Source organism: Oreochromis aureus, linkage group 15 (genome assembly GCF_013358895.1).
Source record: "Oreochromis aureus strain Israel breed Guangdong linkage group 15, ZZ_aureus, whole genome shotgun sequence".
In the NCBI taxonomy this organism is placed as follows: domain Eukaryota; kingdom Metazoa; phylum Chordata; class Actinopteri; order Cichliformes; family Cichlidae; genus Oreochromis; species Oreochromis aureus.
Window position 1 is genome coordinate 40,656,263 of NC_052956.1, and position 72,089 is coordinate 40,728,351.

The 72,089-nt window shown below is 40.4% G+C and overlaps 1 protein-coding gene across 1 annotated transcript; it reads left to right on the forward strand.

Moving 5' to 3' along the window:
- The first annotated feature begins 45,371 nt into the window (after window positions 1-45,371).
- LOC120433024 lies at window positions 45,372-52,676 on the forward strand. The gene is made up of 6 exons (XM_039598467.1): window positions 45,372-45,655; window positions 46,463-46,730; window positions 50,288-51,310; window positions 51,553-51,708; window positions 52,008-52,100; window positions 52,533-52,676. Exons 3-6 carry the CDS (start codon window positions 50,294-50,296, stop codon window positions 52,674-52,676), a joined length of 1,410 nt encoding a protein of 469 aa, XP_039454401.1. The 5' UTR covers window positions 45,372-45,655; window positions 46,463-46,730; window positions 50,288-50,293.
- The last annotated feature ends 19,413 nt before the right edge of the window (window positions 52,677-72,089 follow it).

Genomic DNA, 72,089 nt, shown 5'->3' on the forward strand with positions numbered 1-72,089 from the left:
CCAAGAGAACGGATCCACGCTAATGGGACACAACACCAACTGCAAAGCAGTACAGACACACGCTCCTGGAGGGCCCGTGAAGAGCAGCAACATCTCAAATGGCACCTTCTGGGTGCAAGGGATGGCCTGGATCTGTGGCCAGCAGGCCTATTTTATCCTTCCTGGGAATTGGACAGGTCAGTGCTCCCATTTTCATATCTGACCACACTTTCAAGATAACCATGGACGCCACGTCAACTTCAACATCAACAACAAGGAAAAGACGGAGCACCCCGAACCTCAAGCAGCATGATTCCATATGGGGTTCCGATGTCCCAGAGGAATTTAAACTTTGGACTGAAAGACAAAAGGTTCTGAATGCTTCATGTAAATTCAACGACGAACGGGATCAAGAGGTTGACGCTCTGTGCATTGCAGTAATGCAACACAGGGTAGCGTTGGACATGATTCTCGCCGAGAAAGGAGAAAGGTGTCCTCTTTACCAACACATGTTGCACATACATTCCAGATAATGTGCACTCACCGAACATGACTGATGCTCTGAAAACACTGAGACCACTTCGGGATGCACAACAACGAGACTATGCCACAAACACAGAAGACTGGCTTACGTGGCTCTTGGGAGTCCCTGCTGATTAAAGGACATGTTTTGTTGGTGTTATAATACTGTTATTGTGTCTTTTCACTTCATGTGTCATACCTTGTTTGAAGAACATGGTATCAAAAATGGTAACTGCTTCAATTCATGCTTACATCACCCTGTCACAGAACGATGAAGATGATAATGAGACAGACACTTGGATATAACATACTCACAGAACCCACTATTTTATGATGTCTTGGCTAAAGATGTCTACAAGTGGCCATAGACTGATGCACTGTTAGTGGTTGCTATGTACATATATAGAAGGAAAGATCAAACAACAGGAGGGAATGTTAAGGGATTTCTTAGGATTTTAGGATTTTTATTATGTTATGCTTAAAAGTACATTTCATTATCTAAATGTGTTTGCTCTTTCAGTATTCAGCTTAAATGGGGAAGTTACACTCTGTGCAGACTCAACAGGAAGCCTGCAGCACAGTTCTATTTTATCTCTTCCTGTACGTCTCTGAGAATGCTATGAATAAAAGGCTGACAACTATTGCACTGGGTGCGAGTCTCCCTGAGTCTCGACCGTGTACACGTAAACCTGTCTGAGCCTTTTTATTCCGACCTGGTTTGCAATACAGGAAAACTCCTGACACTGACCAAATTGACTAAGCAGATTCAATGCAGATGGTTATGAGGCTAAGGGCTTAGAAATAAAAAGCAGCAGATCATCTACATAGAGCGAGACCTTGTGTTCTATATTGTTTCTCCAAATGCCGTGTATCTCTTTGCAACTGCGAAACGCAATGGCAAGGGGTTCTATGGCCAGATCAAAAAGCAGGGGGCTGAGAGGACATCCCTGGCGTGTGCCTCTGTGAAGTTTTAAAGGTTTTGACAATTGGAGGTTAGTTCGTATTGTAGCAGATGGTTGAGAGTAGAGTAATTTAATCCATGAAGTAAACTTTGCTCCAAAGCCAAATCTATCAAGGACTGCAAAGAGATAGTTGAACTCAACTCGATCAAAGGCCTTTTCAGCGAGAGAGACTGCACATTCATCAGAGTCTGTAGAGCTTGAGTAAACTATGTTAAATAGCCTCCTTATGTTAAATGAAGCCTGTCTGGTCTTTTGAAATAATTTTTGGAAGAACTATTTCTAGTCTATGGGCAAGTATCTTGGCTAATATTTTGGCGTCTGTGTTCAATAGAGAAATGGGTCTATAGGAGGCACATTCCAACGGATCTTTTCCTTTCTTTGTAATAAGTATAATACAGGCTTCATAGAATGACTGAGGAAGAGATCCTTGTCTGATGCAGTCCGTGAGGGTTGCACTAAGCTGTGTGGACAGTAATGAAGAGAAGTGTTTGAAAAATTCTGACAGAAAACCATCCGGACCTGGACACTTGCCAGATTGCATTGAAGCTATAGCCAAAGAAACTTCTAACTGAGAGATGGGTTCATCCAGCCTTGTTTTAAGTTCTGGTGGAATTTCAGGAATATCAAGTTTAGCTAAGAACTCATTAATTGCATTGGAGTCAGTTTGGGACTCTGAGGTGTAAAGCTGTGAGTAAAAATCCCTGACTATATTGCCATCTTGTTGTCGAATTTTAATAATACTTTGCCTCGCCCAGGAACCTTTTAGAAGGCTCACAAGTAATTTATCAGGTTTGTCACCATGCATATAAAATTTTGATTTGTCATGTAAGAGTAAACGTTCAGTTGAATACGTTGTGAGTAGGTCAAGTCTTGTTTTAAGTTCTACATGCTTTTTAAATATTTCATGACTCTGTTTGAGAGCATATTGTTCATCGGTCTCCTTAATTTGTTGCATTAATTTATTTATTTCATGGGTGGACTGTTTTTTAACTCTTGCTGAATAAGCAATAATTTGGCCTCTGATATAAGCCTTAAAGGCATCCCATAAAACAAGGCTGGAAGTCTCTGGGGAAGAGTTGGTGGCAAAGTAAAAGCGTATCTCATCCTGGATAAACGTTACAAAATTTTCATCTGACAGAAAGGTTGAATTGAAGCGCCATTGTGCAGCTTTAACAGGAGGATGTGAAAGAGACAGAGACAGAGTAAGAGAGGCATGATCTGAAATAACTATGTTTTGGTAGGCACAGGAGTGGACCTGCTGCAGACAATTAGTGTCAATGATAAAGTAATCAATTCTTGAATATGTATGGTGCAGATGTGAAAAATAGGAGTAATCTCTTTTATGAGGATTTAGGGTACGCCAAACATCACTCATTCTATATTCTGATAGAAAGGCGTGAATGACAGATGCAGATTTGCTGAGAACATTACTCTTAGTGGATGAGCGATCCAGGGCTGGGTTTAACCAGCAGTTAAAATCACCCACCAGAAAAAGAGAGTAGATGTTTAAGTCGGGTAGAGAGGAGAATAGTTGTTTAAAGAAACTCTCGTCATCTGTATTAGGAGCATACACATTTACTAGGGCAACAAGACTGTTATACAGTTTCCCACTGACTATGACATAACTGCCATACTTGTCTGCTACGACATTGTGAGCCTCAAAGGGAATGTTCTGCCTGACCAATATAGAGACCCCACGTGCCCTAGCTTGGAAAAGTGAGTGAAAACACTGGCCCCTCCAACGTGAGAAGAGACGGACATTATCAGAGGCCCTAACGTGGGTCTCCTGCAGGAAAGCCACGTCAGTGTTATGGTGTTTAACATGTGAGAAAACCTTCCTTCTCTTGACTGGATGATTTAGACCTTTAACATTCCAGCTTAGAAAGTTTAACTGCAGACTCATCTGATTTATAGAGTAAAGACAATATGCACACTGGCCTTAGATGATAAGAACAGAATAACTTTACAGTGGGTGGAAATTAGTTCAGAACAGGTTAAGAAAAGAGAACCAAGTCAGTGTATGAGGTTCATAGCAGTGACCCTTACCCTCCCCAAACCCTCCCCACAACAGAAAATGGCTGCCAAAAAAAAGAACAAGAACAAGCAGCGAGCTCTTCAAACTTAACATATTTAAAGTGTTACTCCTCCTGTCTATGATAGCAACAACCTAGGTGTTAAAGCAATCTAACCACTGCTCCGGTGACCACAGGATAGTAAGCTGAAACCCCTTATCTTACTGTTAAGTTTTGAGATTGTGTATCAGCCACCAAGTCCAAATGTAATTGCTGGAGTCTTTCAAAGCAGAGTCCATGTATGTAAACAAACGAACAACCAAATACAAAAAGGCAGATATAGTTCAATAAGTACTACTGGTATAACTGAATTATTGAATGAGAACAGACAGAAGGCTACTGATAGATAACAAAGCTCCCCATCTCCATGCAATGGGTAGATGTCAATGAGGTTACCTCCTTATTTATCAAAGAAAAAAAAAATTATGGAGTTAAATGGTAAATGGTAAATGGCCTGTATTTATATAGCGCTTTAACAGTCCCTAAGGACCCCAAAGCACTTTACATATCCAGTCATCCACCCATTCACACACACATTCACACACTGAAAGTAATAATCAGCTTTTCAGTACTATAACATTCAGACTGTATAGCTGCACTCGGAGGGGAAAAGCAACGTTTTATGTGGATCCAGACTGCGGCTCTATACATGTATGGAATGTTTGGTACCTGCATTTGGTGTCGCTGTTTTATTAGTAATAATTCTTCATGGGGCTTCCGGAGACTTTGGGAACCTCTTAATGTACTGTTGAGCCTTGTCCACGGAACTGAAAAACCTTCTGGCGCCGCTGGCCTGCGTTATGTGAAGCCGTGCTGGGAAGAGGAGAGCCGGCCTCAGGCCTCGCCCGTAGAGCTCCGACATAATGTCCTTGTACTGCGCCTGCTGATTGAGGACCTCAGGACTGTAGTCCTCCACAATTCGGATAGGCACACCTCGGTAGTCGAATTTCCCTCTCCTCCTAGCTTCTTGGATGATGAGGTCCTTGATCTTGTATCGGTGCAGGCGGATGATCACCAGGCGAGATGGGCGCCCTGCGGGCGGCTTCGCTGCAAGGTAATGGTGTGCTCTATCAAGCTCCGGTGGAGATTGAAGTATTTCTTTGCCCAATTACTCACAGAGAAGGCTGGAAAAGAAGTGAGTGGGGCGCCCACTTTCAGTGTCTTCAGACAGTTCAAGGACGCGGATGTTCTGACGCCTACTATGTCTCTCCAGATCGGTGACTTTGTTCTTTAGCTGGCTGTTACCTTTGTGAAGAGCGGAAGACGTGCTTTCAAGGTCAGCAACTCGTTGGCTCAGGTCTTCAGTTGCAAGCTCCAAGGACAAAACTCTCTCGGCCTGTTCCTCTAGGGCAGGGGTCGGCAACCCGCGGCTCCAGAGCCGCATGCGGCTCTTTAGTCCTTATAGTGTGGCTCCGCGTGGTTTGGGAAAATAAATTAGAAGTATTTCGCTGAAGTGTATTTTATTTATGTTAGTTCTTTTGAACTTGTAGTTCTAAATTAGAAGATTATTGTGATATTGAAATATAAATATAAAATTATATTCTATTATTTTTTCCTCGCTCAATATAAGCTTCACACTCGCGGAAGCCGGTATTGCCGCCGAACATTTGCATTTATCGAGACTTTCAACCCCAGGTAGGCCAATTATGGATCTTCGGATCCACATTATGTCAGCAGCTCCACCGTGAACTATGTTAAAGACAAACACTGCTCACGCCTCACAGACGACAGATGACAGCTTACAGTCCTGCGTAAACTGACTTCAAGACAGCACCGATTAGCAGACGCTGTGCGCAGAGGTTCAGGAGCAGAAGTCCCATTGTAAACATACCACGGCAGACCCGACGATGTTTGCATGAACGCGCTTTTCAGCATCTCTTTATTGACCACTTTTCACACACGGTTGCTGTACGCATACAGCCGGCTGTAGCTTCGCAGCTCACAGCCCGACACACACCACCAACAACAACAGCAGAGAGAGCACAGACCTTAAGGCGGCGAGGCGTGATTGCGGGTGCCGCTCAGGTGCGTCCGCCTCCCCTGCAGCGGCGCTGCAGACCACGCCCCCGCCGCACGCCTTAACCAGGTAAAATACATATTTAGGCAGAATTTTGCAAATATCTATTTTCAATTTTTCAGCAGCATAGAGCTTTTTTTACCAATTATTTTTTAAAAGTCAGGTCAAGGCTCCAAAAGCCCAAAGGAGATATAAGGGTGGCGGCTCACAACAGTTTTTGTTTGCTACATGGATCATTTTAGTTCAGCTGGGTGTCTTTGCTTTTGTTATATTTCTTTAAGAGTTCAAAATGTGTTGATTACATAAATAAAATGTAATTTTCTCTGTAGCACTTCATGGATTTCATAAGCAGCACACCTTAGTTGTTTACACAAGGGTAAAAAACAATATATACAGTGTTATCTTCATTTTAGATGTCAAAAAGTATTTGCGGCTCCCAGTGTTTTCTTTTGCTTGGAAACCGGGTCCAAATGGCTCTTTGGGTGTAAAAGGTTGCAGACCCCTGCTCTAGGGCTTGTCGTACTTGGTCCAGTTTTGAATCGAGGGCATTAAATGAGGATTTAAATACAAACGCTAACTCATCTCAGTGCTGCTGGAGCAGCGTGATGATAGCCTCCAGTGTCCTCCTTTTTGTTTGCTGTTGCACTCTTAGAAGCCATTGGAAAGCGTCAAAAGTGTTCAAAACACTAGAAAAGTAGTTGCGAGTCTAAGCGGCTTAAAGGTGGCAATTGGAGAAACTGGTCAAAACGGAGTTAAATTCACCGGAGCAGTTCGTTCCTGCGTCTACTCGGGTCGCATGCTGACTGGAAGTCTCCTAGATATTTTTGAAAAACGATCCGTTGAAATCTGAGGCAATGTTTGAAACTGAATATCTGAAAAACTATCAAAGATAAAAGCCTGAAACTTTCACTGCTCTTTCTTGTCGCCAAGATGGCGCCGAGTATGGCAGCCTCGTCGCGAGCACCCCCAAGCAACAGCTGGTTTTTGTGTTTAATTTTACTTTGCCTTTATTTTTTCATGAGTAGCACATGTCTCCTTGTGTACGACCGACAAGCCTTACTGGACATAAGAGATGGACTTTCTCATCACTTTCCGGAGTTCAAGTTTTGCAACACGGACCCTCTGTTTGCAGACCCCCCATTCATCTCACCTGAGATGCCTTTGTTCTCTGGCCCAGGAGGCCGCAAACGCCGACGCAGAGGGAGAAGATCTGGCGTTCTGATTCTACTGAGACGGCGCACTAACAGACCACCGTTACCCAGTTTATTACTGGCTAATGTGCAGTCTCTGGAGAACAAGCTGTGCGAGCTTCGGGCATGGATCTCATTCCAGCGAGAGATGCGGGACTGCTGCGTGATCTGCCTCACAGAAACCTGGCTATCGGACAGGGTACCAGACTCCGCAATACAACTACCGGGGTTCTCTGTGCACCGCGCGGACAGGTCACAGGATCTTACTGGGAAAAGCAGAGGCGGTGGTGTGTGTTTCATGATCAACAACAGCTGGTGTGATTATGCGAATGTCCACCCGGTCAAATCCTTCTGCTCACCGGACCTGGAGTACCTGATGGTTAAGTGCTGGCCATTCTGGCTACCGAGGGAATTTACAGCAGTGATTATTACGGCTGTTTACATTCCCCCACAATCCGACACTGACCGAGCACTCAGGGAACTGTACAGCGCGATCAGCAGTGAGGAAACCGCACATCCAGAGGCGGCGTTTATCACAACCGGGGACTTTAACAAAGGAAACCTGAAGAAAGTTTCACCAAAACTCCACCAACACATCCATTTCAACACTCGTGGAGACCGGCTACTTGACCACTGCTACACCTCTTTCCGGGATGCATACAAAGCCCTCCCCCGCGCCCCATTCAGCCAATCAGATCACTGCTCCATCCTGCTCCTGCCCGCCTACAGGCAGAACCTGAAACAGGAAGCTCCAACCCTGAGGGCGGTGCACCGTTGGTCGGACCAATCGGAGTCTACGCTGCGGGACTGTTTTGATCACACGGACTGGGAAATGTTTCACGTGGCTGCTAATGACATTGATGAGTACACGGACTCAGTCTGTGGATTTATCAGAAAATGCGTGGAAGATGTCGTCCCATCCAGAACAGTTAAATCCTTCCCAAATCAAAAACCCTGGATTAATAGAGATGTTCGCACGGCACTGGCGGCACGGAGCACCGCCTTTGCCTCCGCGAACACATTGGACTACAAACACGCACATTACCAACTCCGGAAGGCAATCAAAGCAGCCAAACGTGAGTACAGGGACAGGGTGGAGCAACAGTTTGACAACCCTCGGAGTATGTGGCAGGGACTAAACACAATCACAGACTTTAGAGGGAAAATGAGCACACCGCAGACCACGGCCTCTCTGTGTGAGGATCTAAACGTATTCTACGCTAGATTTGACACAGCGAACACCATGAGACCGGACAGTGTGCACACCGCGGATGACGTCAGTGCGCACACTGTGTCTGAGGAGGATGTGCGGAAGTGCTTCAGGAAGGTGAACGCACGCAAAGCTACTGGTCCGGACGGGATTCCCGGCCGCGTCCTCAAGTCATGCGCGGCTCAGCTGGCTGGGGTGTTTACACACATCTTCAACCTTTCCCTCTCTCTGTCTGTAGTCCCAGCCTGCTTCAAAATGGCCACCATCGTCCCTGTACCCAAATCCTCCACCATCTCCTCATTGAACGACTGGCGACCTGTAGCCCTGATCCCCATTGTGAGCAAATGCTTCGAGAAGCTGGTCAGGGACTTCGTTTGCTCTACTACCCTACCCTACTCACTGGACCCTCTACAGTTCGCATACCGCCACAACAGGTCCACTGATGATGCCATAGCCCTGACACTCCATGCTGCCCTGTCACACCTGGAGAAAAGAGACACGTATGTGAGAATGCTGTTTGTAGATTACAGCTCAGCATTCAATACCATCGTTCCCTCGAAGCTGGACAGGAAACTGCAGGATCTAGGACTGAGCAGCTCCCTCTGCAGCTGGATCCTTAACTTCCTGTCTGACAGACGCCAAGTGGTCAGACTGGGCAGCATCACCTCATCCCCCATCACACTTAACACTGGTGCTCCACAGGGGTGTGTACTGAGCCCTCTCCTGTACTCACTCTACACCTACAACTGCACGGCCACTAGAAACTCCAACATCATTGTGAAGTTTGCGGACGACACTACAGTGGTGGGTCTTATCACCAACGGTGATGAGACGGCCTACAGGGAGGAGGTCAGCGCCCTGATCCACTGGTGTCAAGACAACCATCTCACCCTCAATGTTGCAAAGACAAAGGAGTTGATAGTGGACTTCCGGAGGTGCAGAGAAGTACACACCCCCATCACCATCAATGGCGCTGCTGTGGAGAGAGTGAGCAGCTTCCACTTCCTTGGTGTACATCTGGCTGAGGATCTCACATGGTCAGTACACACAAACAAAACAGTGAAGAAGGCACAACAGCGCCTCTTCTTTCTCAGGAGACTGAAAAGATTCGGCATGAGCCCCCGCATCCTCAGGACCTTCTATCGCTGTGCCATTGAGAGCATCCTCACTGGATGCATCACCACCTGGTACGGCAACAGCACCGCTTACAACCGCAAAGCTCTCCAAAGAGTAGTGCGGTGCTCTGAACGGATAATTGGAGGTGAGCTTCCCTCCCTCCAGGACATCTACAGGAAGCGGTGCCTGAGGAAAGCGGGGAGGATCATCAAGGACTCCAGTCACCCCAGCCATAAACTGTTCAGACTACTTCCATCAGGAAGGATGTTCTGCAGCATCCGGTCCCGTACCAGCAGACTGAGAGACAGCTTTTTCCAGCAGGCCATCAGACTGCTGAACACATCATAGACACCTCACCTTCACTACTGGAACTTCAACATTATGCACTCCATACTGTATATAAATGCCACTTGTTTTGCACAATATCCAACTACCAACCTCTGTATATTTTATATATTTATTTTATTTTTACTCTATTTAATTTGTAAAATATGTATACACACACACACACACACACACACACACACATATATACACACACGTAGACATACATATTTAGTATACACATTCAGTGATATGCATACACTCTTATATTGTACATATATTTATTCATATAATTCTCAGATTTAGCCATTCTTATATTTGCTTGTTCTTATGTTATTGTACTTTGCACACCTCTGTTGCTTGTGAAGCTCGCACACAAGGATTTCACTCACATGTACTGTACCAGTGTACCTGCACATGTGATGTGACAATAAAAGTGATTTGATTTGATTTGATTTGTCATCAGAATAATTCAGGATCTGTGATTTGGGACATCTCTGAGGGCTTTGATCAGTGGTTGTTGACAATTGTTGACAATACAGAGTTTGACTGATTCTGATGAAAACTCCAGGCTGTTATTTCTAAGGTGTTTTAGATATTCATGTGCGGACATTTTGAAACTAATGCCCTGAAAGTAGGTCGATGGACTGTTTTTCAAAAACACATATCTAGAAAAGTATTTCATGTATGAAGCTAAAATTTCACAGCACAAATTAGCTCTGTGAAAATCTTATGAAACTACGTCAAGCAAGAAATGTTTTAGAAATGTACTGATTTCAGGAGGAATGACCATCTGGACAAACCTCAGGTCATAAATCAGGGGATTAGATCTCATGAGTATTTTACAGCCTGTCTAAGAGCTCAGAGCTGGATGTGGAGTCTCTGCAGAGTTACAGCATCTCAAAATTGACCATTCAAAACCACAGTCTGAGACTACATGTTATGGATGACATACCAGGTAAGCGTAACTTTCATGTTTTATTTTTAACCTAACTTCGTTCTAATCGTTCTCAGTTTGGCTTTATTCATTTCTCCCCCCACCCCCGCACGGTGCCACGGGCAGAGAGCACAGAGAGGCCGACCCATCATACCGTAGAAACACTGTTTTTTTTAATGGTTCCTTTTCCTTCATCAGCTCATCAATTCTAGTAAATTGAAAACATTATGAAAGAAAGCAGGTTCACAGATGTTCAGGATCAACTATGGTGATGTCTTTGTCTCCTCCTCAGCCTCAGCTGCACACTCTAGACTCTCAGTAGGAGTTAAATAAGAGCTGATGTGATGGTGGCGTTCGATGACAGTCGTTTAACTCAGAGTGGCAGAAGAAGAAAAAGCTCAAGTGTTGGTTCTGGAACGCTCCAGAAACAAACAACAAGCTTCATTGAAAGAGAAACAAAGAGCAGAGGAGGTCAGCGGGCAGCAGAGACAGAGAACAACAGCCATTTCACAGTGGCTGCTTTGTTCTCCAGCATCTGGCCATCAGCCCCTCATTGAGCATTCATGCGGATCAGCTGCTCCACCCGGAGAGCAAACACGCTGCTGGACGGGTCCAACGAGGTTCAAAAACACGATGGAGAAATACACCAAGCCCCCAGTATGTCAGTCCTTCATACACGTTCAACAGACACATGTGCCCAACACTGATACAGCCAGATATGTCTCATGATGCTTTGGGTTTCAGACCAGGTGAAGAGCTTTAGTAACACACGATCAAAAACAAGGTAAACACCATAAAAATGCAGAGTAATTGATTTCCAAGGGGTTTTAGGGTTGTTGTTTTTGTTCTGTATAGCCAACACTCTGAAAACTCTTTCATGCTTTCACGTTTCCTCTTTAGTTAACCCGTCAGTCTAAATTTGCTCTTCATCATCATCTTCCTCTATCTCTGATGTAACCGTCCTCACTGTATCTCTGATTCTACTTATTTAAATATTGATTTCATCACCTCTGTATTTATTCTCCTGTTTACTGCTCACTTCATCTCTCACCCTGCTCCACATTATTAATCCTGATAAATTGTGTTGGTGCCCTCTGGTGGTCACAGTCTGCAGCAGCATCCTTCTGCAGTCAGCTGACTCTGAAGTCTGAACCAATTATATCAGAGGAAGACTGAAGCAAACTGTTCCTCTGATGATGAGAACAGTGGAGGTAAGTGCTGTGTGAAGGACTTTCCACCATGTTGTATGGATCGAACTTTGACCTCCCCAAAGGATGACTGTTGAGGATTTGCATTTTTTCCCCTCTTAATAATAAACACCTTCATTTTGTGTTTACTTGTGTTATCTTTTCTAATATTTAAACAGGGGAGATTCTAGGATCAGAGCTTTGGGGGTGCTGAACACCCAGAGAGCTGCCCAGCCAGGCAAGATAAACTTTACTCGTCACGATGAGACTTCTTCCCCGTCTCTGTCAGTCCCTGCATTCTTAAATGTCTCCAGTTGTCCCGAGTTCTCTATGACTGTCTCCTTGGTGCATTTAAACTCCTGTTCCTCCCTGTCCTCGTCGTCTGTTGTCCTCGTCTCCGTTATCAGTCATAATTTTACCATCTCTGTGCAAGTCTGCAAATTTCTTTCTTAAATCATAAGATTCTTAAATTCATCAAGTCTCTCTGTGCCTGGGTCCTCGTCTCAAAACATGACATCACTGTTTTGTACATTTTAACACAATTTAATCCCCATATTTGTGAAAGAAAAGCAAAACACTTTTTTGAAAAGTCTGTAACAAAACCATCAAACCAAAGATAAAGGTTATTTAAATGCTGCAAAAGAAGAATGGATTGGAATAAAAAAATACATATCCTAACCTTAATTACTGGGGGAGGATAATGAATGATGCTCATAGTGAGTAAAAAGTAAACTGAGTGCATTTTTTGGACAGAGATTCACTTTTAATGTGTATGTATAATATAATACAGATACATAAAAAAACACTCCCAAAACAGAATAAATTATTACAAATAAAAATCTTTACTGCAGATACTAATTTTACTAATTTAATAATACTAATTTTGTGTTGTAATATTTAATCGGGTTCATGCTTTCATAGTGGTACTTGGGAGACTTGACATTTTTATCAGGTGGTACACACTGTAAAAAGTTTGAGAAACACTGATAAGTTAAGTGTGTGTGTGCTTTTGGAAAACATTTAAAGCTGCAGTACAGAATCTTTGAAACAAGATAGCTTAAAACATTTTTAGAATATAAACAGAGCACTCTGCTTCTCTTTACAGCTCCTCACTCCACCAGGGCTGTTTGGCACTTTCTGATAGTGCACAAATGTGGTGCACGTACTGCAGCAGTCATACAGACAACTGGACGGTCCAAAGGTTAGCCTACCTATTACTGGCTGAGGTTTTAGTAGAGTTGTGGCTGAACCACATAAAAATATATCATTAATTTTAATCTCCCCAATCAATTATAATGTTATGTTGGAATGTTGTTAAAGAGGGTCAAAAGTGTTTCAACCCAGTTTGTTTTGCAGATTCTGTATAGCAGCTTTAATATAGGGAGAGCACAACTTCCAGACTGTATGAGTAAAATCAGGTTTTTTCTCTTCGTCAGTTTAACAGTTTCTGTTTTGCCTGTCACTGTTCCCTGTCTGTTTTCTTACCTGGTTCTTCCTGACCTTGTACTTTCTCCTCACATTCCCCTCTTTCCTCTCTCCCTCTTTGGACTGACAATCATACACAAAAAGATTGTATTCAATTAGATGAAAAATTACATTAATATGAAAAAATACTATTAAGATCACTAACAAAAAGTCCTCTCTCAGTTTACTTTCAACCAAAAGGAAAATAACCAAACCACATATACATCTAATAAAAGATTTAAATATTGAAATACTGATCCAACATTATTCTTGATTGACGGATCATTTGATTTTACACTTTTACCTGAATGTGGCTCCTTTTTTTGAAAAAACTTCCTTTTATCTATTATGAACCTGGCTGTCTCTCTGTAAAAACACACACACACACACACACACACACACACACACACACACACACACACACACACACACACACACACACAACAGTTGTTATAAGGTTAATGAGCATTCAGTCAGTTAGCTAGTTAGTATCCATTTAAAACAGGACAGTGGTGGTAACAACAGTAGGCTAGGGACAATTTTAAGTTTTAGATTTTAAATAGGCTGTATACATTTCAATGGGAGCAACAGGACAGTCAGATGTCGCTGATTTTACGACAGTATAGGACGGATTGTAGAGTAGCAAACATCGCCGGAAAACAAGTTTTCAACACTGCAGGTTACCTGGTGTAATGTTTTTCAGCTAAAAAGAAACATGGTCTGACTCCTACCTAACTATATAAAAAGTAACTGAAGGTTAAATGCAGCTAATATGTCCTGTTTTAAGCCAGGCACTCACACCTCCGCTCCACTGCATCTCAGCCACCATCGCTCTGGCAGCAACTGTGCTAGAGCCAGAGTAGGGGAACAGCGAGCTGGAACAAACCATTTTGGGAGGGAGGGGGGTATCTATACTTTTGTTGTTAAAATGCTATGTCTCAACCAAGCACTGTATGCTTTTTATATGCTATTTATATGCAGTGTGTCGCACAAACAGCAAATATTGTCAAAAAAAAGTAAGAAATCTTTGGGGGTGCTTTGATTCATTTTGGGGGTGCTGAAGCACCCCCAAAAATGGGCTAAAATCGCCCCTGTATTTAAATTTGTCTGACGATCTAAAACCTTTAAGTGTGACAACCACAAAAAGAGGACATCAGGAAGGTGGCAAACACTTTTTCACTCCACTGTAACTCAAAGGATGAACCAACAGCCACTCTGTGAGACACAGAGGAATATGTTTGGTGTCTCTGGAGACTTCATACATTCTCCAGGTTAATCTGATTTGATTATTGAGAGACAAATTGGCAGCTTTTATTACTCCATAAAAAAGTGAAATAAAAAGAAAAGAAAATCAATGTAATGAACATTATATTATTTTATATGACAGAACAAAACACCTTTGCACTAAATGTTGATTGAAATGGTTAGAAACGGAGTTACTAATGAGATAATCCATGTGTATTGGAACTTTTTGGTTTCTGGATAACTAAACAGGCCCCGGGTCAAACAGACCCAGGAACATCATTGGTGTACCTGAGCAGGGTCAAAAGGTGATTCTGAGCTAGTCTTCTCAGTGACTGCTGTAAAATAAATAAATAAATAAATAAAATTATAAATGAACATAAAAAAAATACGAAAAGCAAATTATTGTGCAACAGTTGCAGAACAAAGAGGGAATAATGCAAATGTACACAATTTAAAACAACATAAAAAACATGTATTTGTTAAAACAGAAGAGAAATTTGGTTTAAAAAAACCGAGAGAAGAGAAATGTTTCTCCTAAATTCTGGTAGCAGACAGGTTTATATATTTAAGGTTTATAAAATGTCTTCTGTATGTAGAGTATAAAATGTGTACATGTGCATGTGTTTGACTGTATTAGAACTAAATCTGAAGAAGATACGTGTTTCTACTTGTCCTTATCATTTTAGGCCTTCATGCTTAATGTAGTTAATGACATTAGATATATTAGTCTATTTACATTTGTTAGCTAGCTAACGTTGCATAAACAGTCTGACTGCAAAGCAACAAATGAAGCTGAAAACAGACAAACTGATGATGACTTTGTACACATTATGAAGACAACAGGTGTTATCGTACCTGTTCAGTCTGACTGTACCGTACTTTTCTGCCATCTCTCTGAGACAACTGCACTGATATGAGATCGCATGTGATTTCATGATATCACAGGAGCTTCTGCCTGTCAGGCACATGAACACAGCCTGGCTAGATTGTATCCAGTGTTGCCAACTCCTCAGTAAGGAAAATCGCTATTGGTTGTCCTAAAAGTCGCTAGAAGTCGCTAAATGACGTCATCACCTAATTTGCATAATTTGTCATGCTAATATAATTGTAACCTACGTTGTTGGAGAGAGAAATAACATCGTGGAAGAGACATAAAGTGAGTAAAAAACGTCCTAAATGCATTTAGAGTTTATTAAGAACTACAAATTAAATTTCTTTTAGCAATTATTGTTTTTTTAATGTCACAATTCCAACCCTGCTCCTTCACCGGGCTTGGACCGCAAAAGTGACCGAAATAGGCACTCTGGCGGAGTTACTTTGTGTGTGTGTGTTTATAAGTAGTTTTAAACCTTGTGATCCACAAAACAGCATAAGAGTAAAAGAGTAAAAGAAGAACTGACTGTGTTACAGCACCCGCTGCTTGTTGAGAGTAAAAGCGATATGCGCTTTCACGTCTTTTTTTAGCGACTTTTTAAAGAAAAAAAGTCGCTAGGGGGTCTGAAAACTCGCTAAATATAGCGACAAAGTCGCTAAGTTGGCAACACTGATTGTATCAAGTTATATCAACATGACTGAATCTAACAATTGTTAAGTAAACTGTACAGGATTTAACTACTTTCATTTTGAAAAATTATAATTGTTTTGTTTAAATTACACATTTGATTCTTGTTAACAAAACCACCAAATTTCACTTTATCTCACTCAGATGTCCAACAGAACAAATGTTAATGAATAATCTTAAAACATTAAATTCAGTGAAATTTACATCAGTGGCTCATGGCCCACGTGCCTCTCTTATTTAGTTTTGTTAGGTGGGTCTGTTTGTCAGAGTGAAGCCAAACGTACTTAAATGTTTTGGGATACACCGAGCAGACAGTTCACTCTTTAAGCTAAGTGTATTTATGGGAGCCAAACAGCTTCCTGTGGACTGTGGTGAGGACGCAGACTCAACCATGCTGTGCTGAAGTTTGTCCTTAAAGAGCTCTAATCCAGTATAAACCACTAATAATGAGACAGACAGTAGATGGAGAAGTCCTCCTCCTGTTTCTTTTGTTATTAACTGCCATGGTTGATTTCTTTCTGCAAGTGTCCAGAGTCAGAAGAGACTGAGACGGTGAGAGGAGATGGGACATTGGGTCTCTATGTCATGATCTGAAAGTATGACTGGAAAATTCCATCAGGCTGAGACATCCAAATTTGCATAGTGAGGCCTTCATGGCTTCCCAACTAGCTAATCATATATGAGGGCTGAGGCATTCAAATTTGCATATTGGGCCCTTCATGGCTTCTAAGTCAAGCAATCATCTATGTCATTTATCTCTATTGATTCATATTTTTATTTTAAATAGTCAACACTTAAGGATTCCCCCATCTCTTCTGAACAAAACGTTCTAAGAATGACAGTTGTAGCCCCTATGGTTAGGAAATTATGCCCATTTGTTTGAGGGGAGTCCTCACTATGAGAAATAGACTACAAAAATCCTGTCTCTCTCTGTGCTGCGTGTGTGTAAAAACAGGTGCACCTGTTTTGGCGGGAAAAAGTACACAGCCTCTCTGATTGGTGGATTCAAATTGAGCAGGCTGTCTGATTGACCTAGAAACATGCAAGGAACACTATTAAGGGCCCCTGTTTACTTCCTGCTCTTTCTCTCTCTCTCTCTCTCTCTCTCTCTATGTGTGTGTGTGTGTGTGTGTGTGTGTGTGACAGAGAGAGAGAGAGAGACCCTTTTTTGGCAGCAGCTCATTGTAGGAATGACATTGAATATATTCAAACTGGTCGACTGGCATCGATCCTGTGTGTGTCTGTCTGTGGATGTGTGTTTACATATGTGTCCATATTTGTAATTGTGTGTATCTGCTTGCTCTTCTTTCTTGTTTTTTTTTTTTATTTCTGCCAATTTTTCACAGTTGAACAACAAGTTTTGTAACCTATGTTCAGGTTTTTTTCAGCTTTCCATTTTGTTTTTCCAACAGTTCCATGTAAGTTATTACTATTCTGCTAAATCATACTTTTTCTGTTAAGTTATAATATTTCAGTCACTTTTCAGTGTTTTTGCTAAATATAGTATTTCTGCTATTTTATAGTATTTGTGCTAAAACATATTATTTCTACTAAATGTAGTATTTCTGCTTAATCATAGTATTTCTATATATTTCTGCCAGGTCCCCAGGCAGCCAATCCTCTGTGAAGACTGAGACATTCAAATTTACATATCAGGGCCTGCACGGCTTCCCAGCAAACCAATCACATCTGAGGGCTGAGACATTCAAATTTGCATATCTGGGCCTTCACGGCTTCCCAACCAGCCAATCATATATGAGGGCTGAGACATTCAAATTTGCATATTGGGGCCTTCATGGCTTCTAAGCCAATCAATCATCCATGTCATATATCTCTAAAAATTCATATTTTTATTTTAAATAGACAACACTTGACGATTCCCCCATCTCTTCTGAACAAAACGGTGTACGAATGACTGTTCTAGCCCCTACGGTTAGGAAATTATAGCCATTTGTTTGAGGGGAATCCTGACTATGAAAAATAGACAGCACAAATCCTGTCTCTGTGCTGCGTGTGTGTAAAAACAGGTGCACCTGTTTTGGCGGGAAAAAGTACACAGCCTCTCTGATTGGTGGATTCAAATTTAGCAGCTCCCAGGCTGCTTGACTGACCTAGAAACTTGATTTTCTCTCCCTGTGTGTGTGTGTGTGTGTGTGTGTGTGTGTGTGTGTGTGTGTGTGTGTGTGTGTGTGTGTGTGACAGAGAGAGAGAGAGAGGCGAGAGAGAGTTTTTATGGGAGCATCTTATTGTATGATTTAAATTCAGTATATTTAGACTGGTTGACTGAATTTGATCCTGTGTGTCTCTCTGTGCTTGTGTGTTTCCATATGTGTCCATATTTGTGATTGTGGGACTTTTTTCAGCTGTTCATTTTGCTTTTCCAATTTTTCTATTTAAGTTATTACTATTGTGCTAAGTCATAGGATTTCTGCTGCTTTTCAGTATTTGTGCTAAATACAGCATTTGTGCTAAATCATACTATTTCTGCTATTTCATAGGATTTGTACTTAATATAATATTTTTGCTTAATTATAGTATTTCTGCCATTTTATAGTATTTGTGCTAAAACATAGTATTTCTACTAAATGCAGTATTTCTGGGTAATCATTGTATTTCTACATATTTCTGCCAGGTCCCCAGGGAGTCAGTCCTTTGTAAGGACTGTAATATTCAAATTTACATATCAGGACCTGGACGGCTTCCCAGCCAGCCAATAATATCTGAGGCCTGGCACATTCAAATTTGCATATTGTTGCCTTCATGGCTTCCCAGCCAGCCAATCATATCTGAGGCCTGGCACATTCAAATTTGCATATTGGGACCTTCGTGGCTTCTAAGCCAACCAATCATCTATGTCATATATCTCTAATATTTCATATTTTTATTTTAAATGGTCAACATGTCAAGATTCCCCCATGTCTTCTGAACAAAACGGTCTAAGAATGATCGTTTTAGCCCCTACGGTTAGGAATTTATGGCTGTTTGTTTGAGGGGAATGCTGACTATGAGAAATAGACTGCAAAAATCCTGTCTCTCTCTGTGCTGCGTGTGTAAAAGCCTGCACTTGGTGTACCAGTTTTGGCGGGAAAACGCATACAGCCTCTCTGATTGATGGATTCAAATTGAGAAGCTCACAGCTGTTTGACTGACCTAGAAACATGCTGTTAACAGCCCCTGTTCACTTTCTGCTGCTGCTGTGTGTGTGTGTGTGTGTGTGTGTGTGTGTGTGTGTGTGTGTGTGTGTGTGTGTGTGTGTGTGTGTGAGAGAGAGAGAGAGAGAGACACACACACAAAGACCCTTTTTAGGGCAGCATCTCATTGTTGGATAAAAATATAATATATTCAGACTGGTTGACTGGCATAGACCCTGTCTGTGTGTCTCTCTCTGTACATTTGTGTATCCATATTTGATTTCTTGTGTATTTGTTGATTTGTGTATCCATATTTGATTTTGTGTATATCTGTTGGCTGTTCTTATTTGTTTTGTTTCTAAATGTATTTTTATTTTATTTTTTCACAGGTGAACAAAAATTAGTTTTCAGCGAACTTAACCATGTTCCTTTTTATTCAGCTTGTCATTTTACCTTTCCAATATTTTCACTTAAGTTATTACTGTCGTGCTCAATCATAGAATCTGTTATTATTAAGCTATATTGTAGGATTTCTGCTAAATCATAGTATTTCTACTATATTATATTTTTCTTTCTAAATATAGCATTTCTGCTATAGAATAGTATTTCTGCTATGTTATAATATTTGTGCTAAACTGGAGTATTTTTGCTAAAACATAGTATTTATTTAAAATTACAATATTCATAGTATATTGCAGTGTCTCTGGTAAATCACAGCATTTCTGCTATGTTGTACTGTTTTTCTAAATCATAGTATTTCTGTAATGTTTAAGAATGTTTGGCTAAATATATTCTTTCTGTTATCTTATACTATTTCTCCTAAATTCTTGTATTTATCGTGTTTCTGGTAAGTTACAATGTTTCTACTAAGTTCTGCTATGCTATTGTATTTCTGCCAAGTATTGTGTTTCCTCTAAGATATTGCAGTTCTGCTAAGTTACTACATTTTAGCAAAGTTCCTTTGCTTCTGCAAAGTTTTTACAATTTCTGCAACTTTTCAGCTTTTTCAACTATTTTTAGCAGACAGCTTCAGCATTACAGCATCCACACTGCATTTTCGCAGGAAATGCAAATTTTTCTAGTTGTTATTGTGTGGATGCCCTCAAAGGGCTTCCACACTATTGAGTTCCTGTTTGTCTTTATTGTGTGGATGCCCTCAAAGGGCTTCCACACTATTGAGTTCCTGTTTCTCTTTATTGTGTGGATGCCCTAAAGGGCTTCCACACTATTGAGTTCCTGTTTCTCTTTATTCTTTATTCCACTATTTACTAGTTGCTTCCGTACGTTTTTCGGCACTTAACTACTTCCTCAGTTTTCAGCCGATTTTCTCAGTTCAAACTCTATACTGTTCTGCTCTTTCTGCTAATTCCTGCTATGACTTTTGGTGTTTATTACTATTATACTTTTAAAATATTACACTTTTTTTCCTTTAATTTGTCCCATTGAAATGAATGGAAAACTTTCGCAATTCTGCTAAAACTTGCTTGTTTTTGAAGCTTAACTACTTCCTCATACTTTCACCTAGAAACTCCATTCAAACTTTAAAATGTTCTCAAATTATTGGGCTATTCCTGAGTGATTCAGCTTTTTCATATCTTCTACCATTTTAATCTTATCCCTCTTTAAGTTTTCAGTTGCAAAATTGTGATTTTTCAGAAAATACATGGGTTGTTATGGTTGCTATGCAATTAACTCAGAGTGGACAGTGAAACTTTCTGAATTTTCACCACTTGTCCGAACAACTTCTTACTACTCGCTCAATTTTCACTCAACCCCCACAAATTATACATCATAACGCAGGAATTTTTGCTGGCTTTCAGGCAATGTCACTATCTTTATTGTGAGATTTACCGTTTTTTCGCAAATTGCCTCGAAGTGACACAAGGTCTGAAAACTCCCCGTTCAAAGTCTATGGGGAGGTTGTTCAAAATCAGCGCTGGATTTCTCTAATGAGAGGCATTTTCAAATCGTCATATCTCCGTAACGAAACAAAGTTGAGACATGAGGCTTGTGCCAATATATCTTCAGACATCCCTGATGCTCACAATTCAAGAATTTTTTCCTCACCTATTACCGTTTCGCCATGAATTACACTTGTATGATGATAGGAAATTTGTCTCTCGCTCAGATTTCTTCAGATTTCAAACTCTGGAAATGAGGCACTTTTTTCTCTCGTCATATCTTTTTGATGGATTTCAACAGAGACCTGAAAATTTCCATGACTGTTCACCAAAGCCTGCTGTTTCTTACGGTGAAAGAATGATTTTGATGCTCCATATAAATTTAGAGTTACAAAACGTTGTTTGAGGGCAAGTCAGGGCAGTTTTGCTTTGCCTCTACTCAGTTGCAGTGTATTACAAGTCATATATCTTCAATAATTTATATTTTATCCCTGAATTATGAAGACCTGCAGATTCCCCCATCTCTTCTGAACAAAACGGTGTCAGAATGAGCATTCTAGCCCCTACGGTTAGGAAATTATAGCCATTTGTTCGAGGGGAATCCTGAATGTGAGAAATACACTGCAGAAAACTTATACATCTCTCTGTGTCTGTGTGTGTAAGTGCTGATTACAGCAGGTGCAGCTAATTTAGCTGACCTAGATATACCAAGCCCAGACTCTTAACAGCCCTGTACACTTTGCTCTCTGTGTATGTGTGTGTGTGTATCAATATTTCTCCCATGTTAAAGTATTACTCCTCCATAATAGTATTTGTGCTAAATTGAAGTACTTCTACTACATCTTAGTACTTCTGCTCAATCACAGTATTTCTGCTAAATCATAGTATTTTTGAAAAATCATGGTATTTGTGCCAAATCATGGTTTTGGGACCAAACCATAATATTTATTTTATGTTATGAGATTACTACTAAGTGGAGGAATGTCTGTTATATTATAGTATATGTGCTGAATATAGTATATCTGCCAAATCATAGTATTTATGCAAAATTACAGTAATTCTGCTAAAAATCAGAAATAGTACCTTTTAGCAGAAATTTCTGTCAAAAGATATTATTTATGTTAAAACATAGTATTTCTGCTAAATCATAGTATTTGTGCCATATTGTGCTTGTTGTGCAAAAACATAGACTGTCTGCCAAATCACGGTATATCTATTATGTTATTGTATTACCACTAAGTCGTAGACTTTCTGTTTTCTTATAGTATATCTGCTGAATATAGTATATGTGCCAAATCATAGTATTTATAGCAAATCATAGTACTTGTGCCAAATCATACTATTTGTACCCAATCATAGTATTTCTGTCATATCATCATATTTGTGCCAAATCATGGTATTTTTTTGCCAAATCATGGTATTTGTTTCAAATCATGTTATTTGTGCCCAATTAAAATTTCTGTTATGTTATAGTATTACTACTAAGTCGTAGAATTTCTGTTATGTTATAGTATATCTGCTGATTATAGTATATGTGCCAAATCATAGTATTTATAGCAAATCATTGTATTTGTGCTAAAACATAGTATTTCTGCCACATTATAGTATTTGTGTAAAACCAGAATGTCTGCAAAATCATCATATATCTGTTATGTTATAGTATTACTACTAAGGCATAGTATTTCTTCAAAATTATACTATTTTTGCAGGAACATAGTACTTCTGGTAAATCATAATATTTCTACTAAATAATAGTATTTCTGCCAAATCATATTATTTGTTTCAAATCATACCATTCGAACCAAATCATAGTATGTGTACAAAGTCATAATATTTCTTCTAAATCATAGTATTTCAATCAAATCTCAGGAGTTGTGCTAAAACGCAGTATTATTGCCAAATCATAGTATTTGTACCCAAACATATCAGTTCGACTTATTTAACTCTTCTCAACAGCCCAACACCTCTTCTTCACCCCGTTTCAGCAGAATTGTGAGTTTTTTTTACCCCTTTTCAGCACAATACCCAGCTTTTTCAGGTGTTTTCAACAGAAATCTCTTTTTTAGCAGAAATTCTGCTGATTCTCCTGTTTTCAGTGCAACGTTCTACTTCTTTACCTCTTTTCAGTAGAAATTCTGCTGATTCACCTATTTTAAGGAGAATTTTCAGCCTTTCACCTCTTATCAGTACAAATCTCAGTATCTTCTGCTCATTTCAGAAAGAACCTTTTCACCTCTTTTCAGTACAAATTTGAACTTCTGTACCCCTTTTAAGCAGAATCTTTGCCTTTTCACCTCTGTTCAGCAAAATATTCTGCTTCTTTACATGTTTTCAGCAGAATTTTTCAGTTTCTTTACTGCCGTACAATTTTTGCAGCTTTTCATCTTTTTCAGTCATTTTCAGCAGACAGCTTCAGCGTTCCGGCATCCACACAGCATTTTCGCAGGAAATGCAAATTTTTCTAGTTCTTTATTATTATTCTTAGGACTTCCATACGTTTTTTGCTGTTTAACTACTTCCTCAGTTTTCAGCCGATTTTCTCAGTTCAAACTCTAAACTGTTCTGCTATTTCTGCTAATGTGTGCTATGACTTTTGGTGTTTATTACTATTATACTTTTTAAAATATTACACTTTTTTCCTTTAATTTGTCCCATTGAAATGAATGGAAAACTTCCGCAATTCTGCTAAAACTTGCTTGTTTTTGAAACTTAACTACTTCCTCATATTTTCACGTAGAAACTCCATTCAAACTTTAAAATGTTCTCAAATTATTGGGCTATTCAGGAATAAATCAGCTTTTTCAAATCTTTTACCGTTTTATTTTTATCCCTCTTAAAGTTTTGAGTTGCAAAATTGTGATTTTTCAGAAAATACATGCGTTGTTATGGTTGCTATGCGCTTGGCTTTCAGTGTGCCACTGTAGGTTTCGCAGTCTTCTCTTCATGTCCGAACAACTTCTTGCTACTTGCTCAATTTTCACTCAACTTCCACAAATTATACATCAAAACGTAGGAATTTTTGCTGTCTTTCAGAAAATATCACCATCATTGTTGTGAGATTTACAGAATTTTGGCAAATCTCCTCAGACCAACACAAAGTCTGAAAACTCTCCATAGAAAGTCAATGGAGAGTTTGTTCAAATTCACCGCTTGATTTCTGTAATGAGAGGCATATTCGAATCGTCATATCTCCTTAACGAAGCGAAGTTAAAACACGAGGCTTGTCCCAGTATATCTTCAGACACTCCTGACGCTCACAATTCAAGAATTTTTTTCTCACCTATTACCGTTCTGAGATGAGTTACACTTGTTTGAGGGTAGGAAATTCGTCCTTCGCTCAGATTTCTTCAGATTTCAAACTCTGGAAATGAGGCAATTTTTCTCTCGTCATATCTTTTGATGGATTTCCACAGAGACCTGAAAATTTCCATGACTGTTCACCAAAGCCTGCTGTCTCTTACGGTGAAAGAATGATATCGATACTCCAAATAGATTTAGAGTTAGAAAGCTTTGTTTGAGGGCAGGTCAAGGCAGTTTTTGCTTCGCCTCTACTCAGTTATGGTGCATTACAAGTCAAATATCTTTAATAATTCATATTTTAATGATAAATTGTCAACACTTGAAGATTCCCCCATCTCTTCTGAACAAAACGGTGTAAGAATGACCGTTCTAGCCCCTACGGTTAGGAAATTATGGCCATTTGTTTGAGAGGAATCCTCACTATGAGAAATACACTGCAGAAATCCTGTCTCTCTCTGTGCTGAGTGTGTGTAAAAACGGCTGCACCTGTTTTGGCGGGAAAAAGTACACAGCCTCTCTGATTGGTGGATTCAAATTTAGCAGCTCCTAGGCTGCTTGACTGACCTAGAAAGTTGCTCCTCTCTCCCTGTGTGTGTGTGTGTGTGTGTGTGTGTGTGTGTGTGTGTGTGTGTGTGTGTGTGTGTGTGTGTGTGACAGAGAGAGAGAGAGGAGAGAGAGCCTTTTATGGGAGCATCTTATTGTATGATTTAAATTCAATATATTTAGACTGGTTGACTGAATTTGATCCTGTGTGTGTCTCTCTGTGCTTGTGTGTTTCCATATGTGTCCATATTTGTGATTGTGGGACTTTTTTCAGCTGTTCATTTTGCTTTTCCAATTTTTCTATTTAAGTTATTACTATTGTGCTAAGTCATAGCATTTCTGCTGCTTTTCAGTATTTGTGCTAAATACAGCATTTCTGCTAAATCATACTATTTCTGCTATTTTATAAGATTTGTGCTAAATACAGCATTTGTGCTAAATCATACTATTTCTGCTATTTTATAGGATTTGTACTTAATATAATATTTCTGCTTAATTATAGTATTTCTGCCATTTTATAGTATTTGTGCTAAAACATAGTATTTCTACTAAATGCAGTATTTCTGGGTAATCGTTGTATTTCTATATATTTCTGCCAGGTCCCCAGGGAGTCAGTCCTCTGTAAGGACCGTAATATTCAAATTTACATATCAGGACCTGGACAGCTTCCCAGCCAGCCAATCATATCTGAGGGCTGGCACATTCAAATTTGCATATTGGGGCATTCATGGCTTCTAAGACAACCAATCATATCTGAGGCCTGGCACATTCAAATTTGCATATTGTTGCCTTCATGGCTTCTAAGACAACCAATCATATCTGAGGCCTGGCACATTCAAATTTGCATATTGGGACCTTCGTGGCTTCTAAGCCAACCAATCATCTATGTCATATATCTCTAATATTTCATATTTTTATTTTAAATGGTCAACATTTCAAGATTCCCCCATGTCTTCTGAACAAAACTGTGTAAGAATGACCGTTCTAGCCCTTACGGTTAGGAAATTATAGCCATTTGTTTGAGGGGAGTCCTCACTATGGAAAATAGACAGCACAAATCCTGTCTCTCTCTGTGCTGCGTGTGTGGAACCAGGTGCACCTGTTTTTGCGGGAAATAGGTACACAGCCTCTCTGATTGGTGGATTCAAATTTAGCAGCTCCCAGGCTGCTTGACTGACCTAGAAACTTGCTGTTCTCTCCCTGTGTGTTTGTGTGTGTGTGTGACAAAGAGAGAGAGAAAGAGAGGGCGAGAGAGAGTTTTTATCGGAGCATCTTATTGTATGATTTTAATTTCAATATATTTAGACTGGTTGACTGAATTTGATCCTGTGTGTGTCTCTCTGTGCATGTGTGTTTCCATATCTGTCCATATTTGTGATTGTGTGACTGTTATACTTTTTTTGCTGATTCTTTTTTCATTTAACAATTACATTTGAGTGACCCTTAGCATGTTCAGGATTTTTTCAGCTGTTCATTTTGCTTTTCCAATTTTTCTATTTAAGTTATTACTATTGTGCTAAGTCATAGCATTTCTGCTGCTTTTCAGTATTTGTGCTAAATACAGCATTTCTGCTAAATCATACTATTTCTGCTATTTTATAAGAGTTGTGCTAAATACAGCATTTGTGCTAAATCATACTATTTCTGCTATTTCATAAGATTTGTGCTAAATGTAGTGTTTCTGCTAAAAAATACTATTTCTGCCAAATATAGTATTTTTGATTAATTATAGTTTTTCTACCAAATCATAGTACAGTTTTACTGCTTTTTATATGGCTTCTATGACAACCAATCATATCTGAGGGCTTGCACATTCAAATTTGCATATTGGGGCATTCATGGCTTCTAAGACAACCAATCATATCTGAGGGCTTGCACATTCAAATTTGCATATTGTTGCCTTCATGGCTCCCCAGCCAGCCAATCATATCTGAGGCCTGACACATTCAAATTTTCATATTGGGGCCCTCGTGGCTTCTTAGATAACCAATCATCTATGTCATATATCTATGATATTTCATATTTTTATTTTAAATGGTTAACATTTCAAGATTCCCCCATGTCTTCTGAACAAAACGGTCTAAGAATGACCATTTTAGCCCCTATGGTTAGGAATTTATGGCTGTTTGTTTGAGGGGAGTCCTCACTATGAGAAATAGACTGCAAAAATCCTGTCTCTCTCTGTGCTGTAAAAGCCTGCACTTAGTGCACCAGTTTTGGCGGGAAAAAGCACACAGCCTCTCTGACTGGTGTATTCAAATTAAGAAGCTCACAGCTGTTTGACTGACCTAGAAACATGCTGTTAACAGCCCCTGTTCACTTGCTGATGCTGCTGCTGCTGCTGTGTGTGTGTGTGTGTGTGTGTGTGTGTGTGTGTGTGTGTGTGTGTGTGTGTGTGTGTGTGTGTGTGTGTGTGTGTGTGTGTGAGAGAGAGAGAGAGAGAGAGAGACAGAGAGAGAGAAAGAAAGACACACACACAAAGACCCTTTTTAGGGCAGCATCACATTGTTGGATAAAAATATAATATATTCAGACTGGTTGACTGGCATAGACCCTGTGTGTGTGTCTCTCTCTGTACATTTGTATACCCATATTTGATTTTCTGTGTATTTCGTGATTTGTGTATCTATATTTGATTTTGTGTATATCTGTTGGCTGTTCTTATTTGTTTTTTTTCTAAATGTATTTTTATTTTATTTTTTTCACAGGTGAACAAAAATGAGTTTTGAGCGAACTTAACCATGTTCCTTTTTATTCAGCTTGTCATTTTACCTTTCCAATATTTTCACTTAAGTTATTACTATTCTGCTCAATCATAGTATCTGTTCTAAATCATTGTTATTAAGCTATATTGTAGGATTTCTGCTAAATCATAGTATTTCTACTATATTATATTTTTCTTTCTAAATATAGCATTTCTGCTATAGAATAGTATTTCTGCTATGTTATAATATTTGTGCTAAACTGGAGTATTTTTGCTAAAACAGTATTTATTTAAAATTTCAATATTAATAGTATATTACAGTGTCTCTGGTAAATCACAGCATTTCTGCTATGTTGTACTGTTTTTCTAAATCATAGTATTTCTGTAATGTTTAAGAATGTTTGGCTAAATATATTCTTTCTGTTATCTTATACTATTTCTCCTAAATTCTTGTATTTTTGAGAAGTTACAATATTTTTGCTAAGTTACAATATTTTTGCTAAGTTCTGCTATGCTATTGTATTTTTGCCAAGTATTATGTTTCCTCTAACATATTACAGTTCTGCTAAGTTACTACATTTTAGCAAAGTTCCTTTGCTTCAGCAAAGTTTTTACAATTTCTGCAACTTTTCCGCTTTTTCAGCTAGTTTCAGCAGACAGCTTCAGCGTTCCAGCATCCACACTGCATTTTCGCAGGAAATGCAAATTTTTCTAGTTATTCTTCAAGTTGCTTCCGTACGTTTTTTGCCGTTTAACTACTCCCTCAGTTTTCAGCCGATTTTCTCAGTTCAAACTCTATACTGTTCTCCTCTTTCTGCTAATGTTTGCTATATCTTTTGGTGTTTATTACTATTATACTTTTTAAAATATTACAGTTTTTTCCTTTAATTTGTCCCATTGAAATGAATGGGAAACTTCCACAATTCTGCTAAAACTTGCTTGTTTTTGAAACTTAACTACTACTGCTGATTCACCTCTTTTCTGCAAAATTTTCAGCCTTTTCACCTCTTATCAGCACAATTCTCAGCAGCTTCTGCTCATTTCAGCAGAATTGTCCGTCTCTCCACCTCTTCTTTGTAAGAATGACTTTGGCTCAGGGAAATGAATAGCCGCCTTGAGACCAGGAAGGCCATGTTCGAATCCTGCTCAGGGCGGCAACTTTTTGCAACTTTTCATCGTTTTCAGCTTTTCAGCAGACAGCTTCAGCGTTAAGGCATCCACACAGCATTTTCGCAGGAAATGCAAATTTTTCTAGTTCTTTATTGTGTGGATGCCCTAAAGGGCTTCCACACTATTGAGTTCCTGTTTCTCATAATTCTTTATTATTCCTCTAGTTGCTTCCGTACGTTTTTTTGCCGATTAACTACTCCCTCAGTTTTCAGCCGATTTTCTCAGTTCAAACTCTAAACTGTTCTGCCCTTTCTGCTAATGCCAGCTATGACTTTTGGTGTTTATTACTGTTATACTTTTTAAAATATTACACTTTTTTCCTTTAATTTGTCCCATTAAAATGAAGGGGAAACTTCCACAATTCTGCTAAAACTTGCTTGTCTTTGAAACTTAACTACTTCCTCATGCTTTCACCTAGAAACTCCATTCAAACTTTAAAATGTTCTCAGATTATTGGGCTATTCCTGTCTGATTCAGCTTTTTCAGATCTTCAACCGTTTTAATCTTATCTCTCTTTAAGTTTTCAGTTGCAGAATTGTGATTTTTCAGAAAATACATGCGTTGCTATGGTTGCTATGCAATTAAGTCAGAGTGAGTGCTGGTCCGTTGTGAATTTTCTCTTCATGTCTAAACAACTTCTTGCTACTCGCTCAATTTCCACTCAACCCCCACAAATTATACATCAAAACGTAGGTATTTTTGCTGGCTTTCAGACAATGTCACTATCTTTATTGTGAGATTTACCGTTTTTTCGCAATTTGCCTCGGAGTGACACAAGGTCTGACAACTCCCTATTCAAAGTGTATGGGGAGGTTTTGAAATTCAGAGCTGAAATTCTGTAATGGGAGGCATTTTCAAATCGCCATATCTCTTTAACAAAGCAAAGTTAGGACATGAGGCTTGTGCCAATATATCTTCAGACACTGCTGACACTCACAGTGGAAGCAGTTTTTACAATTATCTTACCGTTGAGCAATGAATTACGTTTGTTTGAGGGGTGGCAATCTGTCCTCTCAGTTTTCAAACTCCGAAAATGAAGCCGTTTCTTCTCTCGTCATATCTCCGCGACGGAGGTACAAAGAGCAATGAAAATCGCAGTCAAAGTACACCAAAGTCAGCTGATTCACCCAGTACAAGAATTATGCTGCTAGCCCTCCTAGTTTTTGAGTTACACGACGTTTTGTAACTTCAAAAAACGGCGTTTTTCACCTCTCACCGCGATCTAATTGTGACTGGTCATCAATCTGTTTTTCAGGCGCCCGCCCCCTGTCCAGGTGGCGCAATCAGTAATGACACGGCTCTGCAGCTCACAGGTCGTGGGTTCAATCCCAGCCTCTTCTGCTGTTTTTATTAGAGTTGTCAGCTTTTTCACCTTTTTTCAGTTATGTGAGAACCAGATTGGCTCAATGAGTAGCTGAAAAGTTCCAGCCTCTTCTGCTCTTTCGGAAGAATTTCAGCTTTTTTCACCTCTTTTCAGCACAATTTTCAGTTTTTCAGCTCTTTTTTAGTAAACATTTCATCTCCTTCACCCCTTGTCAGCTACAAGTTCAATTTTTTTCAGTTGTTTTAAGCACAAATTTCAGTTTCTTCACCTCTTTTCAGAACAAAGTTCTTCTTCTTCACCTCTTTTCTGCTAATTTCAGCTTGTGCTCCACAGTGCACATTTTTCCTCTCATCATATCTTTGCTTGTGACCAGACCTCATTTGGCTCACAGGGTTGAGCAGCTGCCGTGAGACCCGATGGCAGAGGTTCGAGTCCTACCTGTTACAGTTGCTACACATCTTCCCCGCTTGCATACACTCTTCAGTGTACCCTTACACATAAAGCCATCTTCATCAAGCACGTCTGCGTCTACACCTTTTTTAGCAGATAATTGCTAATTTATTACAATTCTGCAAAGTTTTATGATTTTAGCAGCTTTTCTAATATGGACCTCAGATTCTTGTTAACGCTCCATGGCGGAAATACATACAAGTACACAGCCTGATGAAGCAGACAGAGGCAGTACCTCTGATTGGTGAAGTTGTTCTGCCTCTTTTCTGCAGAAATTCTGCTGATTCACCTCTTTTCTGCAAAATTTTCAGCCTTTTCACCTCTTATCAGCACAATTCTCAGCAGTTTCTGCTCATTTCACCATAATTGTCAGTCTCTCCATCTCCTTTCTTGTGAGAATGAGTTTGGCACAGTGGGATGAGTAGCTGCCTTGAGCCCAGGAGGTCCAGGTTCGAATCCTGTTCAGGGTGACATTCTTTTTTCACCACCATGCAACTTTTCAGCTTTTTCAGCTTTTCAGCAGACAGCTTCAGCGTTAAGGCATCCACACAGCATTTTCGCAGGAAATGCAAATTTTTGTGGTTATTATTCTTGGGCCTTCCGTACGTTTTTTGCCGTTTAACTACTTCCTCAGTTTTCAGCCGATTTTCTCAGTTCAAACTCTAAACTGTTCTGCTACTTCTGCTAATGTGTGCTATGACTTTTGGTGTTTATTACTATTATACTTTTTAAAATATTACACTTTTTTCCTTTAATTTGTCCCATTGAAATGAATGGAAAACTTCCACAATTCTGCTAAAACTTGCTTGTTTTTGAAACTTAACTACTTCCTCATACTTTCACCTAGAAACTCCATTCAAACTTTAAAATGTTCTCAGATTATTGGGCTATTCCTGAGTGATTCAGCTTTTTCAGATCTTCTACCGTTTTAATTTTATACCTCTTTAAGTTTTCAGTTGCAAAATTGTGATTTTTCAGAAAATACATGCGTTGTTATGGTTGCTATGCAATTAACTCAAAGTGGACAGTGGAAATTTCTGAATTTTCTCTTCTTATCCGAACAACTTCTTGCTATTCGCTCAATTTCCACTCAACCCCCACAAATTATACATCAAAACGTAGGTATTTTTGCTGGCTTTCAGTAGATGTCACTATCATTGTTGTGGGATTTACAGATGTTTTGCAAATCTCCTCAGACCAACACAAAGTCTCAAAACTCTCCATAGAAAGTCAATGGAGAGTTTGTTCAAAATCAGCGCTGGATTTCTCTAATGAGAGGCATTTTCAAATCGTCATATCTCCTTAACGAAACAAAGTTGAGACATGAGGCTTGTGCCAATATATCTTCAGACATCCCTGATGCTCACAATTCAAGAATTTTTTTCTCACCTATTACCGTTTGGCCATGAATTACACTTGTTTGAGGATAGGAAATTTGTCCCTCGCTCAGATCTGTTCAGATTTCAAACTCTGGAAATGAGGCACTTTTTCTCTCGTCAGATCTTTTGATGGATTTCAACAGAGACCTGAAAATTTCCATGACTGTTCACCAAAGCCTGCTGTTTCTTACGGTGAAAGAATGATTTTGATGCTCCATACAGATTTAGAGTTACAAAACGTTGTTTGAGGGCAGGTCAAAGCAGTTTTGCTTTGCCTCTACTCAGTTGCAGTGTATTACAAGTCATATATCTTCAATAATTTATATTTTATCTCTGAATTATGAAGACCTGCAGATTTCCCCATCTCTTCTGAACAAAACGGTGTCAGAATGACCGTTCTAGCTCCTACGGTTAGGAAATTATGGCCATTTGTTCGAGGGGAATCCTGAATGTGAGAAATACACTGAAGGAAACCCATAGCTCTCTCTGTGTCTGTGTGTGTGTAAGTGCTGATTACAGCAGGTGCAGCCAATTTAGCTGACCTAGATATACCAAGCCCAGACTCTTAACAGCCCCTGTACACTTTGCTCTCTGTGTATGTGTGTGTGTGTGTATCAATATCTCTCCCATGTTAAAGTATTACTCCTCCATAATAGTATTTGTGCTAAATCAAAGTACTTCTACTACATCTTAGTACTTCTGCTCAATCATAGTATTTCTGCTAAATCATAGTATTTTTGAAAAATCATGTTGTTTGTGCCAAATCATGGTTTTGGGGCAAAACCATAATATTTATTTCATGTTATAGTATTACTACTAAGTGGAGGAATGTCTGTTATGTTATAGTATATTTGCTGAATACAATATATCTGCCAAATCATAGTATTTATCCCAAATCATAGTATTTATGCAAAATTACAGTATTTCTGCTAAAAAGCAGAAATAGTACCTTTTAGCAGAAATTTCTGTCAAAAGATATTATTTATGTTAAAACATAGTATTTCTGCTAAATCATAGTATTTGTGCCAAATCATAGTATTTATAGCAAATCATAGTATTTGTGCCCAAACATAGTATTTCTGCCAAATTGTAGTATTCCTTCAAAATCAAAGTATTACTGCAATTTTATAGTATTTGAGCAAAATCGTATTATTTTTGCAAAAACATATTGTCTGTTAAATCTCAGTATATGTGTTATGTTATAGTATTACTACTAAGGCATAGTATTTCTACCAAATCATAGTATTCCTTCAAAATCATAGTATTACTGCAATTTCATAGTATTTGAGCAAAATCGTAGTATATGTGCAAAAACATACTATGTCTGCAAAATCACAGTATATCTGTTATGTTAAAGTGTTACTACTAAGTCACAGTATTTCTGCCAATTCGTAGTATTTGTACTAAATCATGGTACTTGTGCAAATCATACTATGTTTTGCAAATCGTAGTATTCGAACCAAAACATAGTATTTGTACGAAATCATATTATTTCAATCAAATCTCAGTAGTTGTGCTGAAACGCAGTATTATTGCCAAATCATAGTACTTGTACTGAAACATAGTATTTGTGCCAAAAGAGTATTTCTACTAAATCATAGTACTTGTGCCAAATCATAGTATTTCTGCCACATTGTGCTAATACTCAAATACTCACTTCCGCTTATCCTTTTCAGGGTCGCGGGGGGCGCTGGAGCCTATCCCAGCTGTCATAGGGCGAGAGGCGGGGTACACCCTGGACAGGTCGCCAGTCTGTCGCAGGGCCAACACACAGGGACAGACAACCATGCGCACTCACATTCACTCGCACATTCACACCTAGTGACAATTTCGATTATCCAATTAACCTATCCCCACAAGCTGCATGTCTTTGGACGGTGGGAGGAAGCCGGAGTACCCGGAGGGAACCCACGCAAACACGGGGAGAACATGCAAACTCCACACAGAAAGACCCCGGCCTGATGGTGGAATTGAACTCAGGACCTTCTTGCTGTGCGGCAACAGTGCTAACCACCGTGCCACCGTGCTGCGACACATTGTGCTAGTTGTGCAAAAACATAGACTGTCTGCAAAATCATAGTATATCTATTATGTTATAGTATTATTACTAAGTCGTAGACTCTATTTTGTTATAGTATATCTGCTGAATACAGTATATGTGCCAAATCATAGTATTTATAGCAAATCATAGTATTTGTGCTAAAACATAGTATTTCTGCCACATTATAGTATTTGTGTAAAACCAGAATGTCTGCAAAATCATCATATATCTGTGATGTTATAGTATTACTACTAAGGCATAGTATTTCTTCAAAATTATACTATTTTTGCAGAAACATTGTACTTCTGGTAAATCATAGTATTTCTACTAAATAGTATTTCTGCCAAATCATAGTATTTGTGCCAAAATATTGTATTTGTACAAAGTCATAATATTTCTTCTAAATCATAGTATTTCAATCAAATCTCAGGAGTTGTGCTAAACGCAGTATTATTGCCAAATCATAGTATTTGTACCCAAACATATCAGTTCAACTTATTTAACTCTTCTCAACAGCCCAACACCTCTTCTTCACCCCGTTTCAGCAGAATTGTGAGTTTTTTCACCCCTTTTCAGCACAAATCCCAGCTTTTTCAGGTGTTTTCAACAGAAGTCTCTTTTTTAGCAGACATTCTGCTGATTCACCTGTTTTCAGTGCAACGTTCTACTTCTTTACCTCTTTTCAGTAGGAATTCTGCTGATTCACCTATTTTAAGCAGAATTTTCAGCCTTTCACCTCTTATCAATACAAATCTCAGTATCTTCTGCTCATTTCAGAGGAAACCTTTTCACCTCTCCTCTTTTCAGTACAAATTTGAACTTCTGTACCCCTTTGAAGCAGAATTTTTGCCTTTTCACCTCTTTTCAGCAAAAGTTTCTGTTTTTTCACTTGTTTTCAGCATAATTTTTCAGTTTCTTTACTGCCATACAATTTTTGCAACTTTTCATCTTTTTCAGTCATTTTCAGCAGACAGCTTAAGTGTTCCGGCATCCACACAGCATTTTCGCAGGAAATGCAAATTTTTCTAGTTATTCTTCAGTTTCCGTCTGAAATTTTGCAGCGAAACTCGCCCTGCAGTTTTGAGACAAGCTTCATATATGTTACCTCATTTGTGCGGCTGGATCTGGAATGGTGTGCTATGACTTTTGGTGTTTATGACTTTTATAGTTTTTTTAAATATTAATATTTTAGTGAAAACTTTCCCGCGCTTCTCTGCCGCACAGTTTTGACACAATTGTTACATATGTTAGATCATTTTGTGCGGCTGGAACTGGACTAGTATGGTATGACTTTTGGTGTTTATGACTTTTATAGTTTTTTAAATATTTTGATTTTAGTGCAAATTTGGGCCAATTTCTAGGCTCCTGAGAAAGATTCTACTTTTGGCACCATAGAAACAGACTTCATTTGTGGTGTGTTGGCTCTCTCTAGTGGTATACCCGGAGTAGTACAGCCAAAAAGGTGTATGCGTGGGGGGAAACTCCATATCCCACAATTCATAGCACGCCTCTACAGAGTAAACAATGGTGGCCACCACTTCGTTTTATATGTCTTTTATTCGTGTTTCTAGGTCACAAAATAAACTTAAGATATTTTCAGGCGAGAATGTAGGTGTGTAAACTTCAAATATCTGCTCGTTTTATCAAGACATCCCATATTAGCGACAGTTCTCTTACGTGTTGCTGATAGCCGGCTAGCTAGCTTAGCTAGCTAGCTTAGCTAGCGACCCTTCGTGAAAAAGCACCCAGGCTTGGCTTATAGTGACGTGGCTGAAACTCGTTTCAACACCCGATCGCTCGCCAACAGTCTGTGTTTTAGCTGGACTTATTTTTCGTTTATATGGGCCGATGATGCTGGAAACCGAAGGCAGGAGCGTGAGGTGAACTGAATTTCAGGTAAGAAGTTATGAACTGCACTCTATTTGGGTCAGATATAAACCGAGTTTAGGTGTAGTTTATTTTCGTTGTGCTGACTTTTTCAATCACTTACAATAACTCGTACTGCGTTCTAGCTAGCACGACGGAGTTTCTATACAGCTGTGTGCGCGCCAAGTTACCGATGTTGAACTTCATGATAGCCTCCCCTGTCATTCTCTCGCCTGTTGAAACTTCAGTCATGAAACTGATCAATGATCGGCTTGTCTCTCGTTTGTTTATCGCGCAAAACAACAGCAGCACGTTTAAGCTTGATCAGCTGTTGTTAGAATTCATTTGCTTTTAATTTCTAGTATCAGCTGATGTTTGCTGGAGCCACAGCTGTAAAAATGGCTGGTCCAAACCAGGAGATGTCCTTACTGAATCATCAGAGCTGAACTGGTGATGGAGAAACAGGTTTACCCTTTAGGCGACATGAATGAGTTGAAGGGACGTTATGAACTGTTTCTGAGAGACAAATAAACACCAAGCTCATTTTTTTGTGTAGCTGACAGCTGGTAACTGTGCAGGGGCGGATCTAGCAAAGCTTTTGCCAGGGGGCCAGGTAGGGCATTAACAGAGAAAGGTGGACACAAAGATATACTTTTCTTTCTTACTCTCATATAAAATATTTAGCTTTTATTAAATAGTTATCTGAATCTTACAACCAAAGTTTGTATAATAATACACAAGATTGGCTTTAGACCATTGTTCATCATTCAGAACACTGTATAAAAATAACAAAAAACAAAAAGTGAATGCAAAAGTGCATAAATATTTATCTTACGTGTTTGATGTGTGTGGCGGGGCGTGGTCTGCAGTGCCGCTGCAGGGGAGGTGGACCCACCTGAGGGGCATCTGCAATCACGCCTCTTGGGCGTAGTCTGTGCTCTCTCGGCTGTTTTTTTGGGTGTGTGTCGGGCTGTGAGTTGAAAAGCTACAGCTGGCTGAGTGGGTACACCAACCATGTGTGAAAAGTGGTCCATAACGTAATGGTTCAAAGCGTGTTCATGCAAACATTGTCGGGGTCTGCCGTGATACAATGGGACTTCTGCTCATGAACCTGTGTGCACAGCGTCTGCAAATCGGGGCTGTACAAAGTCACCTCATCTTTACCCAAAACTGTAAGCTGTCATCTGTGAGGCGCGAGCGGTGTTTGTTTTTACCATAATTCATGGTGGAGAATGGCTGCTCTTCTGAGTTTTGCTGTCTGTAGCCGTATGAATGGCAAACTACACTGATTAGCAGCGGCATAGGCACACTTAAAATTTCTTCTGAAGTTTTCGCTTTCTAGTTACTCTTATGATACAATTGTTTATAAGTGTGAAGGTTGATTTTACTTCCAGATCTTGTTTTCCAGGCCATGATGGTGTGTATGCAGGCTCCAGGCGGAGCCAGTTTTTAAGCAAACTTAATATGCAAAACACACTAACATCTTTTATTGCAGGGTTATAGGTCCAGGGTGGTGCTGCTCCAGAGGGGGAGATACCCTGATGTTGCCTGGGACATGATCTAGCTAACCTTTTTCTTTCAGATAGGAATCTAGGTTTGACAAGTTGACTCATGGGAGTGTCCATGCATCAAGAGGAGGGGTCCAGAATTACAGAGTTACATGAAACTATCTTTTCTATGTTTTTATGATTTTTGTGTGATTAACAGTTCATTTACGGGTATTAAACCTATGCAAGTGGTGCATCCATGTTCAGATGAGGCTTTGAAGGTCCATAAGTGAAGCTCACCGAACTAAAGAATGTTGTTTGATGATGGTTTACATGCTTTCCAAATAGAAGTTTTTCCTCCTAGCAAGGAAATACAGGTGTGCACACACACACACCCACATTCCAATGTAAGGAACAAACACCCACTGATGTATAAATAAAGACCAGGGCAGTCTCAGAGCGCGTGTCACAGAGCGCGTGTCACAGAGCCCTGCTCTGTGCTGCCCTTGTATACAAGTAAAACTGTGTTTCTCCTCTCCGATTCTCAACTGAAGTAGTGTTTTAGAATAAATCTCCTGACATTTGTAAACCTCTACCACCAATCTCATTACTTTTCCGACTTTATTAGGACACTTCAGTTGCACCATTACCTGCTTTAACTGCACATTTTTGACTGGAACTTCTTGGTTCCCTGACACCACTTTCCGGATGGCCAAACACTGAAAAGTCAAATACATTATTGAAACTTGAAAATGCATAAAACAGTCATGGCTTCTTAAAAAAGAACCAAGCAATATCCTGATCACAGCACAAATACTTACCTCCACAACCTCCCCTTCTACGGTTATAAGCCCCACATTTGTAGAGCTCATCTTCAGCTGGGTCAAAGGGGCCGGGGGATGCAAAAGATTGTCTGCTTTAGAAAGCAGCTCTTCGGGGACACAGAGGGCAGAGGCTCTAAAGAATTGTGTGGTGGCACTAATATGAATGGCATAGGGGGGAGCTGTCCCTTTTAGCTCATGCCCTTTAATTATATAAGAAACCCCTTCCTGCACTTTTGATGCAAATGCCTCAAACAAAGTCACTTTAACAACTGTTACCCCATCAGAGAGGGCTGCCACCATATTACACTTTTTAGTGATGGGTTTTGCCACTCCCTCCTTCACATCCCATTTTATCACCCTTGCCTGTTCACAAACTTTTAATACACGCACATGTAAGGGTGGTGGACGAAAATAAGGGGTCTCAGGACTATTAATAAGTCTCATCAACGCCATTCTGAAAGAAAAAAATACATTCACAAATTTATACATTTCTGCTAGATACACTTCTGATATTACAGTAAAACACTTTACATTCATGTAGTCTCTGCATTTTCATATAGACTCTTCACCTCTTATAACTTCAAAAACACATTTAGGTGTAAGACAGGGGTGGGCATTCCAGGCCTTTTGGGCTGGTGTCCTGCAAGTTTTAGATGCATTCTTGATCTATCACAGCTGAGTACAATTGCATTCTCAACATGTCTTGAAGTTCTCCAGAGGCCTGGTAATAAACTAATAATCTGATTCAGGTGTGTTGACCCAGGGTCATATCTAAAATCTGCAGGACACTGGCCCTAGAGGCCTGTATTAGCCAACCCCTGTCTTACACCCAATTTTAAGTTCCTACTCCAACTACAACCCACAAATTATTACAGTACCTGTCTCAAATTACCATCATAAAATATAATTCTCAAAATAAATGTCACACTTATCAGCCTTATTTAAATACATACAAATATTACAACCGAAAAGTTTGTCCACAGGGGAAAAAAAATAAATAAATCACTTTTCTTTGCCCAACTTGTGTGTTTTTTTAATTTTATTTTATTTTTTATTTTTACAACTAATACTGACTTTTGAAAATATTTATATTACACTTCAGAAAACAAGGAAACATTTTAGAAAAAGTTCACCAAACATTTATGTTAACGCAGTTAAATACTTAACTTTACCACTTAACTATAAACTTCTCCTATTTGGCATTCTTTCCTACTGTGTTCTTAAATTTTATTATAATGTACAATACCAATAACTAGTGATGGGACGTTCTGTATCGAGGCTTCGAAGCGTGTGTCGAGTAATGGAGGGGGCGTTTCCGCGAGGCGCGTATCGAGGCTTGCTTCGTTTATGGGAGGAGTTGAAAATGATGACGTCCGAAGCCTCGCTGCCCGGCTAAACCACGTGACTGGTTCATGAAGCGGTTCGAACTTTGCCGCGAGCTATGACAGCGATATAAACCCCTCAGACTTCATTCAAAATGTGGGTGTTTGATGGAGAGTTACGGTTAGTGAGAGTTTGGAGACAGTTTGGAGAAAGTCAGGAGAGAATGGAGCCAGCTAAGAAGAGGAGGATGTCCTCCCCTGTGTGGGAACATTTTGATTTTATTCCTCCCAACAAGGTATGTAAATTTCTACAGATGATGTATTTTCATAATACTGATGGTGCAATACAATTTATGTTAAGCTGTCTTTACTTTTGTACAAGGTGAAGTGTTTGCTATGTGCCAGGGAGCTGGGATATAACAACAACACCTCATCCATGCTTAAGCACTACAGAGCTTTGCATGAGAATAAGGGGAACACCGATTGTGGAGCAAGACCAGGTGAGCCATCAAATGCCATGATAATATAGCATGCAGTAATCTTACTAAATGATAGAACAATATTATACAACTGTAATAAGTTACGTGTGTGATATTCATATTTGTGCTTTGTTTTTATTGTCTTTCCTCAGGAGAACAATCTCAAATAGATGGAGACCTGGTTAGCATGGTGATTGAGGACTCCCAGCCATTTAGCATTGTGGAGGACAAAGGATTTAAAAGATTTGTTAAATCAGTAAATCCTAGCTGTGTTCTCCCCACTAAAAAGGTCATAAAAGCAGTGAAACTTTAGTTTTTACAGAATAAAATGTGAACAGGCAGGACTGAGGCTCAAAGCCTCAGTGTGTAGCTGTCCATACCTCAACGTTACAAAAGCACAACCACTGTCCATACCCCAACCACACCTCACCTCACAGTAAATGATCATTTCCATTTTAAGCATTTCCAAATAATCATTTTCCATACTGCCAGTATAAATATACACAGTATACTGCCATCACTACAATATACATGTTTTACAGACTCCTTTTGTTGGTGACATTTACAGGCTGTGTGCAAAATGCCACACTCTTCAAATTCATGCCAACTAATATTTTCACGTCCACTAGATGTCCTACTAGAGCAAATGAAGCTTCACGAAGCTTTGCGCTGGGGTGAACCAATTGGATGAAAAGCTTCAGTGCTTCATGAAGCTTCATCTGCCCATCACTACCAATAACACTCCCACCAAAAGTATATGCAACAAGTACATATATAACTTTAGCATAAAAGTTTAAATTCAGGAGACAAAATCAAACTCACCTCAACTGCAATGGGACTGCAAAAAGAGAGCTGGAGGTGAGTGCAGTTCATTTATAATGTGTGCCAGGTGTGTTCAATTAAGGCACAGACTGCAGAGGCAATCAGTGGTGAGAAAGTGAATGACAAAACAAGGTTAGTCTGTTGAGTTGAGGGAGACCTAGGAAAAGGGCGCATAGAACTTGAGAGCAAACATTCCAGTAGACATTTTAAGTGTGAAAGTTAAATATATGTATGAACAATTTAATTTATTAAATTGGCCAAAGATTTTATGATTTCTGCAACTTTCCAATATTAACTTCAGCTTTTTCACCTGTCTTCAGCAGTTCCCATTGAAATGAATGGCAGACATCAGATAAGAAAGCGCCCAACTGGCTTTTTTTTTTAGCTAAATTACTTTCAGCTACTTTGACCTTCAACCACCATTCAAACTTTCAAATGTTCTCCCATTCTTGCTCTATCACTGTATAACTCAGCTCCTTCATATCCCTTGCCGTTGTCCTACAATTCATTTGCATTGGTTGATATCATTGCAAAGTGCGTGCAGTCTAACCTTTGAACATGTCCGAACACACTCCTGTTGCATACGTAGTTTTCCTTGAACCAACACAAATTATAAATCAAAACATAGGTATTTTTCTTGGCTTTCAGACAATGTCACTGTCATTATTCAGAGAGCTATTCCTCAATTTGCCTCAAAGTGACACAAGGTCTGAAAACTGAAAACATTCAAGCAGATAAAACCTGATTTTCATTGGTGGATTAAAATTTAGCAGATTAAATTTAATTTAATGTCATAAAAACACAGAATTCACAGTCTCTGATTAATTGTGCTCTAGATTTTGTGTGTGTGTTTGTGTGTGTGTCCACAGTTGTAAGCACTGTTAGGCGCAGGTGGAGGAATGCTTGAGAATTCTACTAATTTGTTAAAGATATGCAAAGTTTACATAACAATTTCCTAATAAAACGTCTGCTATTTCAGCTGGTTTCACCTTAATGTGTAAATATATAAACATAAATATATATTGCATAATCCCTTCTCATGTGTTCTCAACAGTGTTTATCTACCATCTACTAGTATCTAGTGACCAGTGTAAACTTTCAAATAAGATTCGACACATCAGCTATGTGTAAAAAGAGCTGTGTCCGAATTTAGCATTCAGTACTTCACGGACTACATATGGCGGGTACAACGAACTGCGAGAAGTGCGGAAGTGAGATGCTGCTGAAATGGGACGGTCTGGCCTTTGTCACGCTGCTCAGGTTGCCTAGCAACCATGAGATTAACCGCGAGAAACGTTTCATACAGCTGTTTTGTTCATTCATTTTTTTTATGATATCACTTTGATTTGATAAGTATCTGAGACTGATTAGTTGAGTATATCTGAGGCTGAGACCACAGGACTGTAAAAACATGATTGTTGGGCTTCATGTCTGTACTGAACAGTAATGTCTTCAGACACTGCTGACATGAACGGTCGAAATAGTTTTTACAGTCATCTTACTGTTGAGCCATAAATTATGTTTGTTTGAGGGGTGGAAATCTTTCCTCCTCTCAGTTTTCAAACTCTTAAAATGAAGCCGTTTCTTCTCTCGTCATATCTCCGCGACGGAGGTACAAAGAGCTATGAAAATCGCAGTGAAAGTTCACCAAAGTCTGCTGATTCACCCAGTACAAGAATTGTGCTTCTATCCCACCTAGTTTTTGAGTTACACGACATTTTGTAACTCCAAAAAAGGCGTTATACGCCTCTCGCTGCGATCTAATTCTGACTGCTCATTACCCTGTTTTCCACGCACTGGCTCTCTTTGCCGGTAGCGCAGTTGATAATGACACGGGTCTGCAGCCCAAAGGTCGTGGGTTCAATTCCACCTTGGTACACGTGTTTTTTCCCTACAAATTAATACACTATCACAGACCAGTAATTCATATTGATAATTTATTACAATTCTGTAAAGTTTTATGATTGCTGAATATAGTATATGTGCAAAATCATAGTATTTATACCAAATCATAGTGTTTGTGCTAAATCCTAGTAATTCGGCTCAATAATAGAATTTCTGCTATGCTGTAGTGCTTTTTGCTAGATTATAGAATTTCTGCTAAGTCAAAGTATTTCATGTAAATCATAGTATTTCTACCAAGTCCCAGTGTTTCTGCCAAATCATAAATCATAAATAATTTTAACAAAGCAAAGTTAAGACGAGAGCCTTGTGCCAATTCATCTTCAGACACTCCTGACGCTCACAATTCAAGAATTTTTTCCTCACCTATTACCGTTTGGCCATGAATTACACTTGTTTGATGGTAGGAAATTTGTCCTTCGCTCAGATTTCTTCAGATTTCAAACTCCGGAAATGAGGCACTTTTTTCTCTCGTCAGATCTTTTTGATGGATTTCCACAGAGACCTGAAAATTTCCATGACTGTTCACCAAAGCCTGCTGTTTCTTATGGTGAAAGAATGATTTTGATGTTCCATATAGATTTAGAGTTACAAAACGTTGTTTGAGGGCAAGTCAAGGCAGTTTTGCGTTGCCTCTACTCAGTTATTATGGCCATTTGTTCGAGGGGAATCCTGAATGTGAGAAATACACTGCAGAAAACTCATACCTCTCTCTGTGTCTGTGTGTGTAAGGGCTGATTGACTATGTGCACGTTAGCATATGCTACTTCCGGTGCAGAAACTCCTGTGGGGAGCTTTGTTTCCGGTGTCCTATTCGCGCCTTGTTTACGGTCCAAAACAAGTTAAGCAAATGAATGAATCAAGCAGCGATTTACATTTCTATAGATGTCTTGGGCATTTACCCAATATATCTGTAAATGATGTTCATCGACTTGTCGATATTTTTCCCCCGCACCTCAGAGCAAAAGAGAAAAGGGATTCAAATGTTATATTTCTCAGCTGTCCCTCATTTATCGCGGGTGTTATGTTCTAAAAAGTAACCAGCGATGGGTGAAATCAAGTAGCCAGTTTTATTTTTTTGACGCGTGGACATCGTGGACATACAGTACTGCACTTCAAAGTCACACTGCTAGCGATCGATGCAGCGATTCTGTACTGTACAGGAGAGACATCACGGAGGAGATTGTCTGCAGCGATCTGGACATAATGTGATGTAAAAAAAAAAAAGCATGCAAACTTGCACTAAAAATCTGCGAAACAGCGAGGTGAAAGGTGAACTGCGTTATAGCGAGGGACCACTGTAATTTTGAACGTAAGTCACAACACACCCTTCGTAAATACTAATGTAGAGAAACCCTTACCAGCAATCGTTCATTTTTTTGTGTGGCTTTTTTTCATGGTTTGTTAACATGCTGTGTAGGTGTGTACTTGACTAGCTGATATCGACATAATGGGGAAACATCTGGTTTGACTATTGTTTACCTGTAGTTTGAATGCTGAACATTTGCCTGTTTAAATGTCTTCTGCATGCAGTAATGCAGTTCTGCTTGTGTTGAGTGATGTAAAAAACTGATCGATCTAAACTCTTTAAACGTCAAAATTGATCATTAGATTTTTTATGACACGATTGACCGCAAAGTAAAGCTACCGGAAATGTACAACCCCACATCCGGTCTCAAACCAGGAAGTTAGCATTTTCTCGTGCACAGGGTCAATTACAGCAGGTGCAGCTAATTTAACTGACCTAGATATACCAAGCCCAGACTCTTAACAGCCCCTGCTCCCTTTAGGCTCTGTGTATGTGTATGTGTGTGTGTCTGTATCAATATTTCTCCCATGTTAAAGTATTACTCCTCCATAATAGTATTTCTGCTAAATCAAAGTACTTCTACTACATCTTAGTACTTCTGCTCAATCATAGTATTTCTGCTAAATCATAGTATTTAGTATTTAGTTCACCAAAGTCTGCTGATTCAAACAATACAAGAATTGTGCTTCTATCCCACCTAGTTTTTGACTTACACGATGTTTTGTAACTCCAAAAACGGCATGTTACACCTTGTTGGGAAATCAGTTTTACCCCGGTTCTTTTTATTCCTCGGGCCTCCAGAGATGGCACCGGACCCAGTAGTCATTTTTACAAAACTTTATTCATCTTTATTTAAGCATACATTGTTCTAGAAGGGAAGACGAGGCCGGTGTCCCTCTGCAACAATCTTCACCCCTTTGTTCGTTCCAGCCAGCTTTATAGAAGCGGCCGCATCATAAAACCCCCATGGTGTGGTCCAAACTCTGTGTCTATGTGCACGAGCACGTGAGTGAGTGTGCATGTGGATGTGTGAGTGTAACAGTTTAAGCACTGTGTGTGTCTCTGGTACGTGAGTCCCTAGGGGTCATAAAAAACCCCTCTCCCTTCCAGACCACAGTTATCAAGTTACAAATGTTGAGACCCCCACACAGGTATCCTCTGGGGAATTTCCGCTCAGCATTAACTCCTCTTTGTCTTACTTTCACAGTTCAATTGGGGGAGGGTCTCCTAAGATCTACTCCTAAGTTCATGACACAGTCAGGCCTTTATTTATATCCAGGGCAGTGTCAGTGTCTCACAATAATTCTACATTCTATCTTAACACATTTCTAAACTCTAAAATAAGCTAAACATTCCTACAACCTCTCACCGCGATATGATTCTGACTGCTCATTACCCTGTTTTCCACGCGCCGGCTCTCTTTGCCGGTAGCGCAGTTGGTAATGACACGGGTCTGCAGCCCAAAGGTCGTGAGTTCAATTCCACCTTGGTACACATGTTTTTTTTCCCTACAAATTAATACACTATCACAGGCCAGTAATTCATATTGATAATTTATTACAATTCTGTAAAGTTTTATGATTGCTGAATATAGTATACACTCTAAAAAGTGTATTTCAGCAGTAGTTGAAGTTACGTAAAGTTCGGAGTTAGTTTCATTAAGATTTCTGCTTTAGTGGAGCCAGTCTACATTTGTGGAGTATATCAACTTGTTATTACGTGTTGTTCCCTCAGTACACATGTAACCTGCTATTCTCATTAGAGTCAACCTGCATCAATTAGGTTTCTCGTGACGCAGTGCGTCTGATGTCATGACGTCTCCGCCTTCTCCAGAATTTTCTACCTGCGGTTGAGACCACCATTTTGAGAGGCACTTGGCTGCAGGCAGGACCTCGTGAACAATTTGGTCAATAAGGTAACGAAGATATTACTTTTTCCATAGTCCTTGAAGGTAAGTCAAATGTAGAACACATATTTTAATATATTAGATATAAAAATATTCCAACTGTATTGTTTGTTAAGTGTTTAGTAAACTGACCTGACCAAACCGCTATCATTCAGCCCTGCTAACATTAGCGAAATGTCAGACCTGTTGGTAGTTTGTGCTTGGACATGTAGGTTAAGTTAGTAGTTTGCGGCGGTACTCTCTTGTTTTAATATCGTAACGCTAGCTTAAAGTTGTGTATTCATGCAGTGTGTCGGTGTTGGCTTACTGTTAGTTATTCATTAGCATTAGCACATTATGGCGGCAAGCTGGGCGCGGTTCTCTTCAGACTACGTTACTTTGGGGCGCGCATTTATACACAGTGGTTGTTCGCAGTATGCCTGTCGGCGCGAATAGTTCATGCGGTCACGGCCACGGGTGATGTAGGAGGTAAAGTTTAGCTGTGGTGGCTCCAGGAAGCATGCATTTACTGCCGCTTGCATTGCTTTCAATGTACATGACGTTAAGAAGGCGAGGAAAGTGCGTGCGTGCAGCGCTACGTACACGCACGGATCAGCCGTGTGAGAGGAGATGGTGTGCGGCAGAAAATCAAAATTAGAAATCATAGAAGAAAGTATTACGCTATTGAACACAGAAAATACAGCCATCAGATTTCTTGTAGACCTAGCACACTTCTGGTCTGTGTCTGAATACATATATAAGTACATAGATGCAGATGAACACTGTAAACATGATGAAAGATCGACAGACTAACTCGAACATATCTTTAATCTTTAGGACTTTGGGTAGCGCTTCCTTTCCTTCCTGTCAACCTCTCCAGAGGGGTGTCTGCTGATGGCAGAAAGATTACATCACCTCTGGTTGGAACCCTGGACAGTGCCACAACCTTTGGCTTGGTGTCCAATGTGATGCCCCATCGCCACCTTCTGACCTAACTTCTTCTCAGCTCTGTGACTACTTCAAGAGGGGCATTCCTGTGTGGAGGCGTGCCAGGCAGCTCGTTTTACCTGTGAACTTGCGTACTTTCACTTCATCAACAACAAAGGTATGCAAGTTCAAAATAGTAATGTCTCATTTAAACTTAATTCAGTTTTACACTGAACAGGAATCGGCTTTATATATAAAACAATTGCAAAAAAAAAATGTACCTATGGGCATTTGGGTTTTGTTTTAAACTTTTGTTTTGAACTTATCCCTTTAAAATCTAATTAGAGAGGGCTGGCTACATTTGATGAATACATTTTGTGTTTAAATGATTCGCTTTGTGTTGGGCAATGTGGCAAAAAGCTGAGATGAGATCTAGTCTCATATCACCATATTGATATATTGTAATATTGCCCAACTCTCCCTCTGTGTTTTTCTCAAATTATTTATATACACCCAGTAAAGCGTGTCTCTTTGTTTCTCCAGTGCTATGCTTCATGTGGAGATGCAAGGACTGTGGGACAACATTAACAAAAAGATCTGAATTGCTCAAACACTACAAACTGATTCATAGGCATTACGGACGAGGCCACTCATATCCATGCACTTATTTAAATTGTGCATGTAGGTTCAAGACTTGGAACGCCCTACTGAGCCATCTATCAAGAAATCACCCTGCCCAACAAGCAGTCTCCAAAGCTGCGTCCACATTCATTTGCCATATTTGTGGCCATAATCAACTCTCCACAGAAAGAGAATATTTTCAACATATCTATCAGCATCTTAAAAATAAGGAGACTGTAACATATGTGTTCCAAAACTGTGAATATAAAACCAATGTCTATGAGAACTTCAAAAGTCATAAATACAGAAAACACTCTGGTACAGTGAACACATTTAAGCCTGGAATAAGTTCTGTTGATGAATCTTCTGCCAGTGTTGCCAGTGATATTTCAGATGTGGAAATTATAGAGAGTGATGTAAATTTAAATTCTGCTTTTGACAATGGGTATTCTGAAAACTTAGAGAAGGATATTGAGCTTAAAATTGCTTCAGTGCTCCTTAAGTTGGAACACATCTTTCTTGTGTCTAATGCAGCTGTAGATGAGCTTTTGCAGGAGTTAAACTATTTGATTGGTTCTGTTTCTGTGGCGATTACCCAAAAGACTATTAGCCAAATATTACAAGACAATGGATGCCAATTTGACCAGTCAGTTGTTGAAAAGCTAGCCAGTGTACTCTGTGAGACAAACCCTGTAAAAAAAGCAATTGGAGATAACGGTCCACTTTCCAGTCCTTGGAGACGAAAAGCATACTATAAGAGCCACTTTAAAGTAGTGGAACCAGTGGAATATATACTTGACGAAAAAAATAACAAGTCATTCCAATATATTTCAATTTTAAAGTCTTTGCAGCATATTCTTGACTGCCAGACAATCTTGGATCAGGCTGTTAATTTGAATACTGTAGATAATCAGCCTCAAAAAACTTCTGTGCACTACAAAACTATCTTCGATGGTGACTTCTTCCATGAAAATGGACTGTTGTCCAAGCAGGAAAGCATTTCATTGATATTATACATTGATGAATTCGAAATATGTAATCCCTTGGTACATCACGGAGGAAGCATAAAATTTGTGGATTGTACTGGGTTTTGGGTAATTTGCCACCAGGCTGTAATTCTGCTTTAACCTCAATCTATTTGGCTGCTTTAATCAAAAGTAATGATCTGAAGTGCTATGGGTATGAGAAAGTGTTAAAACCTGTAATTAATGATCTTGTAATTTTGGAACAGAGTGGGATATTTCTGTCAAAGTTGGGCAGAACAGTAAAAGGCACTGTTCAGTGTGTTGTTGCCGACAACCTTGGTGCACACAGTATTGCTGGATTCTTTGAAAATTTCTCAGGGACATACGTATGTAGATTTTGCACTGCAGAAACATCAGAGTTCCAGACTATTGAAGTCAGAAGTGAAGTCTTTACTTTAAGAACAAAAGACATTCATGCAGATCATTTACGAATTATTGAGGAAAACAAATTGCCCAGTTATTATGGTGTGAAATCAAAGTGTATTTTGTCAAAGCACCTCTCACATTTTGATGTTACCACTGGGTTTCCACCTGATGTTGTACATGATCTTTTGAGGGAATTGTTCCTTTTGAACTTGCGCTTTGCCTCAATTTGTTAATCAAAAAAAGTATTTCACATTATGTACATTGAATGAAGCAATATCATCTTTCAACTTTAAGTGGGCTGACAAAACAAATCGACCTCATCCTGTGGCTCTCAGTTTTGCATCCAAAAAAGTGTAGGAGGGAATGCACACGAGAACTGGAGTCTTACCAGATTTTTGCCTTTGTTCGTTGGGCAGAGTGTACCGTGTGAGGAGCCTGCTTGGCACATCTTAACAGACTTGAAGGACATTGTTGATCTTGTTGTCAGTCCTGTTCATACTGAGGACTCCATTGCATATCTTGGTTTTAAGATCTCCGAGCACAGAATCAAGTTTCAAGAGGTTTTCCCAGATGTTAATCTTAAACCAAAGCACCACTACTTGGAACATTATCCATACTTGATCCGTAAGTTTGGGCCACTGGTTGCACTATGGACTATGCGATTTGAAGCAAAGCATAGTTTTTTAAAAGAGTTGCAAGGAACATCAGATGCTTCAAAATGTACTTCTTTCCCTTTCACAGAGACATCAGTATCAGATTGCATATCATTTGCATGCAATTAGCTTTGCCAAACCCCCACTGGAAGTAACAGATGTTTCCACTGTTCACATTGATGTTCTTAACAAGGACATCTCAAATGCACTGAGACAGAAGTCTCCAGATATGGACAATGTGTGCTTGGCTAAAAGTGTAGCATATAATGGACTAATCTACAAGTGTGGGATGATCTTGATCCACGGCTCACTGGGAGGACTGCCAGAGTTTGGTGAAATCATCCAAATGGTGATACTGCAGGACAAACTAATCTTCATTCTGAAAAAGCTTAGCGGATGGTATATGGAACACTACAGAGCTTATGATCTCAAAACATCACCAAGCAAAGAAGTGGAACTTGTTGAGCCACAAGAACTGCATGATACCTACCCACTGGCAGACTACAAAATTAGAGGATGCGTCTTGTCACCTTGAAAAGATATGTCCATGTTTAAAGGGTGAGGCCTCAAAATATGATAAAGTATTTTCTTAAGTGGGAAAACAAAACCCAGACCCATACAATACTAATGTGTTCTCAGAACATATTTATTTTATACTGCAAGCCAAAGTGGTGTGATGATGTCATTGGCAATTCATCAGTTATGTCATTTTTTAATGCAGGTTGCTGGATTCCAGTCAGTGAATGCTAATCCTATGCTCTCCCCTTCTGCTTCTCTTCTCTTTTTCTTCTTTCCTCTCCTTGTTGTCTCCTATATTCTCCTCACCTCCTCTCTTCTCTTCAATGTCTCCCATATTCTCGCCATCTCTCTTCTCCTCCCCTCTCCTCTTCGGTTTGCCTTCTCTCCTCGCTGCCTCAGCTGATCTCCACCTCTCCTCTTCATTTCTCCTCCCTTTCCTCCTCTCTTTGCCTTCTCTCTTTTCCTCTAGTTTGACATTAAATTCTCCTAATTGGAAATGTCAGTGGTTTACATGTTGATCCTCACTAACTGTGCTTGTGCTTTGTTCTCAGACCACCATGGCTGGTTCAACACCTGCAAGACTGAAGGTGATTTTAGGAGAGAACAACATTGAAAAGCTGACTCTTCCAAATGGCATCCCAGAGTCACTTGAAGACCTTCTCAGCACGATAAAGACTACCTTTGGGTTAAAAGGTAACTTCAGACTGCAATACATGGACCAAGACTTTGGCAACGACTTCTTCAATCTGAATTCTACCACCGAACTTCGGAATTTGGGGACAATCAAAGTGATCCACCAGCAAACAAATCCACCTTTGATCAGTGCCGATCAGTCCACTTCATCTCTGTCTCTTTCATTTGAGTCTGATGACGGTATTTCGGTGGCATCAAATGACACAATTATCCTCTCATCCCCTGAATCTATGTCATCTCGAACACAACAGTGGCCAGAAGACTTTGCAATTCCCCAATTTTCATATGACACAGAGCTACAGCTAGAGAGGGGGAATACTGAGTACTGTGTGAGCCAAAAAATGTTGACTTTAAGCGCCCGAATGCTGTCTGATATCCTGAAAAGAGTTGCAGAAGAAATTTACCGTTACAAGGCCTATCCAGAGGATGCACATTTCTGCGCAGCTGCAGAGGCCCTTATCAAAAAGCACCCATGTTTGAAAGAACCTGGATCATTCAATGGCTGCTACGGTTGGAAACAACGACTGAAGTACAAAATGGCAAACTACAGGACCCAGCTGAAATTACAGGGGTGTCCAGAGCTGTGTGTAAACTCACTGAAATCTAAAGCTACTACAGATGCTTTCCCTGCTAAAAAATTGAAGAAGCCAAAACGTTCTGAAGCTAACTTTTATCCATCCTTTCCTACTGGTGAGACTCTGGACAGCATGGAAAAAGTGAGACTAGAACTTCTGACAGAGATCGGGATAAGGGACAATGAAAGGGTCATCGCAGACAAAATGGCTAACACGTTTGCCTACAGACGACATGAGGTGGTAAACCAAGAACCAAGCATTCAGGAACTGAAGGACAGATGGCCTGCACTCTTCACACAGAAAGAGGTAAGAATGGAACTGAAGTGATCGAAGTCTGTATGCTTCAGGATTTATTGCAGTTAACTTTAATGAATCGGTCATAACTTGATGTGGTTGAGATTTTATAACACTGAACTTAATGAAAGAATTTACATTTTGAATTTCCATATATGTTATACTTTTTGGGATATAGACATTTTGGCATACAATCAGTTTCAGCATTTTGTTCCATAATACAATATCTACTGTCATTTGTGTTTTGTTTTTAGATAAATACGGAGTTCCAGAGGCTCATGGCTGTTCCTCTTGAGTGGAAGTTCATGGCCCAGTTAGACATGCACTCAAGTCAGCTGATCAAAGTCATACGTGCCAAAGGAGGAGCAACACGCCAAAAGGTTGCGAACATCATGGACACATTGGACCAGGTAAATCTGTACCATCAAACAAGATACTTCAGTAACTAAGAGGGCTGTCAAAATATATCTGAATCCTTCATAAAGACAGTATGGGCAGGCCAATGCTAATCATGGCTTTCATATGCATGAATGTTTTTAGCGACTCAAAAAATACACCACTGAACTCATCCCCTTTTCTTTCTGTAATGAATCTCTGGGCTTGTGAATTACTGTTTTTAAATAAAGTACATGTAAGTTAAGCAATAAGAGTAAGGATGTCTGTCTTATGAAATTTAGAGTTTAAAATTAATCAACATTTGTTGTTCTAGACTGTGGACATTAATCATCGGAGGGAATGTGTGCTGAAAGCCCTCACCATCTTCCTGGGAGAAGATGCAGATGGCCTGATCAAGGAATACCTTGTAAGTTTCAACAGTTTGTCAGCACATCTTGTCAAAGGGACACAAAAAAAGTTAACTGTTAGAACAAACATAACACGTGAACCATAGTTGGATTGCTGACATGTATTTATTATCATGACCATATTGGACATTATGTAATTCCCAGCAACAACACATTACATATTGGATTGACTTTGTTTTAAGTAAGAAGGGCTTACTTGATTATTTAAGTTCAAAGGAATAGTTTGACATGTTGGGAAATCTTATCTTTCTTGCTTACAATTTGATTAGAGTCAGATTGATACACCTCTCTCTGCTGTTTCTGGTGTGTGATGACACCCAGCCAAGAAATAGCCCAGCACATAACACATATTGGTACATCACCCAAACACTTAATCACTGTAAGAAGTGAGGCTAATGATGATTTGTGTTTGTGTCTTGTACCCTCTGTAGGACTGTGGAGCAGATGATGTTCAGAGGGACCTGGAGGAGGTCACCATGGCAGTGTATGTGATTCGGAAGGAGGGGAGGGACTGCAGGAGCCACCTGAAGACATTGGCATTGTCATTGAGGGTGTGGAAGTGTTGCATGAACTAACTTCGGTTGCCTCAGCTTGTGCCCTGCTTCTAGGTTTGATCTATGCACTCAACCTAGCTTATCCAAAACCCTTTTCGCTTCACTTTTGAAGTGCTCCAAAAATCTTCATGCAGCTTGATCAGCACAAGATGTCCCCAAAGTCCAAAATCTGTATTTCAAACTTCAAAGCTCCCAGTAATGGCACAGAACAATGACCAACAAATGGCCTTGTGCCATAATGCGAAGGAACAACTGTGTTTGGACATATAGCATGTAAAATATGTAGTCTCTTTTGGATGTTGGGCCTTTTTATGCTCCAAGAGACCTCAAACCACAATTTAATGTGCTTTTATACATACTTTGTATGGTATTTTTATTTATTTTTTAATTTTTTTTCAGACATATTTGCCTTCGTTTCAAGGGAAAGGTTGCATTTCAGGTTTGATGTGCTCAGTTATACAACAAACTGTTGTGACATTCTAAAACTCTAAAGGAGTGTTTATATTTTTTCATCCCCATTGGTCAGCTACACTGTTCAGATATTTATTCATTGGCTATAGCTGAAGAGAAGTTTCTGTATACTCTTGGGGCACTTTTTCATAGTTGACACTATATGTGTTGAGATTGATATTTGTGTAATACTGTGTTGCACTTTACACTTTGATGACAACTTTGTGGTCCTACTAAGCGTTACTTGCATTTTGTGCATATGTGTTTTAAAAAGGACAAATGTGTAATGTGTTTGACCAAAAGCTGTGTTGGTTGCCATAAAGGTAATACTTTATTACATTTATACAATAAAGTATTTAAAAAAAAAAAACATTGGATTTTGAATATTTGAAAAATATTTTCAGCCAACTTAAAATTTTGATTTAAGCTTTATTAAACAAACTAAAATTTCATTTTAGAGTCACTACAAAAAATAATTTACACTAAACCACATTATTAGGTTAGCAAAGAGCAATATTTTACTTTTGGGTTATGCAAATTATTGGGTTGGAAAAACTGAAAACTTTAAGTTGAAATGTCTTAATTTTAAGTTGGATTAATGCAAAATGTTTATTTGACAACAATTAATTTATTAAGTACATGTAACTTAAATCAGTTGTGTTAATCTAATGTATTAACTTCATTTCAAAGAACTTAATTAAATTAGGTGTTACCAATTGAAATAATTCAATTAAGTTGGTTCAACTATTTTCTTTTTTCAGTGTATGTGCAAAATCATAGTATTTATACCAAGTCCCAGTGTTTCTGCCAAATCATAAATCATAAATAATTTTAACAAAGCAAAGTTAAGACATGAGGCTTGTGCCAATTCATCTTCAGACACTCCTGACACTCACGGTCGGAGCAGTTTTTACAGTCATCTTACTGTTGAGCCATAAATTACGTTTGTTTGAGGGGTGGCAATCTGTCCTCCTCTCAGTTTTCAAACTCCGAAAATGAAGCCGTTTCTTCTCTCGTCATATTTCCGCGACGGAGGTACAAAGAGCTATGAAAATCGCAGTGAAAGTTCACCAAAGTCTGCTGATTTGCCCAGTACAAGACTTGTGCTTCTATCCCACCTAGTTCTTGAGGTACACGACATTTTGTAACTCCAAAAAAGCGTTTTACGCCTCTTGCTGCGATCTATTTCTGACTGCTCATCAATCTTTTTTCCAGCCGCCCGCCCCCTTTCCAGGTGGCGCAATTGGTAATGACATGGGTCTGCAGCTCAAAGGTCGTGGGTTCAATCCCACCTTCTTCAACATTTTTTTTTCACTACAAATTTATACACTATCACAGACCTGTAATTTATATGGCTAATTTATTACAATTCTGCAAAGTTTTATGATTTTAGCAGCTTTTTTGGACCTCAGATTCTTGTTAACGCTCCATGGCAGAAATACATACAAGTACACAGCCTGATGAAGCAGACAGAAGCAGTACCTCTGATTGGTGAAAATGAGCAGAACCAGGTTGTTCTGCCTCTTTTCTGCAGAAATTCTGCTGATTCACCTCTTTTCAGCAGTATTTTGAGCTTTTTCACCTCTTTCCAGCTTTTTTAGCTTTTTCTTGTGTTTTCCGCAGAATTTTCATTTTTTTCACCTCTTTTCATTTGACAATCTTTTGCATCTGCTTTCAGCTGAATTTTCAGTTTATTCACCTCTTTTCAGCACATAGTTTTACTTCTTCTGCTAATTTCAACAGATTCCACTACAAGGCATCCACACAGCATTTTCGCAGGAAATGCAAATTTTTCTAGTTAAATTATTTATATTTATTTATTTATTAGTGTTAATGCTTATTTAATATTTGAGTGTATAAATTAATATTTATTCGTTGAGATTATAATAATGAATTTACTGTTATTAGTTTAACCCTATTACATGAGATTAATATATTTTTTAAAAATTGTACTTTATGAAATCAATTAGGGGAAAACCCTTACCTTTTCTAACAAGTCAAACTTTGAATTAGGGGAAATTAAGTTGGGAGTCCGGTCCCCGAAGGGGGTCGGGCTCCAATGCACTGTCCATACCTGCTCCCATCCCGGGCGTTCAGGTCTCCCACAGTACACCCCAAAGGGGTACGATCGTCCAAGGGGCCGGTGATGATAACCCTGTCCCAGTTCAAAAAATTAACCATAATTTGGTTTTATAGTACACTTGTGTATCGTTGGGCCGTCGCGACATTTCGGCGAGATATTGGCCTTCTTCAGGCTGGCCCAACGTGTCTGTCTCTGTGTGTTTTGTGTGCCTCTCTTGGCTTTTATAGTGTGTTCTGTCTCCTCCCACTCTTGGGTTTTCTGGTTTTTTGTTTAACATTATTTTCTTTGGCTTTCTTTATTTTTAATTATTTTTATGGCACCCCCTTCTTAAATGTCCTTAACATTAATTTTTCTATTTATGGCACCCCCTTCTTATTTGTCCTTTCCGTTAATTTTTTCGTGACTTCGTGATTTTGTTGCTTTCCTGTGATTGTCCTGCTCCTCCTGTTTTGTCCTTGTTATGTCCTCCTCCGTGACCTTTTGTGTTATGTCCAATTGTTTTGTGTCGGTTCCATCCTTCTTCTCCATATGTTTGTCATTTTTATGTTTTTTCGTGTTTTTCAATTTATTATTTTTCTCTTTTTGTTTTATCTCTGTTGTGTACTTCTCTTTGACTTTTATGTTATGTCCAATTGTTTTGTGTCCTCCAAATCCTCCTTTTATTGTTTTTGTCCTAATTATGTGTTTCTCTTTTTCATGTCCAATTATTTATTTATTTATGTCCTCTGTGGTTAGGGTCAGGATATGTTAGGTCCAATTGTTTTATGTTTCCTGTGTGGTTAGGAAAAAACAAAATGGGGGCTCGACTGCCGAAGGCGAGAGAGGGAGAGAGAGAGAGGGTTGAGTTTGGGGTTTAGGGTCATCCCAATATAGGGTTAAAAGTGGGTTTAGGATTGAACTCAGGGTTGGGCTTCAGGGATAAGGTTAAGTCCAGCACAGGGTTAGAACTGGTTAGGTTTAGGATAAACCTCAGGGTCAGGATGCCACATCAAATATATACAGACAGGAAGAATGATGGTAACAACGATGATGATAATGATGATGACAACCACAGCAACAATAAAACAGTAATAATAGACAACTATGTACATTATATGGACTTTATGCCCTTTAAAAACTTTTTTCATTTAACCCTTTAGGGTGTACAGTGTCTAATTTGGCAATCCAGACTCTTTCAGCCTTCCTCCTCTGCTGAGCTGTCCAGCTGGGATTTGCCTGTGTCACTGTGGCCCTGACAGATTCCCAGCCATGTCACAGGAAGTGTTTCACCAGATATGTGTGTGTGTTCTTTTTTCTTAACACATTATATCTGTGCTGGGTGAATCTGGTCAGGAGTGTGTTGCCTGTCTCACCATCATATTGGATTCCACATTTGCTGCAGGTAATCAAATAAACACAGTTCTTGGAGCGTGGAGTACCATTACACTGTGAGCGGAACACATTTCCGTTTGAGAAGCTGCGCAACCATTTTTGGTGTTTAAAAAATTGCCCCTGGTCTCTGAGTTTGGGCTCAGAGAGAGGTGAAATTTTTGCCTTAATGAGGAAATCTCTCAGGTTTCTATTCCTCCTAAAGGCAGCTATCACCTTATAATCTCCCAGCAATTGGGTTTTCTGGACAAGATCTTGAAAGTTGTTCTTAATCACTCTGATCAATTTGCATGTTGATGGGGCATATGTCACAACCACTGGCAGAATAGGAGTTAAATCAATGGGTTTGGTCTGTAGGAATGATTTAAAGCATTTCCTAAGAAAAGAGCAACACTACCCTCTAGTGGTGAGAGCTGAAAATAGAATTTTGGTCGCTGCTCTGAAGTCAGTCTGCTGGGTGCAAATTCTATGAAATCTTAATAACTGGGAATTAATTAAACCAGCAGACGTATGTTTTGGGTGAAAGCTTGTTTTAAACAACAGAGCATGTGTGTCCGTGGGTTTGAAAAATACTTTAATGTCCAATTTGTGATTCTGTGGGAAATTTGGGCCTTTAAAGGTGGTTGTGTCCAAAAAGTCAATTGTGGTTTTGCTAATTGTGGATTTGAGTTTAATTGAGTCATTATGATCATTCAGAATGCTTAGAAACGTTTCAAAATCTTGTCATCAAGAAACCTGTAATAATACAGTGGTTTTTTAACACATTTTGCCAAGGCTGCAGTTTCCCATTCAGCCATGAATATGTTGGCATATGCAGGGGCAAATTTCTTGCCCATGGCTGTCCCTTTTATCTGCAAGAAGTCCCCATTGAATTCAAAATCGTTTCTCGTGAGATCACTTTCCAATAATTGTAGTAATTCTTTTTCTGGCCTTTTCTTGTCCGGATACTTATGGAAAATATTCCTAATGGAGTTAATTCCTTCCTTAATATGAATATTGGTGTAAAGGCTGTCAATGTCAATAGAGAAGAGAAATGATTCAGCGGGTACTTCTATCCGTTTCACCTTTTCAACAAAGTCATAGGTATCTTTAATGTAGCTGTCATGCTTTGTGGACAAGGGATTTAAGAAAAAGTCCAGATATTCTGCTGTGCGGTAAGTTTCACTTTCACAGTCAGACACGATGGGACGCCCGGGGGGCACTTGGAATGGTACAGACCACTTTGCCGGGTCTTTGTGGATTTTGGGCAACAGATAAAACAGCCTTCCTCTTGGCTCAGAGGAGCCTAATAAATAGTTTTTTTGTTTCATATTAATGAATTTCTTTTGATATAGATTATTAATTATTTTCTCCGCAATAGGCAGTGTTTTCAAATAGATGGGTTTCTTTAATTTTGAATACTATGTTGTGTCATTTAGTTGTCTGTAGCCCTCCTGTAGATACTGATCTCTGTCCAGGATGACTACAGCACTCCCTTTATCTGCCGGTTTTATAATAATTTGTTTATTTTCCTTTAGTTCTTTTAGAGCTGTGGTTTCTTCTCCCGTCAGATTGGGTTTGATGCGGTCAATGTGAAAATGATTTTGAAAATATTCATAATCATGAACTTAAAATCTTATAAATAAACATTTTTTAAAAAATTAAGAAAATATTCATAATCAGCTTTCACCAAGGTGGATACCTCAGGTGGAAGCTGACCCATGGGAGGAGACCAGTCAGATTTGGGAGTGAAAGGCTGGGGTTCTGTGTCAGACTTGTCTCCATAATGTATAGCCAATTTGACTCTTCTGTGGTATTGTTGTATATCATATTTACATTGCAACAGGAAATTTTTATAATAATAACCTTTTGTGGGAATGAAATTAAGGCCCCTGTTCAAAAGGGTCCGCCGAGCAGTGGAAGTCTGAAAGTGTTTAGACAAATTAATAACACCACTACTCACCCTCTCCCTTTTCGCTGGGCTTGTGGGGACACCACATTTACATAGTCACTCCAGTGCTCCAACATACACTTTGCTGTCTTATCAGTCCAATGGATATTGTCCCCCTCCGTGTTGAACATTGAGGTAGGAAGAGCAGGGATGTGATTGTCCAGACCTGCAATGAAAGTGTTCAAGTGCAGCAGTGTTTCCTGCTCATTCTGGGGCAGAGGTGAGGAAAAGTTAACAACTGGGATGTAGATGTCAGCCTCAGGAAATTTATCCTGGGCTGTCTTCAATGTCTTTTTCAGTTCTGTGACTGGTGTGTTCTTGTCCCTTTGTGACCTGTTGTTCAGTCCAAAAGATAACACCAGTGTTTCCACGTCTTCATCACAGGTTGCTTTTTCCAGCAGGGGCTGTGCATGGCACCATCTTGCACTGGGAAAACTGTCAATTTGCACACCCCGTGCTGAAAAGGATGGGAGTGTGCTCACATTTGAATCACCAATGATAAGTGATGTTTCCCTGATGTGAAGACTCCACTCTTGCAGTTTCCTCTGCGTGTTGTGGTGTCTCGTTGGAGCGTGCACTTGTTGAACCGGTGAAGCTGGTGAAGAGGGAGGAGACAAGGAGAATTCCTCAATTCTCCTCATCTGGAGGCGGGTCTGCACGCTGGATTTCAGTCTATCCGGAATGATGCGTGGCAGGCTGGAGTGTGAAACCGTCGGAGGTCTGGGCGCTGTTATTCTGCCTCCCTTGGTTTTGGTGGGGGTAGATTCCCCCTGCGTGAGGTCCATTACCTCGATCTCCATGTCCTCCGAAGGCTGTGGAGGCTGAGTGGGCGGAGGTGACTTCTCCCCAGTGGAGGTCACCTGGAGCTCGGAGAGGACCCTTGTCACTCTCTGGTCTTTTGGTGACGTTGGCTCGGGCTCTGGTTCAGGAGAATCTTCACGGGGGGTGGTGGGCCTCAGGTCGCCATCCTCCTCCACCTCTCTCTCTATGAAGGGTGACCAGTCACCTCTGATGAGGTCCGTCATGGTGGCCGCTGTCGCCATGGTTACAGTGCTCGCTGCAGGTGGAGCATGGACCTGCGCAGTAACCGTCATGGTCCGGCTGGTGCTGGGCTGTGGCGTGGTGGATCGTGCGTACGAAGGAGCTAGCTGCAGTACCTCATCAAGAGGTTCGATAGAGTCAAGCTGTATTAGGTCCTCGATCACCTCTGGTTGTCGTGCCGGCTGGCTGACTGTGTGGCCCCGCTCTGACGGTCTGGTGTCTGCCCTCAAGTCTGCCAGCTTCGCCACGATGACTGCCTGGGTCTGCTCCAACGATTCGGGTTGGAGGCGGCGGCCCAGGTTACGTTTGGCCCAGGATGTCGCCACTTCAAAAGGTCCCCTCCATTCCTGCTTGGGGAACTCAAATAGGTTTTTTACCTCCTCCTCTATAGCCCCGGAGTAATGTTCACGGAGGATTAAAATAGCAGTGTGCGCCCAGTTTTTAGCATTCCCCTCAATAAGAGTCTGTGTCCGTCTGCTGGGGACAGCTGGCTTAATAACAGTCATTAAGTTCTGGGCTATTTTGTTCAAAGGGGGCGGATATGCATCCTTTGAAACATTTTTAAGGTGGTGGACTGATTTGATGAGTCTATGAATAATTCGGACTCCTAACCAATCCCCACTCCCCGCCCTAACCCTAACCCCAGGCCTAAGGCCCCCCCCAGAAAAACAAAAAAAGCCAAAAAATGGAAAAACACAAGACACAGAATAAATACCCCAGCCAACATGAGGTTGATGCCATGGCAAAGCGATTGATGGAGTACTACCCAATGCTTAAAGAAACGTGTGGTGAGTGAGTAAGTAGCATTTGCTCAATACCACTCTGTGTTAATCATGAGCAATGTATCTTATCATCTTTTAATTTTTATCGTTTGTACCTGTTAGGAGCATGTTGCTAAAAAGCTAATGAAGAGACTCTCCAATGTCAAAAGTCCAAGGAAGGGCAAAAAACCTCCCGCGAAGAAGCCAAGAAAGGATGGGAATGAAAGTGTTGCAAAAAGTGACAGCAGTGGGGAGTCCAGTGCATCAACTATTATTCTAGATAAATCACCAGTTAGATCCATGGGCACCCCAGTGCACCACCAGAATGGCAGTGATGAAGAATGTAAGTATAATATAATGCACCCTCTTATTACACCCTGAGTATAAATGTGGTTTGGACGATACTTTTTGTTTTTTGTTAAAAATTCTGCTAACAATGGAACACAACTACTTCACTGTTTATCTTGGAATCTTTGCGTTCCATTTAATAGTGACAACTTGACAGGATGAATGAACAATTTTAAGATAGGTGGTTAGTTAATTTGTTGATCTAATTTACAGTTATATTTTGGTATTTTTGTTTTATTGTTTTGCACCAATAACAGATATATACAGCCTTACTGTGGCAATAAATGATTTACACACCTCTGCTCTGTGTGTTTAGCTGGTTCAGCTGACTTCTTTGACAGCCAAAAAACCCAGGCAAGACACTACAAGACACTTCAAGAAATATTCTTAAAGTTCAGATCCACATAACATGTTGATGTTAATAAAACCTACAAAAAAAAAATGGATCCATTTTAAACTGTAATGCAACTCAAAAATTGTGTTTCTTACGGTCTTCTTCTAATCCTCTTTTTTTCTGTCATGTAGACTTCAGAAGACCCTGAAGGCTACCTGCGCCAGCGACCCCTGGCTTGTCCAGTTCTGCTTGTCTCTGAAGGCAACTGCATGATAGCTGTTGGAACCACACCGGTGAGCACCTTTGACCGGATGGATCTTAATGAGGGACTGCTCTATCTGATGGCATATTACTATGCCCTCCACCTCACATATCCAAAGTGCATTTCCACGCTGCTCTCTGTCTTGCAAACTGAAATACTCAAAGACTCCATCCATGTCCGAGATTCAACCCCCTCTTACAGGAAGGCGCTTGGTGAGTGGAAGTCATTCATTGAGTGAGTCTCTCAGATGACAGACATCCATCTGCCTTGTTTATCAGACTCAGTGTTAGTCAGTGAGGTTGTTTTTTTTTCTCTAGAAAAGTTGTTCAAATGTAAAACACATGTTTGTTTGTGTGGTCGTTCTAAAATGTTATGTAATATAGGATTTGAAATAGTGATTGTTTTAAGCTTCAGCAAAATTTATTTTTGATACCAGCCATGAGTGTGTTATACTGTTATTATTCATGTTAAGAGTATCTGGAATATGCACTTCTTAAATTGGCCATGTAGGTAATTTTAGACATGATTCTCCTGGAACAGACGTCAGTGAGTTACTGACCCATTGCTGTGTCAATAAAAGCGCAAAAACTAAGAGTGCTTTTGCTGTCTTAATTTAAGATGAATTCCCTTAATTTTAGTAGCTTTTTGAAGAGATGGTGTCTTATCCTCAGGAATTTTTGCTGATTATTGTTCTCAGAGTCGAAACATAATTCTTATACTTAGCTCAATCAAGAAAGAAACAACTCAGTTTTAAGAAAATTTGTCCTATAGTAAGTTTTTTTTAATGTGAAAAATCTAAATTAAGGTGTAGAATCTTAAAGTAAGCAAATAATTCTTGAAAACAGCTTGTTCAAGAAAGCATAATACTCATTTTAGGTACAAATTTTCTAAATATCAAAGTGTCTTTCCTTATAATAAGTCACATTTTCTTCAATTAAGCATACATTTTAGACAATTTTGTCTACTTAAAAGGCATATGGCAGTTAGATTAATTTGCTAGTTTTAAGAATTCTAGTCAAGCAACTTTTGCTTACCCATTGGCAGATTTTTTTGCTCAAAACAAGAAAATTTTGTCAGATTTAAGAATATTTGGCTTGTTTCAAGTATAGCTGTTTTTGCAGTGCACAGAGAAAAACTAAGTAACAGAAACATATAAATAGAAGACAAGACAGTCTCTAAAACTCATTGAGCCCAGCCTGAAGAAGGCGAAGTAACGCCGAAACGTCGCGACGGGCTCAATAGAAACAATAAATGGCCACTACCACCCGAGATGGGTAATTTTTTGAACCGGGGGCCTCAGTGCCCACCCCAGTTGAGTGAGCATGCATCAACGGGGGACCAGCACTTGCTGGGACCCTGTGTTTCTTTCCAAACCCTAACCCCTAACCCTAACCCCCCCTAAAATTTATTAATCCTAAATTTGGAATTTCGCCCTATTGTACCTATCCCCTGATCTAATCTGGCCCTAAAACTTGAAAATTTTGGAAAAATAATCCCATTTCTACTTCTTTCCTGGAAATCAAATCTTGAACCTTACCCCGAGTAATCCTAACCCCATCTGAAACCTAAAGCCTAACCCAAAGTCACATCGCCTTTCTAAATTGGACTCCCCAAGTCGGGTTGAGTGTAGATATAAAAAGCCAAGTCGGCATTAATAGTAGCCTATTAATTAACTACATCTGTCCTCTTGACCAAACGGAAGGGTAAAGGGCCGAGGTCAGGAGAGGGAAAGAAAAGGATGATGAGAAAGGGAAAAGCCAAAGGGAAAAGAAAAGAAGACTTGAAAAGAAGACAGAAAGCAGAAGGGAAAGATTAGAGCCAAAAAGTCTGGCACAATTGGAAAAACGCAAAAAGCTGAAAAAAACATGAAAAGTAAAGCCAAAGAAAGCCAAGGAGGCGGGATCAGAGGGGAGAGTATAAATAGGAGCTTCAAACACAGAGCTCTTCAGTATGCCCTCTCCTAAGGAAGAAGCAACACCTTCGAAATGTCGCGACAAGGGCATACTCATTTAATTTTTTCAACTTTATGTTAGTTTGTTATTTTAGTTTGTTATTTTGGGGGATTGTATTTCATGTATTAATTCATATTTTATTGATTTTCCTTAAAAAGCTCTAATCAGAGATACATCAAAACTAAATTAAAAAAACACACAGAAAACAAATTGGGATTGAAAACACTTTATTGAAAACAAGCCAAAGTAACGGACACGAAAAATGAGAACCTGCAAAAAAGAAATACTTACCTTTCAAAATTTAAACCAAAAACCATACTTACCTGAAAAGAAAAACCGGTATAAGAAATACTTACCTTGAAAATCAAAAACACTTATGGAGGTAGAGGGATGTGAGGCTGTGGACCATCGGGGTTGATGGCCCGTGCACGCTCTGTTCCTCCTTCGGGAGGGACAGGTTCTCTTTCTTCAACCCTAACCCCTAACCCTTAAATACACAAACTCAAGAAGTATAGAAACATAATTCGGCCAAAAACATACAAATCCAAATTTTAAATTATAAACACATTTCTCTACAAACCTAAGAAAATTCATAAAAACACAATTGGATTGAATCTTTAAAAATTCACATAATATAGAAAATATAAATACACTTCATACAATTTTGTTACAAAGGTTAAAAAACATGCATTCATTTTTGTCTAAAATCATCACAGACATTCTAAAACACATTGTCTAACCTCAAATTCAAAAAACTCACGAACACGAAACCACGCCTATAAAAGGCTGCACAGCAGAGAGGCAGTATTGCCAACTTAGCGACTTTGTCGCTATATTTAGCGAGTTTTCAGACCCCTTAGCGACTTTTTTTTTTCTAAAAAGCGACTAGCGACAAATCTGGCGACTTTTTCTGGTATTATTGGAGACTTATTTATGACGACTTTTTGACATGAAAACGCGTGTCGCTCTTACTCTCAACAAGCAGCGGGTGCTGCCGTGGGCACCTCACCCGTGCCAAAGCACTCACAGGCGGAGGATAGTCCTCCCCCAGCTGCTATCAGGGCAGGAGATGTTCACACCTATGCGTCCAAACGGCAAATGAATCGCACATGAGCGAAGCCGCAGCTCCCGCACTGACTGTAACGCAGTCAGTTCTTCTTTTACTGTTATGCTGTTTTGTGGATCACAAGGTTTAAAACCACTTATAAACACACACTCACACACACAAAGTAACTCCACCAGAGTGCCAATTTCGGGTCACTTTTGCCGGTCCAAACCCGGATAAAGGAGCAGGGTTGGAATTGTGACTTTAAAAAACAATAATTACTAAAAGAAATAGAATTTATTTAGAACTACAAATTAAAACTGCATTTAGGACGTTTTTTACTCACTTTATGTCTCTTCCACGATGTTATTTCTCTCTCCAACAACGTACGTTACAATTACATTAGCGTGACCAATTATGCAAATTAGGCGATGACGTCATTTAGCGACTTCTAGCGACTTTTAGGACAGCCAATAGCTCTCAATACCAATCTCTTGCTGTGCTCATTCCCAGCTTACAATTCATTGTGCCCCAGCCTGAGGAAGACCTATCTTGGGTCGAAACGTCGCGGCAGTGGGCACATTAATTCATTGATTTTCACTTATTAAAAATTAAAAAACTTTGTTAATTTCGTTTATTATTTTTGTTTAAAAACACAAATTTCATTTACGCCTTTTCTTTCTTTTTTTTCTCTCGCCTTTGTTTGTGATTGTGAATTCATATACAAATATTTTACATATCTAACTGAAATAAATAGCACATTAAAACAATTATTAAATAAAGATAACAAAGGCAACATCAAGAGACACAAAACAAGAAAATTAAAAATTCGAACATGGGGTCCCGGCTGGACTGTGGTGCCTTCCCGTAGACGTGTCCAGCAGGGGACAAGCGGCAGAGACGGAGGGATGGACAGAGCACCATCTGGACCCTTTAGGGACCGGACTCAATCCCGCACCCCTAACCCAAATGGAGACAGCACATCAGCAGGGCCAGTGCAGCAGCAGCAGCAGCACATCTTTTTCGACTGTAAAGGAGACAGGAGGCCGACTCACCCCCTCGGCCAAATGGAGACAGAGTAGCAGCAGGGCCAGTGCAGGGCCAGTGCAGCAGCAGCATATCTTTTTTGACCGTAAAGGAGACACGAGGCCGACTCACCCCCTCGGCCAAATGGAGACAGCACATCAGCAGGGCCAGTGCACGAGCAGCAGCACATCTTTTTCGACCGTAAAGGAGAGACGAGGCCGACTCACTGCCTCGGCCAAATGGAGAGAGATTTTCAGCAGGGCCAGTGCAGCAACAGCACATCTTTTTCAACCGTAAAGGAGGCAGGAGGCCGACTCACCCCCTTGGCTAAATGGCAGCAGGGACAATGTAGCTGCATGCATCTTGTTCAGCCGTAAGGGAGCCAGGAAGATGTGATGGTGGTCCCCGGGGCCCCCTGGAGGTGGGGGAGATCAGCAATTAGCTAGCGAGGAGAGTGCGTACAGCGGACGTGGCAAAGTGTTTCTGCGCAGTGTACCAGGGGCATGTGGAGAAATATTGTCTTACCATATGCACGAAGAGTGTATGGCAGAGTGTTTCTGCGCAGTGTACCAGAGGTACGTTTGAATTTACTTTCTGGAGTACCAGGGGCACGAGGATTTTGCCAGTGGTGTTTTGCTTTGTTAGTGGGAGGGGGCTTAAGTGTGGGTCCCTAGGGCCCGCTGGAGGTCAAGGGCCATGCTCGATATGCGGTGGAGCGTGACTGCAAGAAAGGAAAGCTACTGGGGGACTAAAGCAGGGGAGGATGTGGGTCCCCGGGGCCTGCTGGAGGTTGAGGAGATCTGCATTTAGCTAGCGGTGGTCAGAGTAGCAGCAGGGCCAGTGCAGCAGCAGCACATCTTTTTCGACCGTAAAGGAGAGGGGAGGCTGACTCACCCCCTCGGCCAAATGGAGACAGCACATCAGCAGGGCCAGTGGAGCAGCATGCATCTTTCTTTTTTTTCAAGTCAAGTTGGCTTTTATTGTCACTTCAGCTATATACAGTTGTACACAGTGAGGCGAAACAGCGTTCCTCCAGGGCCAAGGTGCTACATGCAACATAAATTTACAACATAAATTAACAAAAAACTAACTATCTAACTAAAACTAACTATTCTAACTAGGTAAGTAGTGCAAAGATGTTTTTAGAAACCGTAAACATACTTGGTATGTAGGTAGTGCAGGAACAGTAAACATAAAAATTATTGTGCAAAAAAGAGCATTTTCAGATTGATGTGTAAGTCCAGTCTCAATGCTTTGAGGTAGTTGAGTTGAGCTGAGTGATAGAGTGTGTGTGTGTGTGTGTGTGTGTGTGTGTATCAGTCCAGTTCCTTTTTGTTGAGGAGACGGATGGCTTGTGGGAAGAAGCTGTTGCACAGTCTGGATGTGTGTGCCCTAATGCTTTGGTACCTTTTTCCAGATGGCAGGAGTGTGAAGAGTGTGTGAGAGGGTGTGTCCGATCAGCCACAATGCTGGTGGCTTTGCGGATGCAGCGTGTGGTGTAGATGTCCTTAATAGAGGGGGAGAGACTCCGATGATCTTCTCTGCTGTTCCCACTATCCGCTGTAGGGTCTTGCGGTCCGATATGGCACAGTTCCCAAACCAGGCAGTGATACAGCTGCTCAGAATGCTCTCAATAGTGCCTCTATAGAAGGTGGTCAGGATCGGTGGTGGAAGCTGGGCCTTTCTCAGTCTTCTCAGGAAGAAGAGACGCTGTTGGGCTTTCTTGTGCAGGAAGCTGGTGTTGAGGGACCATCCGAGGTCTTTCTCCAGGTGAACGCCCAGGAATTTGGTGCTGTCAACGATCTCCACAGAGGAGCCGTTGATGCTCAGCGGTGAGTGGTCGCCTCGTGTCCTCCTAAAGTCAACAACCATCTCTTTTGTCTTGTCAACATTCAGAGACAGGTTGTTGTCTTTACACCAGTCCGTTAGCCTCTGCACTTCCTCTCTGTACGCTGACTCGTCGTTCCTGCTAATGAGACCCACCACGGTCGTGTCATCAGCGAACTTGATGATGTGATTTGAACTGTGTGTTGCTACACAGTCATGAGTCAGCAGTGTGAACAGCAGAGGACTGAGCACACAGCCTTGTGGGGCCCCAGTGCTCAGTGTGGTGGTGCTGGAGGTGCAGTTTCCGATCCGTACTGACTGAGGCCTTCCGGTCAGAAAGTCCAGGATCCAGTTGCAGAGGGAGGTGTTCAGGCCTAACAGGCTCAGCTTTCCGATCAGTTGTTTGGGGATGATCGTGTTGAATGCTGAGCTGAAATCTATGTACAGCATTCGAACATGTGTGTCCTTCTTGTCCAAGTGTGTGAGGGCAAGATGGAGTGCAGTGGAGATGGCGTCATCCGTTGAGCGGTTATGGCGGTATGCAAATTGCAGTGGGTCCAGTGAGGGGGGCAGCAGGGTCTTGATGTGTCTCATGACGAGCCGCTCGAAGCACTTCATGATGGTGGGTGTAAGTGCAACAGGACGGTAGTCATTGAGACAGGACACAGAAGACTTCTTGGGCACGGGGACGATGGTGGTGGCCTTGAAGCACGTGGGAACGACGGCACTGCTCAGAGAGATGTTGAAGATGTCGGTGAGAACATCTGCCAGCTGTTCAGCACATTCCCTGAGCACTCTGCCTGGGATGTTGTCTGGACCAGCAGCTTTACGTGGGTTGACTCTGCGTAGAGTTTTCCTCACCTCAGCTGTAGTGAGACACAGCACCTGGTCGTTCGGAGGAGGGGTGGACTTCCTCGCCGCCACGTCGTTCTGCCTGTCGAACCGAGCGTAGAAGTTGTTCAGCGCATCTGGAAGGGAGCCGTCACCATCACAGGCAGGTGTTGTCGTCCTGTAGTTGGTGATGGCTTGTAAGCCCTGCCACATGCGCCGTGTGTCGCCGCTGTCCTTGAAGTGGTTGTGGATTCTCTGGGCGTGTGTGCGCCGCCTCTCTGATGGCCCGAGAAAGTTCGGCCCTAGCTCTGCTAAGCGCCACCTTATCTCCCGCTTTGAAGGCAGAGTCTCTGGTCCTCAGAAGTGCACGCACTTCCGCAGTAATCCACGGTTTCTGATTGGGTCGTGAGATGATGGTCTTGGAGACAGTGACGTCATCGGTGCATTTGTTGATGTAGCTGGACACTGATGACGTGTACTCCTCCAAGTCAGTGAAGTCGCCGTAGGTTGCAGCCTCCCTAAACATGTTCCAGTCAGTGCTCTCAAAACAGTCCTGAAGAGCAGAGGTGGCTCCTGCTGGCCAGGTTTTCACCTGCTTCAGAACCGGTTTTGATCGCCATAAGTGTTCAGCCATAAGTGAGTCAGGAAGTTGTCGTGGTGGTCCCCGGGGCCCCCTGGAGGTGGGGGCGATCAGCAATTAGCTAGAGAGGAGGGGGCGTACAGCGGACGTGGCAAAGTGTTTCTGCGCAGTGTACCAGGGGCATGGAGAAAAGTTGTCATACCATATGCACAAGGAGTGTGTGTGTGTGCGTGCGTGTGTGTGTGTGTGTGTGGCAAAGTGCTGCTGGGCAGTGTACCAGGGGCATGTGGAAAAGTTGTCATACCATATGCACGAGGAGTGTGTGCGGCAAAGTGCTTCTACGCAGTGTACCAGGGGCATGTGGAAACTTTGTCGTACCATATGCACGAGGTGTGTGTGTGTGTGTGTGTGTGTGTGTGTGTGTGTGTGTGGCAAAGTGTTTCTGCGCAGTGTACCAGGGGCATGGAGAAAAGTTGTCGTATCATATGCACGGGGAGTATTTCGCAAAGTGCTTCTGCGCATTGTAAAAGGGGCATGGAGAAAAGCTGTCGTATTATATGCATGGGGAGTGTATGTAGCAGATTTCTGCCTAGTGTACCAGGGGCACAAGGATTTTGCCACTGTTTTTCTGCTTTGTTAGTGTAATGGGGGCTTAAGTAAGGGTCCCCGGGGCCTACTGGAGGTCAAGGTCCATGCTGGATATGCGGTGCAGGGTAACTGCAGGAGAAGAAGCTAGTGGGGGACTACAGCAGGGGGCCTGCTGTAGGGGGGGGTGGGGTGGGGGTGGAATTGTGTTTGAATGAATCACTGTGCAATAGACTGACAATAGTCAAAATACAGTGCAATAGACATTTGTCTGCTACATCTCATTAATAAGTTTATTCCATCTCTATTTTCATCTCTATCATATCACAGATTCATGGTATGGCTCTTCAGTTTTAGTCCTCTGTAGTTACTACAGCTCTGCACTATACCCTTGTTCTTGAAAATTCAGTGGGGGAGTCAGTAGTGAGTTCAAGACTTTGATGGCTTGTTTGAAAAAGCTATCTCGCAGTCTGGAGGATCGGGCCCAAATACTGCAATAGCGTGTGCCGTATGGGAAGAGGGGAAAAGTCCATGTGCGGGGTGTGAGGGGTCAAGCACGATGCAGGAGGCCTTACTGATGCAGCGCTTGTGAAAGATGTCCTGTAGCACATGGAGGGATGTTTGTCAACATTCAGTGACAGGTTTTTTACACTGCAACAGAACGCCAGCTGCTGAACCTCATTTCTGTACGCTGACAAGTCATTGTTTCTGATGACTCCTGTAGAACATGTGTTCTCAGTGGGCTGAGAACAGCCCACTGTTGACATGGCAGTGTCAATGAGTGTGGATGAGTTTCTCTTCAAGCCATGTATGTTTTAATGTGATTATATCACAAGTTGTTCACAGATCTGGACATTGGTCTCAGTGAAGTTTTATACAATCCAGAATTTTTTTCCAACATGTTATGGAGTTATCTTATCCTTTCTTATCCCAACCTCAACTTCAACCTCTCAACTACAATCAACAAAACCTAGCCTGCTGTGCTAAGTCAGCTCCTCTGACTGAGCCTGCTCTGGTAACTTGGCCTCCTTAACAAATAATCCTCATAAATATACATCTTTTGGAGTATTTCCAAATGACATTAGAGATGACTGCTGTATTGTAGTTGAAAAAAATACTACAATTCCAAAATCTAAGTTGATTGATTTGATTGAGTTGATTTGTCATTACACGTTAATTGAAACATTTCTCTGAGCAAGTCTTTCTTCTTGACATAGCTCTAGTTAACTGGAAACAGATAAAACTGATAGTCTCTAGTGATGATGCTGTTACCTTTTTCATTTGAATATTAAATAAACATGCTCCATTCAAAAAGCTGAGAATTTAAAATAGGGATAATCTCTGGTTTACAAAGGATTTGGCTGATTTGCTGCTTGAGTGGTCAGTTGCTAGAAAAACCAAGTCTGCATCTGACTGGCAGCACTTTCATGAACTTAGAAACAAAAGTACTTCACTTATCGGAAAATCTAAGTCTAGTTATTATTTACATCTAACTACAGGAACTTACAGTGACCTGTCAGTTTTGAAAGTCTATTAAAAGGCTACAAAATAAGCCTGCTTCCAGTCTTCCTCAGAAATTGAAATATAGTAACACTTTTACTAATCATAAAAAGGATATGTCGAATCTATTTAATGTTTATTTCTCCATAGCTGCCGTACCTGGAGAACAGTGTTCTCAATTTGGAGCAGTACACCTGGATGAACGATGTCATCATCACGTGGCTTCACATTAAACCCCAGTCATATGCTGTCATGGTCCCAGGACTTATGACCCAGTGTTTTGAGTTTTGATATTCTGTATTAGGTTCATTTGTATTCTTAAGACCCTTAGGTTCCGTATAGTTGGTTTGATTTGATTAGATTTCCCCTTGTGTCTTTGCCCTCTGTCTCCTTTAGTGTGTCTGTGTTTATTGAATTGTAAATTCTTGTGCCTTTTTTCCCTTGTGTTTTATTCCATCATGTTTATCACGTTTCCCCAGCTCGTTATGTCTGTGCTCTCCCCGTGCTCTCTCTCCCCCCTCCTGTCTGCTTGTGTCCTTCCTGTGTTACATTTAAGGTCCACTGCTTGGGTCAGTATTTTCAGTTCCATGTCCTCCCTGTCTTGTTATGTGTAATTGTCCTCAACTGTGTTCCTCGTGTGTTGTGTGCCTCTCTGTGAAGTTTAGTTTACATTTTTCCAGTCTAGATTAGTTTTGTATCGCTCCTTTGAGTTAATAAATAAAGCTTTATTTTGAGTTAATTCCCGTGTGTTGTGAGTCCTGCATTTTTGGGTCCAATTTCCTGCCTGCACACAGCACCCCTAACCCAAAGTGAAGTGGACTATAACAACATTGAGGCTTGCCACCCTCTACCCCGAAAAAATGATGGTGACAAAAACAGCCATCATTGTGAGACTGGTTAACAGAAAACACAAATTGCACTGATAAAAGAAGGAAAGAATCTGAAAGGATCCGAGGTCTTCATGAATGAACATCTGAAAAAACTAAATGTGGACATCGACAGGAAAGCACACTACTTGAAGAAACAGGGAAAAATTCAAAATACATGGACCACAAACAAGCATTGATTAAACTCAATGGAACACAGGAACAAGCCAAAGTGTTGATCATCTGATGACCATGATTTGTTCCCCCTGTCTAAATCATGGACAAACAGTATCCTACAGTTGTTTATGTTTTTAAACCCATTTTGCACAGAGAGCCATTTTTTGAAAAATGTATTGATAGCAATGTTGAATATTATTACACAGGAAAAAAAACAACTTCACATAAAATAATGCACCGTGACACCTCTGCCTTTCTAAATGGAGGGACAGTAGCTGCGTGTGTATATGTAAGTGTGTAAAACCTGAAGATGTAAGATTAACAGTAACAGTATTTTGTCTCTATCTGCCATTCTGCAATTCATCTCATGTAAACAATAACATGCGCACAGCATGACGTAAAAAAAGGCACATACCTTTGACGCTGCGTGACCAACTCTGTATACCTCGTCCACACGTAAACGCAAAA

Bases quoted from the DNA above. Each gene is read 5' to 3' on its own strand.
- LOC120433024 (XM_039598467.1), top strand. From the start codon at position 50,294: ATGGCTGGTTCAACACCTGCAAGACTGAAGGTGATTTTAGGAGAGAAC. The intron at 51,709-52,007 runs GTAAATCTGTAC...TTGTTGTTCTAG, and splicing joins TCATGGACACATTGGACCAG to ACTGTGGACATTAATCATCG. The intron at 52,101-52,532 runs GTAAGTTTCAAC...TACCCTCTGTAG, and splicing joins GCCTGATCAAGGAATACCTT to GACTGTGGAGCAGATGATGT.